Below are 55,259 nucleotides of genomic sequence, written 5' to 3'. Positions count from 1 at the left end.
CATGAATATTAGGGAATATTGTACCGAGGAAAATTTTATATTGCACGAGCTTGTGAGTGCAATATATGTTCTACGAGGGACAATATTCTCAAATATTCATATAACCCTTTTATTGAATAGCAATATAATATTTTAAAGTAAAAATTGGTTTAAACAAAGATTTTGTTGTTGATGACGTCATGAATTTGAAGATTTATTGCACAAGTGCAATATTAGAATTTATTGCACGCTAACTTTTGGTTACGTTCTGTGGGAAATATTATATTGCTATACAATAAAATATATTATTCCACTTTAAAATAATAGAATACAATTTAAAATTATGACCATAAAATACACTTTTGGATACAGATAAATATATGCGCAAGACGCATGTTTATGAAAAAAACTTTCATGAGGTGAACTTTGTAGACGAAACACGCGTCCAGCAATGTTCGTCAACTTCGTACTCTATTTGGCTTATTAAACATTGTTTTGATTCGAGCGTCACTGATGCGTCTTTTGTAGACGAAACGCGCATCTGGCATACATAAAAAAATATAATCCTGGTAACTATGATGAGTTTATTTCCTGACTGAATTGCAACCTCAGTTTAAGTATAAACAATTTCAAAGTTTTTCAGTATTATCTTCTATGTATTTAACCTTAATGTATAATGTTTTGAAGATGTCTTACCAAAATTTATTAGATATGAGAAATTGAAATGACAATATTTCTACTTTAATCAATCATGAGATAGACTTTATAGTTTCTGTATTATTCTCAACATCTAGTTCTTTCTTTGGCATGTTTGGGGAAGATGCGGTACAAAGTATAAATTCCGGAGACATTTAACGTTATTTTTCATGATAGTTCCAAAGGAGAAAACAGATTAAGGAATTTCGAACATCATCTCTTTAGTAAATAATGTAGGGTATATTTGAAAAAAAATGAGATATCAAGATTTGATGCAAAAATAATGACTTTATCACGTAGAAACAATATTGAAATGTCAATGAACATATGATATTTGTTGAAATAGCCATCATTATTTCATTTAAAAAAAAAGAAAAAATCCGAGATTATGATGAAACCATGTAAATACATTGTCAATCCTTAAATGTCAATGACATTTAGAATTAACGTTAAATGATATCATGTAGGTGGTGTTATATTATACCCATTTTAAAAATGCCAATTACAAATGGCACTATATAAGTAAAAAGTCTATCTGATATTTTAATTATAGGTTTAATATTTTCTCTTCTCTTTTGGTTAATTATGAAAGGGATTTAGGTTCTTTTCAAACAATGGACTTCAGAGATTGTGATATAAAAAAAAGTCTGAAATTATTCATGATATTTTTTAAAGATCATAATACTAGGTCGCCCTACTTGAAATGAATACAGCATGTACAAAGAATGCATAAAACAGGATATAGGTGAACCAATTTAAAATATGTACACATATGGATTCGCTTGCAGCCCATGCAATTCCTTCAGTAATGTTTTATATTGATCTGCAAATTGAAAAAAAAATGACTGAATCACACGTTTGACCATCGGTATACATGTTATACAGATGTCTCTGATATAGCAAATGAGCATTGTTTTCTGTCCGTGCAATTATACTGAAAAGTCTATATAAGAAATAAGAGATACATAATCTCAAAAAAAAATAAAAAAATGAAATTTAGATTATGTCATTACTTTGTTCAGTAGTGTTAATTTATATCTACATAAATTATCATGCGCACATTACTAGTTTCTCCAATAAATTGTATGCTTATGACAAAAAAAAGTGTGTTATATATTTAACGTCATACCAAGTCGTATGTATACAAACCAATTTTGATACATTTAATACTTATTTTTTTAAATCAATGCGCATCACCTCAATCTGCTATTGAACAATATATTTTATATTCACTGTTGTCGTACAATCTCTTAATTCATCATTCATGTGAAAAATATTTGTTGACAAATAAGAATAAATATAAATAAAACTATAATTGCTTATCTATATTTGGTAAGTACATATCATTAGGAATTATATCATGCATATGAATGCTAAGGGGATAAGGAAGTTTGAGCAAATAACTGAACATTATTATAAAACATAATTCTTTACATATTCTTACGGTTAAAAAACTTCCTAAATTAATGAAGACATATTCCTTTATTCACTAAGGAATGGTTTATTTATTTGCATCTATTCATGTTTGATAATTACTAATTCCATGAAATTGACAAATACATTGAAATTTACTTAAGTCGGTATTATGCAAATAAATAATCCATAATCAATATGAATTAGCTGATTATATGATACTAATGAGAAAGAACGAGAGATGCTACTTTTAATTTTCAGAACATTTCACAAAAGCTCAAATTTTTCAAAAGAAAATATACATATAAATAAAACAATGTATAAAACTACTAAATAGGAAAAGCACTAAAACTTAAAAATATATGCATCAACATCGACTAACAGGACAAATAAAGCAATACAAAACAATACAATACTAGTATTAAACGTTTTCATCAAAACCAGATGAAAATACTGATCATGGTTTCTTATCGAACATAATACTATCATGAAAAATGCATACATAAACGTTTAAAGGGGTACGGAGGTTGGTAAGGAAAACATAAAAATAATCTATTCCTTAAAATGAAATTAGATCACAATTAGTTCCTATTTTGAGATGAAAATTTATAACTATTATCACTAAATCTATATCCTTTAAAGCTTTTTATTGAGGAAATTATAACATTAACAGCAACACAATGAGTATTTTAATGAAAAATTAGACTTTCGTTAGGAATAAGTTCTTTTTATTTGTTTATAAATAACAGGAGACATAGAGAAAATTGGTGGTAAAACATCATTTATGTCATTAAAATTACATATAACCTGGGTTTTCATTGCATCTTTATTAAATCTATCCTTAACTTTGATTGTTAAAACGAAATCCGCTGATCAAAACAAAAATAGATAATTGGAACACTTAACAAATTTGTTTCAATAAAAAATTGACTTTCTTATCTGAACCTATAAAGGCAACAGTAATATACCGCTGTTGAAAAGTCATAAATCGATTGAGAGAAGAAAAAAACATCGAATAAAACTATAAGAGGAAAACAACGAAACAACAGAAGAAATTAAGTGCAACAAAAAAAAAAACCCAAAAAAACCACACGACAATGTAACATGAAACGAACTATTAGATAACAACTGTCATAGACCTGGTTTGGTACAGGACATTTTCAGAGAAATAAAAACTGGGCCTACTTGTTCATTTATTCATATAAGGATTGATTCATACCGGAAACGTCCTGGAAATAATGAACAGGAGCTCTCATTACCTTTTATTTTCCCACTCCGCTATAAAGATGAGGCAATAAGTTTGAGTGATTTAGATTCCGAAGTAGAAATTAAAACATCATAATACAAAATACAGAAAAATAGAGTATTGTCATCTGCTTAATTAAACATATTGTTTAGTCTGGTTTAAAAGCTAACTTACCATATCACTGGTATGAAACATGTTCATAGTTCCGTTATATTGACAAAATTAGGTGATCAGGCTACAAAAACTTAATAGGTTAATGTGACAATAGTTGTGACCTAACTACCAAGGAAAACAGCAATGGTTGCACTAAAAAGACAGAAGGCTCCACGTAAATTACAGAAGGGAACTGTACCTCCCTGTTGAAATGACGAAAATACAGCCCGATAAATTGACTATCAGGTTATATGTATATTGATATTGTAAAATATCAACTTCGCGACAAAATATGAAAGCTGCACTCACTCGACAAAAAGCTTCATATTGTGACTTACAGCTGATATTTCAACATGCAGACAACCTGATAATCGGTACTTCTTTTCTTTATTCCTAAGAAGTTCATGATTAAACTTACCCTCGTAAGAATAAAGGAACAAGTTGGCAAGAAGATGGAAACAACTGGACCATGGGAAGGCATATAGTCTGTTCATAAAGTTATTGCTGTCTACCATTTATAAGAAGATGCTGTATGATTTCCAATGAGACAACTTTCCCACAGAGTCGACATGAAGCGGGTGTAGACAACTATTGGTCAACATCGGCGGCCTTCAACTATGAAATACACTAATACCATATAGTCGGCTATGAAATGACCTGACTTTTCATACAGTAATTCCAATCTCCTAAACAGATGTTTCGCGTGTGTGTGCGTTCTTTCAATCAACAATAAGAAAGTTGTATCAACAGTACTATAAAATAACGAAAGTCTGATACAATATTAAGACACTTTTATTGTGATAATCATAATGTAGTTCATAAGAATTTTCTTACACTTTGGTTCATTGGAAGGAGGATTCTGATCTTTTTCTTAAAAAAAAAAATGTTCATAAATGGGTGTTTGAAAAACCTTTTTTTACTTCTATTCATGTGTCTGATGTTATTACTATTGCGTTTTTCTGTGTTAAAATGTCGTTCGTACGATTAAAAACCAATCGCCTTAACAGTGATTCATTATAACACAGGAAAATTATTATGTAACATTTTATTATTATTGATGTAGTTTTAAAAAGCACTTAATCTCCCGATTCATAAAATATGCATTATATGAAAAAATAGTTTGCTATTAAATTAATGCACTGTTATCACGGTGTTAATGCCATTTGAATAGCTTAATCGAAATTTTAACACAGTTAAGCACAACGTGAAATATATAACAACATACTTGAAAGATAAATATATCAATAAGTAAAAGATATAAATGTCTTATGTTCATTGAAAAACATTTAATAATTTCTGAAATATTTCCGATTTTTCTAGATTCTTAATTTGGGTCTTCAATGTTCTTGTACTCTTACTCTTATTTCTTATTTTGATTCGAGCTTTTATAGATTTTATTTCTGTGTACATAAATCATTTTAACGTTCTTAAACAAAAATAAAACCTGAATGAACGACAAAGCACAGTGTCCAAATAAAGGTATGAGGTTTCTCAATTTTTATATAGATCAGACTATTGTTTTTTTCCGTTTGCATGGTACTTGTCTATCCCAAATTCATGTATTTGGTTTTGATGTTATATTTGGTATTCTCGTGGGATTTTTTCTGATGCTTGGTCCGTTTCTGTGTGTGTTACATTTTAGTGTTGTGTCGTTGTTCTTCTCTTATATTTAATGTGTTTCCCTCGGTTTTAGTTTGTTACCCCGATTTTGTTTTTTGTCCATGGATTTATGAGTTTTGAACAGCGGTATACTACTGTTGCCTTTATTTACACTAGTTAAATGTTGGGTCCTTTATAGCTTGCTGTTTGATGTGAGCCAAGGCTCCGTGTTGAAAGCCGTATTTTGATCAATAATGGTTTACTTTTACTAGTTGTGCCCTGGATGGAGAGTAATCTTATTGGCACTCATATCTCAGCTTCATATATAGATAGGAAAACAAAAGAAAAAAGAAAATATTTCACAGAAAATTACGATAATCATCGCATGTCAACTGAAGTGCACCAAATTATAAGCTGTTCTTTCTTCATTAGTAGCACTGGTCGTGTTGCTTATTATATGTAAATTATGTCGACAGGTCGCATTCTATTATGCGATAAGCCAGGGTAAGAGTTTAAAAAGAATCTGGTAACAATAATAGAACATTTTGTTTGTGTGATATTTAAATGGAGTTACATATGTGAACTAGAACTTCATCATATGATCACATCTACAACACGTATAAAGCGATTAAAATTGAGCAACTGGGAAATTTTTTTTTTTTTGTAGCATGACCATGTGTTTCAAATGATGATTGTATAAGTTAAACTTTTGATCATATTTATCCCAAATTTACCAAATCATAAAATTCTGTTTACTTCTTAAGAAGTATTTCATATAAAAAAAATCAAATCTTTGTTCATAATATTAAACTCACAACTATAATTTTGACCAATCAAGATGGGTAGCCAAACTCACCTAACATCACTTTGAACAAAGGTATTAAAGTCATAAGAAACCTCAAATCAAAAAAAAATAATGCATATGTTTTTTATAACTCAATGGATAGTTTTCATTATGAAACTTATGTACATATACTTTTTTCTGAAGAAAATTCTTTAATTTATTCATATTTAGAAGAAGTTTACTTTATTTGAATTGCTTCCTTCCAGCAAGCAATTCCCCGACATATTTTCCGTATGCAAGGTGACCTCAGTGTGACCCATCTCGTAAAAATCCGGTGACCACAATACGCATGGATGTCCTTAAAATAAACTATTATATGAATTTACATGTTAAACACGTGCTCAATTTCCATGCTTTTTGTTTATTTTTCGTCAATTGTTGACAAACAGGTGACAATCGTTAAACTTCGGCTTCAAAATACGAACTTTAATTACCTGCCATATTTTCACAACAACACTGACCGATTGAAAACAAAATTGACGATTATACGAAATTTACACGAAAAATATGATAAATTCGAGCACAGAAGACTAAGTTTATGATGTTTGTATACATTGGTTCAAGAATTGGAAGAACATTATTTTTCACCGGTCACTCGTTTCTTATGACTTTAAGAATCAAATTTTATCTGAACAAATAATTCAGTCAAAATGAAATGTATTTCTCTTTCTGTTACTTATAATAAGATGTTCAGTTTATGTTATGAGAAATCATAATTTATATCTAAAAACAGTTCGTTACATCTTTAGACTGACTAAATTATACAAAAATAAATGAATCAAAATAAACTTCCTTATGAAGCTAGTGACCGACTTTAATTTTACTGTTGTTTTTTTGTATCATGTGATCTATCATTTTCATGTTTAATCTTATATTTAACAGCATAGCATTACGAGTCTCCATACAGAAAGCAATATAATTCTACGATACTGAAAAATATTTGAAAAGATATACTTTGTCTTTCCCTTGATGTACATTTTGTAAGTAATAGTATTCAAGGCGAAATCCTAAAATTCTATCAAAATGAATGTAATGCGTGATAACATTTGTTTTAACCATATCTTTGATTTTCCTTCCTGTCTCGATGACGATTTTCTATGTGCCTTTAAATTGCCTTTATATCATTGTATATGTAAAAAGAACTTTACGCTATTTGGAAATTTGCGACATTTGATATTAGATATTGCAACATTTGATCTATTGTCATCATTTGATAATCACTTTTATACTTTTTGTAATATGTTCATATTTCCGAGGTTATTGCTATTGCATATTAATAGCTCTTTCCACAGATATGTCATTATTACGACCTGAAAGCCATCACCTTAATGAAATACAGAATGAACCAGGAAAATTATTAATATTCCTATCATTACAAAAAAACCGAGGAATTTTATTGATGTTGTATCAGCCTAGTAAAATCTCTTGATTAATAAGATAAGCATTTATATATTATATGAATAAATACTTGATATTATATTTATATCAAGGTGATATTAACACATGTAATGTCATTTACATTGTTAACTTTTTAAACGGGTATTTCATTTTACACATTATTGTAAAACGTTGAAAATATACAGCCTGCTGTAAAGTTTCAAGTGTGTGGTAGGAAAAATCTTACTACATGATGTCCACTGAGTAATGTGATGGAAATAGAAAACTTAGGTAATCTCTGTGAAATATGCATAACGAAGTTGGATATATGGTTATGTTGAAGACTGTCAGTATGTGTAAATGTAGAATTGACCAAGTATATTTGAAAATTAATATACATTACAGTCTGCTAATAAGTAGAACCATAACAAATATAACATTTTTCTTTGTAGTATACAAGTTGATGTATGTTATGTAAATGCAAGCGCAAGAATGTGTGTGATACCACCTTTATAACATTTATCGTTCAAAATATAAGAATGTGTATTGCACAAAAAATTGTGCTAACTATTATCTTAATGTGTTTATCCTTTCCATAACAATAGCAAATATAATCTGAGTGTAAACAACAAGATTTTCAACTATAGAAAAAAAACCGTAATATAACCCCTTTAGGCCATGATGAGTCTGTTGTAGACAAAACACGAGTCTGACGAAAATACAAAAGTTCAATCCTGAGTTTCGAACGGTGGTATGCCACTGTTGCCTTTATTCTATGATGAGTTTACTTACAACCACTGGGTCGATGCCACTGCTGGTAGAGTTTTAATTTTCCGAGGGTATCACCAGCCCAGTAGTCGGCACTTCTGTGTTGACATGAATTTTCATTGATATGGTATATATGGTAAGTTAATTAGAATCGTTTGATATTCTGGAACCATGCTTTTGATGTTGAGAGTTTTCATTTTACAATAATTATGACTGCAATTATCATTTTCTATGTTTTCTTGATAATATCAATAAAGGTTTCTATTGTATGATCTGTAATATTTTGTATTGCATGTTTTGATCTGCACCATAGCATTGTGTTTCGATTCGAATTTGGTATTGCTTTATCGTTACATTTTGTAGTTTTGAGTTTTGTAGATTAGAATTATATCTTATGCCATTGATGTGACTCTTTTATTGATGTGGTATATACATGGTTGTCTGTTGCATATTCCGGAACTAGTTTTTGTCATATCTGTTGGTTTTATCAGAATCTCATTAAAACTCTTGTAGATATTGAGCTTTATATTCGTTATCAGAGCTTCTTAATGGTCGAACACTTATTATTCACTTATTATTCATACTTTGTTTTTACATAATGTCTTTATAATTACTCAAAATATCGGTCATTATCACCTTTTTTCTGACTAGACTTCAAGATCTATTTCTTGTAACGTAAATTTCTTTTCTTTGCGAACATGATAGCGATATTGAAATTAAAGTTTTAATGATGTTATGTAGGTGGAATAATCTTTTGCAGTGGTTTCCTGGTATGATGACAATATTTAATTAAAAAGGATATCTGTTACGTAAAATTAAATGCAAAACATGTAATTTAGTTCTGGATAATTAAGCTAATGAGGTTAAAGTAATAAAGTTAGAGACTCGCATTGCTATGCTGTTAGATATAAGATAAAACATGAAAATGAAAGATCGCATGATACAAAAAACAACAGTAAAATTAAAGTCGGTCACTAGCTTCATAAGGAAGTTTATTTTGATTCATTTATTTTTGTGTAATTTAGTCAGTCTAAAGATGTGAATAATAATTTAACGAAAGCAAAAGCATGTCTTGCACTATTCAGATTTAAAGTAAAACACATAAATAAGTCTCCAGAAATTGTAATGTATTTTGTACATATATTATAAAGTTTACTCATACACTATGTGATTAATCGAAGAAATAATCACCATGATTACAATTTGAAGGATTCTATAGTTGTACAGAAGCATTATTAATTCATAAAAAAAGAAGATGTAGTATGATTTCAGTCGTTATTCAGACTTTGCAGTTCTTAGTTCAGTCGTTATTGAAACGTTGCTGCCGAAATTTATGTCGTTGTTGAAACTTTGCAGTTGTAATTGTATTCGCTGGTGAGACGTTGTAGTTGTTGATTCAGTCGTTGCTGAGATATTGCAGTTGTTGTTGAGACGTTGATACTGAAATTTCATTTCATTCGTTGTTGATTCGTTACAACTGTATGTTCAGTCACTATTTAACGTAACGTTGCTATTGTAATTTCAGTAGTTGAGACGTTGCACATGTTAATTCATTCGTTGTTGAGATGTTGAACCTGTTAATTCATTCGTTGTTGCGACGTTGGACCCGTTAATTCATTCGTTGTTGAGACGTTGAACATGTTAATTTATTCGTTGTTGAGAGGTTGAACATGTTACTTCATTCGTTGTTGAGACGTTGAACATGTTAATTCATTCGTTGTTGAGACGTTGAACATGTTAATTCATTTGTTGTTGAGACGTTGAACATGTTACTTCATTCGTTGTTGGGACGTTGAACATGTTACTTCATTCGTTGTTGAGACGTTGAACATGTTAATTCGTTCGTTGTTGAGACGTTGAACATGTTAATTCATTCGTTGTTGAGACGTTGAACATGTTAATTCATTCGTTGTTGAGACGTTGAACATGTTAATTCATTCGTTGTTGAGAAGTTGAACATGTTAATTCATTCGTTGTTGAGACGTTGGACATGTTAATTCATTCGTTGTTGAGACGTTGAAAATGTTAATTCATTCGTTGTTGAGACGTTGAACATGTTACTTCATTCGTTGTTGGGATGTTGAACATGTTACTTCATTCGTTGTTGGGACGTTGAACATGTTAATTCATTCGTTGTTGAGACGTTGAACATGTTAATTCATTCGTTGTTGAGACGTTGAACATGTTAATTCATTCGTTGTTGAGACGTTGAACATGTTACTTCATTCGTTGTTGAGACGTTGGACATGTTAAGTCATTCGTTGTTGAGACGTTAGACATGTTAAATCATTCGTTGTTGAGGAGACGTTGAACATGTTAATTCATTCGTTGTTGAGACGTTGAACATGTTACTTCATTCGTTTTTGAGACGTTGAACATGTCACTTCATTCGTTGTTGAGACGTTGAACATGTTACTTCATTTGCTGTTGAGACGTTAAACATGTTACTTCATTCGTAGTTGAGACGTTGAACATGTTACTTCATTCGTTGTTGAGACGTTGAACATGTTAATTCATTCGTTGTTGAGACGTTGAACATGTTAATTCATTCGTTGTTGAGACGTTGAACATGTTAATTCATTCGTTGTTGAGACGTTGAACATGTTACTTCATTCGTTGATGAGACGTTAAACATGTTAATTCATTCGTTGTTGAGACGTTGAACATGTTAATTCATTCGTTGTTGGGATGTTGAACATGTTAATTCATTTCTTGTTGAGACGTTGAACATGTTAGTTCATTCGTTGATGAGACGTTGAACATGTTAGTTCATTCGTTTTTGAGACTTTGAACATGTTACTTTATTCGTTGTTTGGACGTTGAACATGTTAATTCATTCGTTGTTGAGACGTTGGACATTTTACTTCATTCGTTGTTGAGACGTTGAACATGTGAATTCATTCGTTGTTGAGACGTTGAACATGTTACTTCATTCGTAGTTGAGACGTTGAACATGTTAATTCATTCGTTGTTGAGACGTTGAACATGTTAATTCATTCGTTGTTGAGACGTTGAACATGTTACTTCATTCGTTGTTGGGATGTTGAACATGTTACTTCGGTCGTAGTTGAGACGTTGCAGCTGAATGTTTGTATAGTTATAAGATCTGTCGTTGTTAACTCGTTGGTGCTTTAAGTTTAGTTGTTATCGAGACGTACCATTTGTTTGTTCAATCGTTGACAATGTCAGCCAAGTCCTTGTTGAGAGGTTGAAATTGCAACGATATTTTTTTGAGAAATTAAAGAATAATCATTTGTATTCTTATATTTGCGTATTTCGATGAAGTGCTCTTGTCAATGACCTTTGTAAGCTTTGTACAATTCTTAATTTTGGTTAATTAATATGTTTCGGAGTTTATTGCGAACTCCATGTTCACTGAACTGGTACACGTTTTTGTTTAGATGCCAATGAAATCCGCCTCCAGGTGCAGGATTACTCTCTTCATTTAAGACCCAATGTTGACCTTGGCTGTTTGTTTGCTCTTTCGTCCACTCTTTTTCACATTCCCTGTCTCCATTTTCCATTTTTCTATTAATTTATACTTTTGAAGTCTTGATATTTATTATTATTGTTAAAGTTTAATATGATCTTTAATTTATTGTTTCTGTAAAAGATCAAAAGGAGAAGTTACAACAATTGACACTGATATGAATTACTTTTAGTACGCATTGATTAGCACCTGGGAAATACATTTAAACGTCGTCATTTATACATAAGATCGTACATCTGACATATTTCCGAACAGTAAATATTAGATTATTTTGAGTAATTACAATCATATTCCCAAGTTGAACTTTATTTCATAATATGAACGCATGACATAACTTCAGTTAAAATGATGATGAATACAGGGAAAAAAAACGCCTTTTCCTCAGTGATAATTATATTTTATATCAGAGACTGTAATTTGTTGGGGCTAAATAACTACGATAAACGGTTGCCTTGCACGACGATTGAATGTCATTATTCATTCAACCAAAGTATTGCTCTGGACTCGAAAAACCAATGTGTTTGTTTTGTTTAACAAATCACCAGTTTCATACCTGTCTGTTCCCATGTGTCGTGTCAGCACCTGATCAACTACTTTTATCATTTCTCCAAAATGAAAACATTTTCTTTGCTCATTTAAAGTAAATTCAGTATTCAGACAAGAATACAAAAAAAATAATACAAAACTTTAGCGAAATGTATAAATACCGAGCAACGCCAAAAGGATATTACAAACAATTGGACTGAACCGTAAAGCTTAAATGAATAATAGACAAATAAAAAGAACACCATAACACGTATTTAAGATGAGAAACAATCCCAGTAACTAGAAAATATACTTCAAGAACATCGTGGATTTTTTTTTTTAAAGTTGATATGGAATATTTACTTGCAATCAAGGTCTTGAAGATTTCCGATAAACTTATTTATAAAAAGGCGATATTGCCTTTGACGTATGAATACAATTGAGAATGGAAATCGGGAATGTGTCAGAGAGACAACAACCTCACCAAAGAGCAAACAACAGTCGATAGCCACCAATGGGTCTTCAATACAGTAAGAAACTCCCGCACCCGGAGGCGTACTTCAGCTGGCTCTTAATAAAAAAACGTACATCGGTCCCGTGTCAATTAATGTCCGAAATATACACAAGAAACTCAAATAAAAAATCCTTGTTCATCAACTTTCCGCTCTGACACTAATGACGTTTTATAAAGTCAGAGTAGCAACTGCAAGTCCTTGAATACAGCGTGAGTTGGTAAATGCATATTCAATATGATGTTGGAATATTTCTGATTAGGGCTGGTGATACCCTCGGGGACGAAACGTCCACCAGCAGTGGCATCGACCCAGTGGTGTAAATAGTTATCAAAGGTACCAGGATTCTAATTCAATACGCCAGACGCGCGTTTCGTCTACATAAACTCATCATAAATACCAGGATTAAAAACTTATATTAACGCAAGACGCACGTTTCGTCTACAAAAGACTCATCAGTGACGCTAGAATCAAAACATTAAAAAAGGCTTAATAAAGTACGAAGCTGAAGAGCATTGAGGACCAATAATTCCTAACAGTTTTGCCAAAATACAGCTTAAGTAATCTACTCTTGATGTAGAAATACCTTAGTATTTAAAAAATCTTAGTTTTGTATTAACAGTTATTTTATAATTATGAACATAACAATGATAACTCAAGTCAGCACAGAGTGCTGACTACTGAGCTGGTGATACACTCGGGGAATTAAAACTCTACCAACAGTGGTATCGACCCCTTGGTTGTAAATAAACTCATCATAGATACCAGGATTGAAATTTTACATTTACGCCAGCCGCAGGTTTCGTCTTCAAAAGATTTATCAGTGACGCTCGAATAAAAAAATGCTAAAAAGGACAAATAAAGTACGAAGTTGAAGAGCATTGAGGACCCATAATTCCTAACAGTTTTGCCTAATACAGCTAAGGTTGTATATTCCTGAGGTTGAAAAGCCTTAGTATTTCAAAAATTCATAGTTTTGTATTAACGATTGATTTATAATTACGAACATATCAATGATAACTCAAGTATATACGGCTAAGGTAAGAGACAGTGGGAGCCGTTTCTGTTGATTCTTTAGTTTCTAATTCTGGAGATTGAATTGATACTATCAATTTAGAAAAGTTTGGATAGTTAATGGAAAGAAGATACTAATAAACAATTTATCAAAAATATAATTCCTCACTATTATATAACATACTTTACACTCATACTTACAATTAGTAAATGTGTGCAATTCATAATATTTCATTGTAAAACATTTTCCATCTTTAATCACTCAGTAGTAAATTGAGAAAAGACAATGATCAGCCATAGATTTATTGTCGATATTCTCGGCTCTAGAGCTTTCCATAGCAATCAGTATTCAATTTCACTTTTCATTTTCATAAAAGATTAGAAATTTTTGACCTGATTGAATTTCATCGGATTTATTCATTAATTTAAAATACATGTACATCAGATATAAATAAATGAAAACCTCCATTTGTCCTCATAAATATCAGAAATAAAATTAAAAGTAGGAGAGATGCAGTACAATGCGATGAATACAATTAAAAGTAGGAGAAATGAAGGACTAAGTAATGAGTAAAATAACAGTTAGTAATAAATATACAAGGTCTGTGACAATGTTCGTTTGCTTAGGCTTTTATTATGTTGAGAATTTCAAAGGGCAAACACGACAAATTAGTTTCATTTTATGTTAATTTTTAATTTTTCCAGATTGTTTTTTACCTATTATTTTGTGGTTTCAAGATAATAAGACAAAAAAGACATACAAAAACGAATGATGGTTTTATCTATTATTTTCGAGAGATGTTTAAAGCATAATCTAACTATAGATTACAAAATAAACATGTTATAGTTAATAAATGCCTTTAATACAATGTATAGTTTACGTAATCTGTTGTCTCTTTTCGACCAATATTTTTTGCTTTGATTGCCGACATATAATACTTTTGTTGGACGTATGTGAAAAATATAGTTTTGCTCTGGGTTTCATTTTCAAACCTAACTGTGGTTTGTACATGACCCTTTCCAGCAGGAGATGAAAGAGATCTTTCATATTCAAGTCAGCATTTTTTCCTATTTCTAAAAAGTTTATATGATGACAGACACAATACTTTGTTATATTTCATCTCATAATCATACCGATATCACGTATGTCTTATGATATATTAACATTTTGATCTTGGTATAACGTAGATTTTTTTCATCAAATTAATTTCGTTTCATTATCACTTTTCATCGTGATATTTTATGAGCGACATCACGAATTGCATCAACAAGATTGCGTACCAGTATACAATTAATATCAAATGACTCTTTGCTATCGTTATTTCCATATTTTTATAAATAAATTATAATTTGTAGGAATTGATAGCTGTATTGTATACATGTGTGATATTTGTTTTGCTTTTTGTTCGCCTCAAAAGTTTAGATAAGACGTAAAAAGTCTTATTTGAAATACCATTCAATCCATAACAAACCAAAAAAGCACATATACAAAAACAAAACACAAAAAGGTTAAGGAACAGTGTTTGTATTGTTGTTCTTAAACTTAAAGTCACAGTGAGGCCAATTCTAGTAGTCCACTTGACAATATTTTAAGGATGAAAATATACACGGTTAAATGTAAATCTGAATAAAAGAAGATACAAAGTAAAAGTCAATAAAACAGCAGTCAAACGATAAAAATAACCAAAAATACATATACAAAGGTTGATAATTTGTAGTGCGAGATAAAATCTCATTCACTGCGCATATACATTGAACACATTCGGCAATCCTCGGTAGAATCCGCTATTCTCCTTCTTAGATGAGGGTACGGAATCGGGCGAGTTGAGGCGAATGACATTGAACACAGTCACTCTTTTTCTTAAGTTATAGTTATGTAAATTTCCAGTAAAGACTTGTAAAAGTGTTTATGGCAGACATTTGTTAGATCTGATTAAAATTCTGGATTAATTTTCTATATCATCATTAAATTTCTTGTTGTTGACACAATGCTGAAATATGTAATTTGTCTTGGTTTTTTTTATAGCGTTTGGGTTGCATTCCACATTTTTGACGTATATTTTACATGTTCATATTTTCATCATATTCATAGAACTGATCAAAACCAGGCGTCTGCGACAAAGTTGAAAAAAATACAATTAAAACCAATGGACAGAAAATGAGATACATTAAGACGATTGAAGTCTTTATACTTACACAGCCTCTTATATGAAAAAGAAAATGTAATATGATGGACAATGAGACAACCCTTCGTAAGAGATCAAAATGACACAGAAATTAACAACTATAGTTCATCGTACGGCCTTTAACAATGAGAAACGCCCATCGTATAGTCCGCTCTATAGGTTCTTAAACATTAATTTAAAACCGTTCGCATTTTGTTATAAAAGATAAAATCGAACAATAATAGAAATAACTGCCTTAACAATCTGGAAACCTCTATAAGTATTGCCAATCTGGAAACCTCTATAATTATTGCCGATCTGGAAACGCATGTGATAATTGCTTTATAATGGTATCATATCCCACTCAGTTATTGAAGTTCAAGCATTCTTCAAAAACCTAAATCACTTAGAAGTAAATAATGTAATCAATATTGAATTATTTCTGTAGATCAACGAACCAGAAGGACAAAGACTGACATCTTGTAAAACTTTTATTCAAACGGATTGTATATTCCAGCTGAAAGTTAAAATGTGAGTAATATTATACAATGCTTAATAACTGCAGATGGAAGCACTTGAAGAATAACAAACATCTTTAAAAAGAACTGTGCACATATTCCAGGATTACTATTTAATACGCCAGACATGACAGTTTGTCTACATAAGACTCATCAGTTGCGCTCGATCAAAACAGTTATAAGGTCATATCAATTAGGATATAAAAAATTATAGTGCAAAAAACAATTACCAAAAAAAGGTTGAGCCAAATCAGCTAAAGTCCATCTATACGTGTCTGAGAGTACAACGTAGTATTTGTAGTTAACTAAGAAATACCTTAAACATGTATAGATACCCTGATTTGGGCTTTGATTTGTATACGAGTAGCTATAAGGTGCTCAGCTCTGTTTGTGTGATTATGTGTAGGCTGTCATTGATACAAGTTTTCTTTAAGGATACTACCTAGAAAACGACCGACCGTGCAAGGGCTGAATAGCAAGTCAAGGTCGTTAAAAACTTCCATTTAATGTAGAGAGCGACTGTTTTAAGCGTTTAAGCGACTAGAGAATGACTAATGTTGGATGCTCTATTCAAATACATTTATGTCGACTGATAATCAGTTTTGTAAATCTATGTTAGTAATATTTTTACATGTGTCTCTTGTTTTCCTTAGTTTACATTTTTAGTTATTGGTTGAATATGACAAGAATATAGTTCTAAAATATCTGCGCCTCTTCTTTCAAAGATTATTGTTTCACTGTACCATTATAGAAATGATAACCAAATACAATCATTTGTCTCTTGATTTGGTAATACAATTAAATATAACGTAGTTATGCCAAGTATTTAAAATGTATCTTTTATTGCAAATAAAAACTCATAGATACCTTGATTAAATTTTGTATTTACGCCAGTCGCGCGTTTCGTCTAGATAAGATTCATCAGTGACGCTCGAATCCAAAAAAAAAAAAAAAGGACAAATAAAGTACGAAGTTGAAGAGCATTGAGGATCAAAATTCCAAAAATGTGTTGTCAAATACAGCTTGGGTAATCTATTCAAAAGGTAGAAAAGCCTTAATATATTAAAAGTTTTGTAAACAGTTAATTTATAAATATGACCATATCAATGATAATTCATCCCAGCACAGAAGTGATGACTACTGGGCTGATGATACCCTCGGGAAATTAAAACGCCACCAGCAGTGGCATAGACCCAGTGGTTGTAAATAAACTCATCATAGATACCAGGATTAAATGACACTAATAATATTTGTCTTCAAAGTTAAACGGGCATTTACATTAAAACTGTTGTAGAGATGACCGAGTCTATTAAAACGTTTCGATAAAGTCACATCTTAGTCATTTTGGTGATTTATTTTCTATTTCTTGGCGTAATGTTACATGTAATATCCATTAAGTTAAGAATTCCTTACAGCTGCTCATCAAGCTAATTATACAATAATCTGATACCAATTATGAAAATGAAATTGCGGTAATTAAGTCTAATTGAACGTACTCGCTAAATAGTAGGTACTTGGTTACCATAGTGATTGCACCTGACTGTATTGATCACCAATGAAACATTTTATATTAAAATCATTATTGTAACGAATAAAACTCGCATAATCATACAGGTGAAAACAATTCATAACAGAAAGTAATACACAATTTTTTTCAGCGGAAATCGTCTGCTGCAGAGACAGACGACCCTTCCAAATCGATCAGCACCTGAGATAATTACTGCATGCAAGCATTTTTACATGCGCCTGTTGTCTACAGATCATCCATTGATCATTGCAAGATATAGAATGACAATTTTAATTATGTCGAAATGAACTTTAACATGATATTATGTAGTTTTTGGAATTATTAAACCTTCACTAATTCACAAGAGCTATTTCCGATATAGACGGATAGAAGACAAGTATATTGGAAAACTACTTTTAAGTTTATACTGCTAATCATCAAGTGGCAACAGCAATTAATATTTGAAAAACTGATTTTCCCCAATAATATCGATAACATGGTATTTAAGTAAAGCTTTAAACAATGTTTAGTTACTGAACCTGACAAAAGGTTTACTTGAAACAGTGATACTTATGGGACACTTTATTTGTAGATCTTTCTATAACAGTGGATATGGATACACAAGTCGATACAGCCTGTGAATTCCTTTGGTAATACAGGTGTTCTGTATACATGATGGAAACAAAGATAAGCCGGAGGTATTTTCAATGTGATATTTGATGGAGATAAATCTTCAGTAAATTTTCTGCATTGATTGTTAAACTTGCTTCAAATCAAATATCTCTATTGTACACTAACAACGTTTACCGATTTACTAAAGTTTGATATATTCGAAGATAAAATGAAACTGCATCTTATATTTAAAATTGTTGTTTTTCCATTGGAGAATAATTAGTGATGATATTCTATTGTTTAAAGTGATAAGTTTATGTTAGTTCGAACATTGCACGTCTTATGAAGGAAGTATTTTAGGAACACATAAATCGAACTTCAGATACATTTTGAACATTTACTTATTCTATACCTCTCGTTATGCCCGGGGTAGTGTATGATGAGCTCGCTATCGCGTCTTAACGGCGATTCTCCAACAGTCCAGTTAACATCGTTTTCTCAGGTTAAAACAGCGTTCTCGGAGAAAGTCGACTCAACAACAAAACAGGAATGTGCTAAGGTAGGTTATATGTAATGTAAATGTTTTCTATGATCAATCTATTTGTGTTGAAGAATATTATATATAGCCAAATTTACATTAGTAAAGGCATTATTTATTTATATTTCAATAAAAAAGCAATCAATTGAAACCAAATCAGTAACTGAAATAATATCAGAAAACTAAAACGACTGAAACAACCATTTATCTCGTACCAGGTACTTATCAATTAGATTGTAAACTCGTTATGCATATTTACCCGACGGGATTAATCTTCAAATCAACGGTAAATATCCAATAAAATCGTTCTTTTATAAAGATAGGGAAAATAGATAATTTGGCTTAGTCTTTTTTTAATCATATGAGTAGAGTCGCTTTTTAGAGAGATGGAGATTTCCTCGCTGTGTTGAAGACCCATTGGTGGACATTTTTCCCCTCTTTTTTTGGTTTGTTGTCTCTTTAACACATCATCCATTTTCTTTCTCAATTGTATCTGTTCATTTTGTTTGTTTATCCTCTACAAATCAATTGCAATAAATTTGTTGTCATCGACGATAGTCTCTGTCCATTGAGTTTGTTTGTCCGTTCGTGTGTAATCAAAGTATTTTTCAGACAAACAGCTCTAATTAATCGTCAGTAGTACATGTGCATGATTCCCATAGGAGAGCATGACCTTATCAGTTTTTGTTGTCAAAGAACAGTATAAGGTCATGGTTTAAATATTGTTAACGCAAAGTGGAATTCATAATCACTGCGACGAGATCATGCCCCTTATTTATTTTCATAGAAACCAAGGTTAAAGATTGTCACACTGTCAACCCGATAAGTGATCAACTTAATTTTAGAATACGCCACCACCATGAAAAGTCTACTTATACGGATTTGGGGGTAAAGACATCAGTTTTATTTCCAGAATTAACAAACAACCATTCTTTGGCCTATAATGATTTACTTTTTACTGGTTGTGACTTGGATGGAGAGGTATTTCACTGTCCCTCTTACCACATCTTCTTGTATCTATTCAAATGATATATCGGATCGGAAATGGAATGCTTCGGTTAACGGTGTCAATTTCGCATATGTCACCTTTCTTCTATGCAGACATATATATAAATAAATGTTATTATAGTCAAATTGTTTTATTATCTATAATATTGCTATTACTCAATTTAGTTTGTCTGTTGTGCTGTAAAGTCACAACTAAGAGGATTTAATTGTGTACGAAAAGCTACAAGCTAAACAATTATTTTGATAGAATGAATGAAGGCGATAAATTTTAAATACGTACATAAAGAAAAAAAGAAACATCCATTAAACTTGAAATAATAACGTATGTACCTAATTATCATTTGATATAAGCGACAAGCCATACAGTATCAATTATTACTAACTAATGTTTTTATAACTGTTTGCTTCAATCAAAGTCCAAATTAAGCACCCACAATTATGTTGCATATGTAATTTCATAAGTTGCTGATATAAATAAAGGTTTTAAAGGTGAAAATGTGCCTGAACAAAATCATAATCATAAAACTAGTGTGTTCAATTTGGAGAGGAGTAGACAAAACTAAGACAAGATTACTTTTTTAGGCATTTAACAAAATCTATTCGATCCTCAAAGAATGAATCGCAATTAGAAATTACACATTTGCCCAACAATAGCCATTTCCCGAAATGATTTTGGTAAACATATATACTAGCAACTGTTTTACCTACCGATATATTTTAAAGTCTTTCAATGACCAAACTACTAGCTCATAGATGCTTTAATTATCAAAAGGTTATCACAAAAACTTGTGTATGATAAACAATGTTAATCTTGATTATGTTGGCTGACGACCTATACACAATATATGCTTCTGTCTAGATTTAAAAAATGAAACGAAAACTGCAAATTTCATTACTATGATCAATGCACATGATAGATATCTATGAGTGTAATTAAAGTGTGAACCAATATACATTTAACTTTTGGCATAGTCTGTATATTTGCTGTCTCATTGACGTACATGTATGTTCTCTTCGTCTTCCTATGAGTTTTGAACATCGGTATACTACTGTTGCCTTTATTTATTCATGTTTGCATTAAGAAATCCTACTAACATACAATTCGGATAACTTATTGTTTTATGTTATAACCATGAAATAATTAGCTGTAGTATTAAAGTCGTGTGTTTGAATTTTCCTCTGAGTTCAGTATTTTTGTGATTTTACTTTTTTCCTATACATTGTTGTGATGTTGTCATGATAAGCACGTGCTGTTATGAATGTTACCTTTTATTAAATAATACATTTCAATATTGACATGCCTTGCGATTGCTTTCTTTCAATAAGAAGGACAGATGTGTATGGAACATCCATGCTATGTGATTGTTAGACAGTCAAACAATAGTATACTGTACAAATGTTAATGTTAATACGACTACAAACTTAAGAAGACCATGAATTCTATCATTAATATTTCAAAAAGAAGAAATAAAAATCTTAGCCATGAAGAATAAATGTCCATGAATGCTCAATTTTTTTTCCAGAAATATATATAAAAAACCTTAAGAGAGCAAACTTCAATAGATATAGTCAATTCACAAAGTTTCAGGCTGATTATTTTTAGTGGAACGGACGGACAGACAACTGACTGACGGAGAAACAACGGTTTAACTCCCATAAACTTGCTTATAAAAGTGTTGTTTAACTTACTCTAATTGACGAGGATTGTTTAATTATATTTGACCCTATCGTTAACGTAAAGGTATATCTCATTCGTAAGAATTGTTAAATGTAGTGAAATCATTATAAAATAACAGAAAGTAATCTTCTTTATTATATAAATAAATATCGATTGTCACATAATGTGATAAAAACCAACGGATAAAATAGTTTTAGAGAAGAATAATTGAAAAAATTAACAAATTTTACCTACAACTTCAATTTTAATAAAACAAGGTAGTTGTGCTTAAGGGAGAGGCGAAAGATAAAAGGGGACAATAAAAACTTATAAGCTGAAAATAAACTGGCAACGCCATGGCTAAAAAAAGAAAAGACCAACAAATAACAATATTACAAAAACCACATCTTAAAAAAACCAAATAATAAAGTTATGAATGGTCATGAGTTCAAAGGTCATTAAATTGGTTAATCTGATCAAAATACAAGTCATGTGTTTAAGCTTTGTTTGTAAGTGTAGGCAAAACGTGAACATATAATCTGTGATAGATATTGGTCGGATTAAACTGTTTTAGTATTTGTCAAAAAAGTAATCCACTTTTATTAAGTGCTTCATAGCTCGATAAAGAACAATATTTATTGCATGCAAGAGTTGAATATAAGACGTGCTTTCGCAAAGCATATGCTAAATTTACAGATAAAATCCAATATTTCTAATTGATAAATTACATCTTTATCTATTATATGAATGCAAAAAGAGTGTAAATTATAACCATTTAGTCTTTTTTAAATAAATTTTACCTTTATCATGAAAAAAAATTTGACATACGCATGCGATGGTAAGATTTCTTAGGAAGATGAAAAGCCAGTAACCACTATCTCTTCTGAAACAAAAACTACAAAGACATTTAAGATAATAACTAATCTATATTCTTCGTTTCATCAAAGATATCCATTCTATATTGCATGCTAAACAGAAGTAATTTTTCAGTATTCCCGAGGCGATGACCACCATTTGTTTTCCTTCACTGAAATTATATATTTCTGTTGAGAACAGTGATGAATAACAATGGGGCTCTTTATTGACAATTGTAGTAAACATATTTTAATTAACGTCGGCGTAAGTTACATGGACTAAAGTTTTTTTCGAAAATATATTTCTCCTGTCAGTTTACTGACATTTTACTTAAAATATTGAATGAAACTGAAATTAGATTTGTCTTTTTTGTTACCATAGTAATTTGTAATTTACTTACTTCATTTCAAGCTTGCGGGAAGCGTAGAATGATAATATCAGGTTCAAATGCTAAATTGAAGACATATTAGTTAATATTATTGTTATTGTTAGACTATGTAATAGTCAGGAAAAAAATATAGACATAGAATAACAACTTTCCTATAACAGATACCTGAATCCATTAAATTAGATTGTAATAATATCATTTTGGAATTCCCTTTCCCCCAGGAGTATCCATATACATAATGACAGCCATATTTATCATATTTCATTTAATCATAATTATTATTATCATTTCTATTATTATTAGTAGCAAAATAATTATTAATATTATTGTAGTCATAAAAACAATTGAAATCCACAGTGGGAGATAACAACTCAAAATATAATATTAAAAATCTTCTACTGAAACGGTGGCATATAGCCTTTTCTAAATGTCTTTATTTTGGTTATTCATTTTATCCTTAAAAGGGTTAGTTTATGATTTACCAGAATTATTTAAGATATTTCCTTGATACAAAATAAAATATCGGCAAATGTAAATTTAAGTAGGTAGCTGTAAGGTAAAAAAAGAGTTCAGTCGTTACAAGGCATGACTGTCTAAATGCTGGAGACACTTGAAGTCGTTTTGTGTTTGTTTTGTTAATCAATTTTGGAGAAAAAGTGTGACAAAAACATGTGTTACATGAACATGAACAAACTGACGGACGAACTGTCGGACGAACAGACAATATATGAATGCCATAATAACCTCTTTCTAAAGGGGATTACCGAGATAACGAGCTTCTGTCCTTTCTTAGAAGTTGTCCTCACTCTGATGATGAATGAATTTAGAATATTTTTACTGTGACTAAGTAAACATCATTACGTTTTAGACAAACTACTCTAGCCCTTTCACTACACTCTTTTATTTTTATTATTTTTTTATTTGAAAATTAAAATTGAAAATAGAGATTGGGGGCTTCTTACTGTTAGACTATAGAAGAACCCATTTCAATCTATTACTATGCGACTATTAAAACTCTGATTATTGATTTATGATGTTGATCCCAAGATATATAAACCAGTAGGTCATATTTATTAATAGTTTTAACAAACTCAATGTTTGACAACATTGAATCATTCTGCATTTTCCTTGTATATTATTGGAATTTATATCTGTACATTTTTGTATTTTTCCTTTATTCCTTTCCTGGTAAAATACAATTTTAAATAGACGAATGTATTCAGGATAATATTAAATCTGTAAAAAAGCTACTCCCATTTAATCAGCATGTACGACAGACTTTAATTAACGTCACTATAGGGAAATTAATATTTACAATTTACTTACGTATTGAAACCTAAACGAGAAAACGGACCAACGCCTTCATCTTTAGTTACCACTATTACAACTTTGTTTTATAGTTCTATAGTGCCTACTACTACAACCAGGGCATGAGAACTATAGGTGTTCTATCTTTCCGTCATATCGGCAAAAAGCAACTTAATTCATATGTTTTTTTTCTTTCTGTTATAGCTAGAGATAACGACAAATATGTCATGTAAGCAATTGTCAAAGGCCATTTTATCTTAAGTTAAACAGTCTATTTTGCGTCCTAAATAAACATTTGAAATCTCCCTTACAAATACAAAACAGAAAGATGTATGTCAACTTAACGCAACAAACAATAAACATTTGGCTATACACTATGTCAGGTCCAATTCGTCATGTGTATAAAAAAAAAGAAGAAACAAATTCTTGGATACTATCTAAGATATGTCATCAACAACAGATAATCCCCCAACCTCATACAAAACTAGTTCTTTGATACAACTCAAGTCAACCGCTGAGTATCTTCTTGACTCGATCAAGGTCATAAACCGTATCCGTTGTCGCTGTATGCAGGGAAAAACTGATAAATCACTTCAACGCACAGGAAAAACACTACTTGATATAGCGGAGTATGCTCTTCAAGTTAGTTATGCCAATTTGCGTCAACCGAATTGTCAGTTTGCTATTATACTTTGTTTTGCGTTTTTAAAAGCTTGTATGCGAATACGTTTGTCAGTTAAGCAAAATAAAACATATTGTAAGGTAATACTTTGGCTCCAGAAATTCTAAATCAAGAAAATATAATTAAAGAACCAAAACGTTTCCTGCAGAAGTTAAAAACGATATTAGTCTCTCGATAACAGTATAAAATATTTTTTTAAATTTGACTTAATGTTTTTTTTAAATTTTTCAAATTCTTGCATTTAAAACAAACACTGCTATACCGGTAACATTTCAATATTTGTTTTCCACATTGTTAAATATTTTCAACTTTAATTTACTGTGATTTCTTTATTTGACTAGGCTGTGGCTCATCTAGGTGAAAAATCAGATTTACGTAGACTTTGAATTAATTTGTTAAGATTTTTTACATGTTTATGATATTATATTGACATTATATCTGACATTATTCTTAACATTAAATTAGGGATTACATCTGATAGTATTCCTAGCCGTGATGATGTCAATATTTAAATTCATACGTGTGTTTCTATGTATAACGTGGTATGACTTTCTGGAAACATCATTAATTAATTAATAATTATATATATGATGTTACGATATAGATTTTATTTATGTAATGGTATTATAAGAAAAACATGTTGGGCTTTTGCTATGACATATATCACATACTAATATAAGCTGTCACTTGTATCTTTTGGGTCTAAAACTTGAACTATTTTGTTGTTGATTTTTTTGAATTTATCAAAAACGTGTTTTTGTACAACCGTTAAAAAAGGATAAAAATTATAGAAAAACTTGTGTTTTAACGAAATGACATTCTATATGACAATAAAGAACATCAGCAGTCGTAATAGAATGGTTACAGTTGGAATGTTATTTGTTTTATGCTCTGTGTTTTTTAAATGGTTTTGCGTCTGTTGTCTGTCAGATATTGTTTTACATGTAAAGTTGGCTAGGCGAAACATTAATAATAATGAATTCTAAACTTCATTTCAACGCTGTAATCAATTAATCGGGATTTTAAGTACAGTGCTTGTAAAATGTAAATTATGCGCACTAAGAATAGGAAATTGAAATAAGATCTAACCATCTAAGATAAAAGAAAATGTGTACTAAGTTTCAAGTAGATTGGACACTAACTTCATCAAAAACTACCTTGACCAAAAACTTGAACCTGAAACTCGCACTTTCATCTTCAATGTTCAGTAGACCGCGAATTTGGGGTCAAAAGTCAAATATGGCTTTAACATAAGAAATATTATATCATAAGGAACATGTTTCCTAAATTTCAAATTGATTGAACTTCAGCTTCATCAAAAACTACCTTGACCAAAAAATTTAACCTGAAGCGGGAGAGACGGACGAACGGACGAATAGATGAACGGTACGTCAAACGAACGGACGGACAGACGAACCAACAGACGGACACACAGACCAGAAAACATAATACCCCTCTACTATCGTAGGTGTATCGTAGGTGGGGTATAAAAATCTGAAATAATCCATTGACATAAGTAATTATATTTGCAGACAGTCCGAAAATCTTAGACTTGCTGTTATTTCAATTTCAACTTACTCGAACAATAAGATTAAGTCATAACCGAATAAACTTCAAAAATGAAAATAAAAAAATAATTTTACTTGTTCTTTTATCTGAGATAAACTGAAATAATATATACAGTTGTTGCTTCTAAACTTTCCTTTGCAATGTTAATTTTATGAATGGCACATGTTCCGGGGGATGCTATTGATTAAAAGCTGAACGCAGTTATCATCTAAATACTGTTAATGAATAAAATAAGAATAAAACGGCATTATCCTGTACGATTCAATCTTAAGTACGAAGGAGAATAGCGTATAACAAGTTTATTGTCGTAAAATAAGTTCATATGATATTGTTGATATTGTTGTGCCATAAAGTTTAGTACGTTTAGTACTTTCTGCTGACTGTACAACATTCGAATCGTCGAAAACAAACGGGGGTTAACTATTTAGTTTTGAGAGAAATTTTAGATTATTTACTTTGATCTGAACATCAATTTCCCAGTTCAAGGTCTGTTTCAGATAATATATTTACTCAAATCTGATTGTTGAAGAACAGCAGAAGTTATCAAAGGGATATGTCCACATTCATAATTCAAAATAAAAAAAAATCAACAACAACAAAAACGACAAAAACACAAACATAACACTAAAATGCAAACTTTTTACAGAACCTAATAAAAACCAGGGATGATTACATGTGCTAAGGAAAGGTAAGCAGATCAGGCGTCACATATGGCACCGTTGTGTTGCTCATCTAAGAACATATTCTGTGATAAGTCAGTGATGTCAACGCCTCGCAAAAGAGGGCATGATTGTTGTTACGACAATTAGAACATATCCTTCGTTATCTGTAACACATGATATTCTATGATAACGGGCAACAGCGAAGGAAAAAATAAAGCTTTAAAATCTCACTTATTGAACAGATACTCCAGGTTTCTGTGTTGATTGTTTATCAAATACATAATCGGTAAACTGAGGCACCAAAACACGGATGGTTATAAGAAGCCAAAGTGTTTGATCATTTTTAATTTCATTGCCAATATATTCACCAAAACTTGTCTGATATGAATCAGTCATATTGTAAACAATGATAACATTAGTAGCAACATTAATATTCAATAGTTATTATAATAATGATGATAGTTTTATTTTGTTTTTAGTATGTAGCTGAGCTTAACCACCTAACTGCTGTTTACTGTACACATGTTGTGTGTTTAGGAGGATCTCAGGACTCCGATGATTTGAGGGAGGAGTTAAAAAGGATGCGAATACAGGCAATCGAGCTTGCTCGTACCAATCGTTTGAAACTTGTACCAACCCTCAGAAAGTGAGTGAATTGTTAAAATTAGATGGGAAAATGAAATGATAGCATGAATGTAAATCTGTTTTTTTTTAATATGTAGCTACATGAACGGTTTTACAAAATAAGACATGTGACTGAGGGTGTTGCAACACAGGTTTTTATAATGTTATATAATTATAAATTTATAATCTATCGACTTATTATTATCCTTTCTTAAGGTTAAACTTCGGGGAAAATGAACATGTCTATAGTTAACCAAATGCATTAATAAAGGCAACAGAAGTATACCTGTGTACAAAAATCATAAATTGATTGAGAGAAACCAAATCCGGGTTACAAACCAAAATAGAGGGAAACATATCAACTATAAAAAAGAAAACAAAGAAACAACAGGGACACTGAAGTGCAACAAAAACAAAACGCCATTCCTCTCCACATCCCTGTCCTTATTTATTTGACTGTAACCTCTCCAAGAAGTACCTGATTTTCAGTATCACTACTTTTAAAACTTTTTCCTAATATGTAACTTTTCCTGCACAGAAAAAAATGAAATATATATGGTCACACATGCGTTATTTCCAAAACTTTGTTTTATTTTATAAATTCTTAGTACGTTTTCTTGTAAATTCTTAATGTATTTGAAAAGTAATTTTTTGTGGTGTTTTTTTTCTAGTAAACTCTTGTGTCCAGAGGATGTGAAAGACTTAGAAAAGATATATAATATGTTCTCAGCCTGTCTGGAATATTTTGAAATTCAGCTATTAAAAACTTTATTTGTTCAAAGAGAGTTTCCTCTGCACTCAGGTAATTAAAAACTAACATTAGGGTTGCTTTCACTGACGTTAATTTACAAAAAAGAAGAACTTATCAACACGGAATGTGGGCATATGCATTCAGAAGAATAAAGTTTTATTTTTATGCACATATAAATCGTTATAAACTGCTCGCTAGCTTGCCGGATAATGCTTAAAATGCTAAAAAAAAACCCAACAGAACACAATAATCCAATGTAACGTTTTCCTAGTTTCTTAATTCTGCGGTTTTTTTTTAAAGAAGAACATTGGTATATATATGTTAGTACCCCTTTGAATCGCCAAAGGAAAACACATAAAAAAATTTATGAAAAACATAATATGATGATTAAGTTTTTAGTAACTAAAAATAACTCAATGACAATTGAATGAATACGGATGCTAGGAATAGTGAACATTCCTTCTCAAAAAGTTACATCATGATAACTGCAAATCTTCTCACAATTATGCGTGAGTAAATGCCGAAGACAAACGGAACACAGTTATAGGTTGCATTTCTGTAAATATTGACAATGCAATTTCCCATAGGTACTCCTTTAATGGCTAAAACTGTACCACTTTTACTATAAAGTTTTCAAATTTTTTATTTTTTATTTTTTTTTAAATTAATCGAAGTTTTATTGCACTTTTGCTGTTAACAATTTACTCAATCTACAGCTTCAATTAAGTATCCCTTAAATTAGTCATTGAATATTTAGGGAAAAATATTCAATAAGTATATCTATAAAGTAAGTTGCATTTATTACATACATAATAGTCATAATAGCAGTTCTACAGAGTATAATTTCATACCGGAATACGGTACGTTTCTTAACCTAAACTGTATATGATTTATTTATTGAAGCTTCACTGAACCGTAAAATTGATGATGATCCTTGATACTGACAGCATGACTTTCCAGCTACGTTTTCTAAAAAATCTCATCCTAGAATTAAAAGTTCATATGCACCACAATTTTTTTCAAAGGTCAAAATATAGGGCTGTGCGGCATATTTTCAACGTTTATATGCCCTGAACTTCTCACAGTTTAACTAACACTAATTTTCTTAACTACCCCTACCTCGAATGAAGGTTACCACAGATTTCAATGTAAACAATATGCACATTTTTATTTACTGGTAACATTCCCAAGTTATGTCTCTGTGAAATAGAACACAGAGAGCATAACTGGGAACCAGTACGTAAGCAAAATTAATTTTCTATGAATATTCAAGATCTTCCCAAAAGAGGCGCGTTTTGAGAAACATCTGTATTAACAAAGTGCAACCTATAGACACACATACTCAACTATGTAAGTTGTTCATGATCTATTCAAACTAACTTCAACAAATTATCAGTAGCGACATAGATATTATGTTAAATCTAATTAAATAAAGTCATAACATTGTATTTTCAGATGTCAAAATACTTATAAATACTGGATGGGCCGAACCTTTTAGTATATGCAAGAAACACACCGTAACCTTGGAAAGTTTAGATAATACTCAATGTGAAAAGAAACTAGCCGAAACAGAGGAAATCAAAATATTAGAAAAGTAGGTCGCAATGTTTATTTAGTAACCTCCTTTGTTTTTGTTCGATACTAACTACATTAAACGAGTTTGATCATCAAACTGTAAAACTGAAAAGACAGATGAAATATATTGGTCATCGAGAAATGGGTAAATCTAAGTTTAAATTGATTTTGTGTTTCGAGATTAAAACCTACTGAAATGTATTTCTTATTACTTCATTGTCAACTTCGGGACATATAATTGGTGGATATGGCATAATAATCTAAAAAGCTCAGGTGTACTAAACAATTGCAAAACTTCGATTTATATTTCATTGCTAGTGTGTGCAACATCATTATAACCTATCTGTATTTCTAGCATCTGGCAATACAGAGAGCCAACTCTTTTGAGTAAGACATAGAACAGAATAATAACGACTTGACGTATCTATCGATCAACTTTATGATATTGTCTTTCCTTTTAGTTCAAAGCTTTTATTAAGAGGACTCTACAAACACAATATTTTAGCATGTGCAATATTTATTGGATTTTGTGTCTAATTTGAAAGTTTTTATTATATATAAGTATGGTTTTATTGGAAATTCGATCCGTATTTAAACAAATTAGTTTGTGAACATTTATTCTAATTCTCATATTCTATGTATCGGTCGAACGTAATGTAAAGTTTATAGACGTCAAGCAAATGCACTTTGATTTAGAATGCAACATGTTTGACTAAAACTTGGCAAAATAAATTCCCACTATTGTTTATGAGAGTTAATTAGTATTCAAAAATACAAAAATGACAAGGAACGACAAAACAGCTTTAAATTATCGGGTAAAATAACAATTTTTTACGTCAAAAATATTGATCGGAATATTTAACAAGACATATAAATTGACTCAAAACAGCAGGGTGTTCTATGAAATAATAAAACTTTATGACATTACTTTTTTTCTGCCGGTTTATTCAACACAGATTGATTTTATTGACACGCGTGTTGCGAGTTGAAAGTTACAATGTATTGTTCAGAGAACGAAGTACTTAAGATTAAAATTGGAAGAAAAACTTTAGTTTCATGATATGTGAATAATTTTGCAATATATATCAGTGAATAATTCAAAAGTTCTTATAGAACCAAAGAAAATATCTAAATAGGGCGTTGCATGGTCAAACAAATTATCAATGCAGGTTAACAATGGCAGATTTTAAAATTCAAACATGGAAGTGTCATAATTTTCAATCTATAGAACACATAAACATTTTGATTACAAATCAACCAAAAACTTGTAAAATCACAACTTTTAAAATGTCTTGAACATTTGCAGGAGTACATTGATTTTTCAATAAAAGTTATATTTATGAAAACACAATTATTATGAAACTTTTAACTAGATATAAATGCATTCCTAAAAGCAATTCTGTTGAATGTTTTCAGAGATATAAGTGATTTACAAGAACTTCTATACAATATAAATAATCTTATTGCCGTCCAACCTTGGGAGGTAGACCCGGATGTCGGAACAGGTGCGACAGGTAAGTCCTTCAGATACATTGTATGTGTTGTGTACAAGTTATCATTTTGTATAATTTGTATTTTGACTTTGTACAAATTATAATTTATAATTTGTACAAAATGTGCTTGTACAAATTACAATTTGTACAAAATTTGACCAAAATTCACTTATAACTTGTACAACAGTTTGAAATATGATTTTTTGTGAAAAATGCATTATTTCACACGATAGAATAGTAATTAACTGACCACACATTAAACCTTGTTAACAAAATACACCGTTTTTACACAGCTACAAAAGGCAGATTGATTATTCGAAATTTTTGTGAGAAAAAAAAGAAAACAAATATGATTTTTTTCAAATTTTTAATACATAAAATACTTTTTCTTAAACAAATATCATTCAATAGTACTGCTTGATTAGTTCTTTTCGTTATTTGGAGGTGTTTTTTTTTTATTCAGAAACTTTCCAAAAACGATTATTTTTGTAAAAATTGCGGATAATTTGGATCGTGAAAAGGATCTCGAAACATTTGTTGCCACTTATTTGTTAATTCAAAAAGTCCATAGAAATATGTCAAATCTTTCTTTAAACAAGTCATGATTTATATTTGAAACTGGTACATCAAAAGATTGGATTTACGTGACTTATTCCCCTTCACTTTTGTTTGTGAAAAGTTTGATGGTTCAATACCATTGGGGCTGGTGATTTTATAATACTACAACAACTAGTTTTCTTGTAAAAATAAAAGTCCCTCTGTCTGTTCTGCATAAGTTTTATGTTGTTTTTAAAGTAAAGAGTACCTCAACTGATTTTCGTTAAGTTTAATGCACAGTCATAGAAATTTATAAAACAAAGATCCTTGTTGGAAAAAAAACGTTCATAAAAAAACGACAGAAAAACAACTGATATACTCCTGACTTTAGCATATTCATATTCCTAACCAAATGGTAGGTTTATTCTCGCTTTCTTTCTGGGATATTTATTTGTCTAAAAGTTTAACTGAAGCAGTGAAATACACAAGTTTATTCACAGCAACGGTTCCTGCGCTTTACTGTTTGCTATATGTAAAACTGGTCGTCATCGATTTGAGAGTAAAAAAATGTTGGGCAATACCCGATTCCATAAATAACTAGATCACCTGCTCAAATGTAACTTAGGTGTACTGTGTGGTCATTTAATAGTTATTCAATGATGTGTATCAAGGTTGTTTTCACGATATAGAAGTCATCACATGTCTTGTAATTTCAAAAACCTCACTTAATATTTTGTAAAGTTAAAAAGCAAGCAAATAACAGTAGCAGAAGGGCAAAATAAAACATATTTTGATAATATCAGTGAGGATTGGTATAGAACAAAATTCCACGACCTGAACGCTTTTCTCGGCAAAAAAAAAAAGAAGAAAATTCATAAAAATACTGAACTCCCAGGAAATTCAAAACGGAAAGTCCATTACCAAATGGCAAATCAAAAGAGCGGATAACAACCATGGACGGATCCAGAAATTCAGATTAGGCGGGCGCAAATTTTTATATTGTTCAAGTTAAATTTATTAAGATATTCTTCTAAAGGGGTGCAATGTAGGTATTTCGAACTATTGCGAGATCAAATTAGCGAGAAATAAAAGTTTTAAGCAAAAAAAACACCGCATTAATCCACCCCGACAACAATCCACAATCACTAGTGACTGACTGACTGATGGACGGACAGGGTAAAACAATATGTTCCTGTTCCGCGAAGAACCTTCGAGTAATGATGGCAAGGTCTCCTACAAATTAGAAAAATCTACAACAATCTCCTAACACCCCTAACAAACGCACAAAGACTAAGAGATTCATATTGCATATATGAGTTTATAAAGCTACAGTTATAAAGCTGCAGCCAAGAGCAGAAGCTGAAGACCATTCAAACATTTTATTTTGGTTCTGTGTTCCTATGCAAACTAATCTACAATCAAGACACCAGCACTTACAAATATGTAACAAAGACGTACAAATTGCATATAATTAACTTGTACGTATTCTCAGGACATGTTGTATTCAACGAACTGTGTTTCTAGAGACGTCTTTTGATTTCAATCATAAATTTCGCGCATTTGATAAATTTATCAGACATGTATAAATATATTTTTTTCAACAAATAATAAACACAAAATATTAATTTTTCAACAAATGATAAGCACAAAATATGAATTCTTCAGCAAATAATAAACAAAAAATATAATTTCTACCACAAATAATAAACACAAAATATAATTTCTTCAACAAATCAAAAACTCAAAATTTAAGTTTTTCAACAAGTAAAATACACAAAATATTAATGACAAAAACAAGGGTAGGAACTGGAACTTATGTTTAACAAAACGATTCAGAATTTTATGTTCAAACAAATTCATAACTGTTAGTATGAAAAACAACACAGCAAGTATCGTTTACTCAACATAGATATAGGAAGATGTGGTGTGAGTGCCAATGAGACAACTCTCCATCCAAATAACAATTTAAAAAGTAAACCATTATAGGTTAAAATTATTTATCAGCACAAATCATAAACAAAATGTACTAAATGGAGTGTTTACTCGGTAGATCTTATTAGTATCTTATACTACTATTTATTTTCACATTAGCCTTTTGTTTGTTTGTGTTTTTCTCCCTCTAAACACTTTGTCAACATAAAGGCACTATAAACAACTGTCATACAAGTGAGAGGTTTAGCTATCTATAAAACCAGGGTTAAAAAGTAAAATCACAAAAATACTGAACTCAGAGGAAAATCAATTTGGAAAGTCCATAATCACAAAATCAAAAAACAAAACGCATCAAAAACGAATGGACAAGAACTGTCATATTCCTGACTTGGTACAGGCATTTTCAAATGTAGAAAATGGTGGATTAAACCTGGTTCTATAGCGCTAACCCTCTCACTTTAATAACAGTCTCATCAAATTCCGCTACATTTACATTATGCGTTAAATAAACAGTCACAATTAATAAAATAGTCAAAATATGGGTACATCAGTCATCATCGTATAACAAATTTAAAAGGAACAATTTAACAGGACACAAAAAACATCTACTATCTACGAACACATGGATTGATTTGAGTGGCTGACGTCAGAAAAATTATATACGTCACATAAATTTGTCGTTCAATGTGCATACAAACAATTTTAAAATTTACATAGGCAATGTACGCATACCGGGTAAAAAAATCAAAAGTATGTAAGAATCTATTACAGAAATAGACCGAGATTCAAACTAGTCCAAAAGTTATACATAGAATTTATGTGAATCCAAAAATTGTTAATTCCACTACGCCATTGATTGATTTTGACGTTTGTGGTTCAACGTATATAGTAATTCATAATAAAAAATATTATATGATAATGACATATTATAGACAAATATCATACTGACGGGATCTTTTAAAGTACAGAGTCACGTTATAAGCACAAAAGAAATACAAAGAGTCACATATACAAAACAAATCACCAAAAAATGAAAGCCAATACAAACACATTGACGAGATGTATAAGTACCGAGCCACGTCAAACGGATATCACATAAACCCATTCAACAGTAAAAGTAATCTTAATAATAGAACAAAAACAAATAAAAGAACAATAAAACATGTTGATAAGATGATACACAACATCAGTACGCAGAATCTATACATCAAGACCATCGTGTATTATTTGAGAAGTTGATACGGAATATTTATCAACAAGGTCTTGGTACCTTCCGATGAACTTTTTTAGAAAAAGGACGAGACGTTCTTTGACATACCCCTGGTATGTCCGTTTTATTTGGAAAATGTCTGCAAAGTCAGTAATATGACAGCTGTCATAATAACTCCAAATCTATTTTCTATATTTATGTATTTTCTTTTGAATAGAGTGCAGCAATTCTGACAACTCATCCGATACCTCATCTACATCCTCATTGAATGTTCAACGAGTAAGTATTGATAATTAAAGTCATTTAAATTGTTATTCCAAAAAAGGTATAAGGAAAAACATCTACAATCAATATTTGAATACAATGGACATATTTCATTTACATAATTAGTCAGACATATTTAATAATTTAAAGCTTCGAAATGATGTGATATATCTGAAAATGAGCTTGACGACAGAACTCAGTTTCAAAGTTTTCATAAAAGTCATCTGTTTTATACAATTCAAAATGACAAAATCGTATAAAAAACAACATTGCAATGACGTCTAAATTATAAAGGTCAAATGTTTGATATCAAATTAGTAATAATTAACAAGAATTATCTATATATATAACAGTAGAAGGGTGTAAGTTATGATAATAATAACTAAATGAATCAGGTTATCGTGTGTAATGTATTACCATTCTAATAATGGAAAATATTGAAAGAAATCAAAGTCCTGAAGTACTAAAAATCGGATGACTGCAGGTTCTGGTGAATGCTCACTGGCATTTGAATAAAATAATATCTCTCTAGCTGGAAGCTTGGTTAATGTGCATAGATGTATTTTTTGTTTGTTCTGAGACAAGTTCCTGGGTAGATGATGAATAAAATAAAGGAAATTCAACCAAACCGTAATAGTTATTATATTGTAGTGATGTATTATCAATTGTTATCAGTATAATCTTGTTATATATTATATTAATATTTGTATAACAGTTATAAAGGTTATAGCAGATCATCTTATACCTCTACAGGCAAATTACTACCATATATACGATCATTCTAATGATAGAGAAATGCAGAGATATCAAAATATGTGGTATGAGTGCCAATGAGACAAATCTCCATTCAAGTCACAATTATTAAAAAAACAACATTATAGGTCATAGTTCGGCCATCACTACGGAGCCTTGGACCACACCGAATAGATTAGCAAGTTACAAAGGGCCCAAAAAATGCTTAGTGTAAAACCATTCAAAAAAAAAAGAACTGTCTTATCTATATGCAAAATGACTAACACTTTTGAACCATATCAACAAATGTTCCTATAATAAAAGTGGAAGTAGCTACCGATTTTCAAAACTAAGTACTTTTATCATGCAAGAAAGTGTTTTGATATAAAAAATGAATATTTGTATTTTAAATAATGTTTTGACATAACTCATGACTGTATTTCTCTTTCAGGGTATAAGACAAGGATATAAAAGGAAAAGATGTGTGATCATTATAACTGTGTCTTGTATTCTTTTGATATCTGTTGTTATAACAACGATAGTATTATTACAAGAATCGCCCTTCAGCTGATGTTGAATGCATATTATATCGTGTTTTACTGTTAATGACATGCGGTACTACTATTACCAAGAAATGACGAATTTGATTAAATTTTAGACTTAAGAGTTTAATATTTCATCAGATGTTCATCATTATCAATTCAGTTTGTCAGCTATACCTTTCATGATAATATAAAGTGCAATTGCATATTATTCTTGTAATTAATAGTTCGGTCATCTTGTTCAAACTCAATTACATTAAAAATATTAATGCATTATAACCTTAATAGTATTTTAAATTATTGCATTGCATTTGCCCTTATAGTCATATTTTGATTGATTATTCTGTACCTGGACAGCTTATCAATATAAAAGGAGAAAAAGATGAACGAATAAACTATAATACAATGGTAAAAACCGTATGTCAAATTGTTTTTATTTATTTCAAATAAAATATAGAAAAATCTACAATCTTGCTATTTTGGTGGGGTTCGTGTTGTTTATTCTTTAGTTTTCTATGTTGTGTCGTGTGTACTATTGTTTGTCTTTTTCATTTTTAGCCATGGCGTTGTCAGTTTGTTTTAGATTTATGAGTTTGACTGTCCCTTTGGTATCTTTCGTCCCTCTTTTAATGTTGTATGTGTGCTAATATTTTTTCATTTAGCTCTTGGTGTGGTTTGGTGTTTATACATCCCTGGCTTTCAATTGATTTCGTTTGGGGTTTCCTGGTGAAGAGTATTTTAGAAAAGCGCATTGAGCGCATTTGATCCATATAGTGTTAATTTCATTTTCATAATCGCTTGGTATCGTATCATAAACTGAAGTCCAAATATCCTATTTTTTTTTTGAAAAGGGCAATTTTCCAAAATTAATTAACTCCTTAGTTACTTAAAATTTCAAGAAAATTCCCTGAAATATGCCTAGATAAAATATTCCGTGAGGTAGTACTTCGCCTGAGTAGGAATTAGTTATTGTGACGTCATGTAAACGATAAATATCTGCGTATTTCTTATATGAGTTGCATATCTACAAATATTTGAATGAGAGTTGTCCGTTAAAATGTTTCTCCACGTTTAACAGTTTGATATATCATGTTGATGACACTTATTTAGTATCCTTCACTGTTATCTACTATTATCTATTCACAAGCGATACACATGCATGGGATCCATGCAAAGGTTTCAAGCAAATTGAGATTTAAAAAGATACATAACTGTTATCTCAACAATAAACAACTCATCATAGATACCAGGTTTAAATTTCTACATAAGAAAATGCCGGTACCATCTCAGGAATATTACAGTTGTCCGTTCGTTTGATGTGTTTGAGCTTTTGATTTCACCATTTGATTAGAGACTTTCTATTTCACTGAATGTCCCTCTCAGTTCGGTATTTTTGTTATTTTACTTTTTTTTTATATCAGAAACATTGATATGCAGACTTAATTGGAATCGCATATATGTCATAGATTTACTCAGTAATTATACAGGGAAATTGAGGCAGATGATCGGAAAACAAATACTGAAAAAAAAATATATGTTAGATATAAACTCGACGCTCAGATAGAAAAACAAAATAAAAAGACAAAATAAATCTTAATGCCAAATTGTTTTGCTAAATACAACGAAGATAAGGAGAAGGCAATCACTTGACAATTGATGTAGAAAATGGTGATTTAAGGAAGCACAATACAAAGATTTTATACCTCCAGTTTGTTATAATGCTTGAAAGTTTATAATAGTGGTATCTATAGATAGCTAACAGATTACTCTTTCAAATTAATGCAATGTTAATATTATACAACAATTATGTAATCAATCATAATGATAATTGTGTCTACAAAATTTTACAACAAATTTCCATATTCAATTGAAATTAGCTTCTTCATGGATCCCCCAAGAGGGTTGATTTACTATATGTTGTTCCTTGGGTCATTATCTACAAGAGGGTGTCTCAGATTTTAGATAGCACGTATAGATCAAATTTTACAACTTATCATATATTATCTACTTTTATGTGGTAAGTACGTTTACACTAATTGCAAATTTATGAGAGAATGGAATACGATAGCGATAATTTGAGACACACTTTTGAAGCTCCTGCTGTGTTGCTTAAGATAATGTTAAAATTTCTTGTGTAGCTATAGAGATGAAAGAGCTAAATTCATTCAAGTAAACTGACCAAGATGTTGTTATTAATTGCATAATAATTGATTTCATAATGATTGCATAACAAAAAAAATGGCATTCATTTAAAAGATTATTCTTTTACCTATCTATATATACCTCTTTTATTAATTTATACTCAGTTTTAAGAAAGTTATAGCATTCTAAAGGTTGAGGATTGGGAGTAAAAAAATCTTTGTATTGTGCTACCTTAAACCTGGTTTTATAGCTAGCTAAATCTCTCACTTCTTTGACAGTCGCCTAAAATTCGATTATATTGACAACATTGTGAACAAAAGGAACAGACATGACAGGTAAACATTTATAGAAGAAGAGATACAGCAGTCAACATTGTGATATAATATTCTTTTTTTGTGAGGTTTAATTCCTCCTGTTCAACTTCACTGTAAATGAAATACATGTAAACTCTTTCGTGCGTTCAACATGCCCGATGAAAGGACCGTTATATATTCATATAAAAAGTGTTGGTCATACTTTTCCAATTCTTGGATTTGATTTTTTTAACGTTTTTTGTTCGGTATTCAGATACAATGTAATTTACAATGTTATCAATTCGTTTGATGTTTTTGAACTTTTGATTCTGCTATATGATAAGGGACTTTCCGTTCAGAATTTTCCTGGGACTTCAGAATTTTTGTGATTATAGTTTTTAAATTCTTAATAAATATCATGCGTCCGAAGTATATTCAAAGATGTATTCGCTTTCTCTTAAATAATTTCTACGTTTTCCTTTTTAATATTTGATCAGTTTATGTAAACCTTCTTACAAAGTGACGTTACGACCTCATGTTATTAGCATATAGGAGTACAACACATGTGTTGACCTCGCCAGAATTTATGAAAATGTGATAAAACATAAAGTGACAATACATAGAAAGGATGCATTATTGCTTCCTTTTAATGAAGGCTACGATTTATCTTATTACTCTCAATGTTTTCTTTATGTTCAATCTTAACAGAATTTTCAACGATATGGATTTTTGTTTTACTTAAATGTTGTACTAATTAAGGTCTTAAGAAAAAATTCTAGGTAGCCGATGATTAATTAATGTATGAAGTCTCATATGTAAACATGAAGACATACGAGTGCATTTTAAACCATTATATTATAGAGTTGTAATGATAAAAAGAGATATTGCAACTTTCAGCACAGGTTTGTTAAATTAAAAAATATTAACCCATACACATTTGAGAGTTTGAATCGTTTCTAATCATATTCGAGATAAATAATATCTGAAACATTACAAATGTATTGTATGCGTTTGATTTAATAACACTGTTTTGGAAAAATCTCATATAACGACAGTTTTGGACTATCTTTTAGCATTTGCTTTCCGAATTTTCTTTAAAAAATCATAAGGGGTTCCGCGGAACCATGTGTCTTGCCACCGGTTGCTGCTGTCAGTGAATAAAAGCTATGTTGATATAAAAAGAATAACATTGATCAGAAAAATACAGATGCTATTCTAAAGTCTTGAAAATTAGTTACTGCCCAAGTTTAATAAAAAAATAAATAAAAAAAACACCAAAAACACGGAAAGTTTTAAAAAAATTGATCGTGTCAAAAAAGTTGCATTCAAGACTGTCTGTAAATTTTAATTGTTGAAAACTAGGTCAATATTTCAGAAAAATAATGAAAAGCACGAAAAAAGATGTATTTAAAGGTTTGCTTCAGACAAAATCAATAAAAAAAACTTGACAACGTAATGGATGTGTAAAAGTAAATTCACAAAAATACTGAACTTCGAGGAAAGTCTCTAATCAAATATAAAAACCAAAAAGCTTAAACACGTCAAACGAATAGACAACAACTTTCATATCGATTTGGTAAAGGCATTTTATAATGTCGAAGATGCTGGATAAAACCTGGTTTTATAGCAGGCTAAACCTCTCACTTGTATGACAGTTGCGTGAAAGTTCATAACATTGACAACGATGATTGATCAAAACAAACAAATATAATAGGAAAACTAGAGGCTCTAAAGAGTCTGTGTCGCTCACCTTGGTCTATGTGCATATTAAGAAAGGAGACATGTGGATTCAAGACAACATTGTGTTTTGGTGTTGGTGATGTGTTTGTAGATCTTACTTAACTGAACAATCTTGCTGCTTACAATTATCTCTATCTATAAGGAACTTGTCCCAGAAGTGACAGTGGAAAATATTGGGTAAAAATTTACAAAAATTTACAAAATTTACGAAAATTGTTTGAAATTGACTTTAAAGAACAATTATTTCTTAAGGGGTCAATTGACCACTATGGTCATGTTGACTTCTTTGTAGGTCTTATTTTTCTTTACATTTTTGATGTTTACAATTTCTCTCTAACTATAATAATATTCAAGATAATAACCATAGGCTGCAAAATTTTCCTAAAATTACCAATTCAGGGACAGTAACCCAACAACAAGTTGCACAATTGGCAGATAGATCTTGACGTAATGAACAGTTTTATTCAAAGCAAATTTGCTCTAAATGCTTTACTTTCAGAGATATAAGCCAAAACAGTATTTTACCCTATGTACTATTTAAAGCCATGTTGGCCATCTTGGTTCCCAGGCGTGGGTCATTGGACTCATTTTTTAAACAAGATATCATAATGATGAATTGTGGACAAGTTTGGTTAAATTTGTTTTAGCAGTTTCAGAGAAGAAGATTTTTGTAAAAGATTATAAAAATTGTTAAAAGTTGTTAAAAATTTACTATAAAGTGCAATTATCCCTTATGGGGTCAATTGACCATTTTTTCATCTTGACTTATTTGTAGATCTTACTTTGCTTAACATGTGTGCTGTTTACAGTTTATCTCTATCTATAATAATATTCAAGATATTTCCTTAAAATTACCAATTAAGGCGCAGCAACCCAACAACGGGTTCTCCAATTCATCTGAAATTTTATGGCAGATAGATATCGACCTGATAAACAATTTTAACCCATGTCAGATTTGCTCTAAATGTTTTGGTTTCAAAGATGCAAGCCAAAATCTACATTTTACCCCCATGTTCTATTTTTAGCCGTGGTGGCCATCTTGGTTGGCTGGACACATTTTTAATCAAGATACCCGAAAACTTGAATAAATACTTTTAGACATTTGCTCTGAATATAACATTTTGATATAATATAGATATGGTATGAGACAACTCTCCATCTAAATCAAAATTTTAAAAAGTAAACGCGGGAGCAGGATCTGCTTTCCTGTCCGGAGCACCTGAGATCACCCCAAAGTTTTTGGTTGGTTTCGTGTCGCTCAGTCTTTAGTTTTCTATGTTGTTTCTTGTATACTATTATTTGTCTGTTTGTCTTTTTCATTTTTAGTCATGGCATTGTCAGTTTATTTTCGATTTATGAGTTTGACTGTTCCTCCGGTATCTTTCATCCCTCTGTTAAACATTAAAATCACAAAAATACTAAACTCCAAGAAAAATTAAAGACGGAAAGTCCCTAATCAAATTGCAAAATCTATAGCTCAAACACATCAAACGAATGGAAAAAAATCATGAAGGTTTGACAAGTAATTGATGGCTGAAAAACTTAATGTCAGATTTAATTTCAATGTGAACTTTAATCAAAAATCCATTTACCAGACCAATAAGAAAATAAAAGGTCACATATAAGCTCCTATTCAAATTTCATGAACATCCATGTAGGTTTGACAGTGTTTGAAGTAAAAGAAAACCTAAACTTTACCGATAGACTGAACCTAAATCTTGAAGGCGCCGACCTAAAACGACAGCATAAAGGAACACGATTTCTCCCTTTCGCGAAATAAGTTGCACAAGTTCTACAAAAATGACAAGGTATTATTCCATCTTGAAGAATACACAGGATATGATAATTTTTTAACTTGAACTTGTGATTTATGAAAATAACCATCATGTCTGTTAATCAAATGCACAGTAAATTGCCCCAAACTTTTTTGTGATTGAGTGTTAAGGAGTATTTAGAAAAATATTACCATGAAGGCCAACTTAAATGAACTGATATGTCATATTCCAAAACAAATAAGTGCGACAATTTTTCTCTCCTACAAGCAGACGAAATTCTGTACAAAATGTGAATTATAAGGAGACGTATAATTGTAATTGTAAATTATTGTCTGTATTTCTTAGAATTGTAGTTTTTAATTGCTTTATGGATTCATACTCTCGATTTCTTTACGTATGATTAACTTTTATAAATATAGCAAAACTATATATGTATGTTTTCATTCATTTTCTACGTCGTTAATAGCAAAGTTTCAACGACGTGTATTAACCCTATACCTTAATGTCAGATTTAAGTGGATTAGAAAATTATGCATGATTTTGCAACTTATTCCATCGAGATGTAATTCAGTAACCCTTGGTTTTAATTGATATTTGTGTACATATTTAACTCTGCATGATTTGCAAGGAAATTGATTGTAGAAGATTACATAGCTAAGTATTTAACTTAAAGTTAAAAAAAAAAACAAAAAAACTTAAAGTTCCCTGTTTTAAACTAAATATAAATAGTTTCCTGATAACAAAAACCTAAAATTCAGCATTAAAAAGTTCTAAATATAACAATAACAATTCTATCGCCAGGTTTTAATTTTGTAGATGATATTAACTTGATGTGTTTTAAAGACCACATGTTGTCGTTATAAATGATGGACGAAATAGAACTTTGAAAACATTTTGTTTACGTTTAAGTTTGTTGAATTATCTAGTATCTAGTTTATCTGATATTGGCAATTTGTCTGACAAATTGAATACTCTTAGAACTGTTTAATCTTAGCTTTGAGGATCATTCAGTACGCCTTGTTTTGTTTTTGGAAGTTTTGACAATATCTTCAAATAATATGTTAGAATCTATGAAATTCGGTTTTATTTAGACTTTGATGGCTTTGTGAAAAGTAAAATAACATAATTACCGAAGTCCAAGGTAAATTCAAATTAGAAAGTTCCTAATCAAATGGCAAAACCAAGACCCCAAACACATCAAACGAATGGAAAACAACTGTCATATTCAAACATTATGGTATAGGCATTTTCTTATAAGAATATATGATATATAAAACCCGATTTTAAAACTAGCTACACCTCCATATGCACAACCATATGCCCCCATTCAAAACATACATGACAGTTGCATAAAACTCCATTGTATTGACAACAATTTTGTGTGAACAAAACAAACAGTTAAAATAGGACAAAAATATGGATTTTTCATTACGAATAGTTAAACAAGTAGCAAAGTTGAGTAAATCTCTTGATGGATCTTTATGAAATGAATATGAAATGAATAATCATGAGAATTGTTTTTCTAGCACCAATATTTCAGAAATGTAAAATTCTTCAATTCTAACAAATCATGTTTCTTTTATGGGTGACTTAAAAAGAAAATATAGTATGGTCATTTAAGTTTTTAGATGGGTTGCTTAGTCCATAGTTTTCTATGTTGTGTCTGTTTGTCTTTTTGTTTAGCCATGGCGTTGTCAGTATATTTTCAATCTATGAATAAATAAAAGCAACAGTAGTATACCGCTGTTCGAAATTCATAAATCGATAGAGAGAAAAAACAAATCCGAGTTTCAAACTAAAACTGAGAGAAACGCATCAAATATAAGTTTGACTATCCCTCTGGTATCTGTCGTCCCTCTTTAAAATACTGAAATTGTGTTTGTGATGACACTGTGATGGTATAAGCCTGTTTGTCAGTGGCGCTTGTATGAAGTTAGTAAAAATATCACGTCAGGAATATGGCAGTTGGTATCCATTAGATTGATTGACTTTGGCATTTCAATAGGGACTTTCTACATCCAATCTGTTTTGAATATTATTTGTTCATATCTAATTATTAAAAAATATTAATTCAAAACCATCTCTGCATGTGTTTGTCAACAGTTCACATAAGAATTTATTTGTTAACCTTTTTTTTAAATAGTTCTGACATAAAACAAAAAGCAAGGTTCTTTCATATGTGATGCTTCCGTTTGCTACTGTTTTTGGATTGTGTTTCGATACTGAGTACAATAGTTTTTTTGCATTCGTTGTCGTATCTAATTTTTCTAACAAACAAAGATAAAGAAAAAATCAGAAAAAAGAAATCAGTTCATAAAGGTAGCAGGATAAAAGTGTAATAAGGCTAGTCACCATTAAACTCTATTCAAAATTAGTATAATAAGGAAAAAGTCTGATTAAAACGACTACAATGGCCTTGGTGGCAAACTCTTGACACATGATCAGTGATTTAATCATTGTACTTTTCCTCGCCTGTACCTAATTAAACATGTTTATATTGCAACTAATAAATTAGTGATGTTCTTCCAGACTAAAGTACTAATCAATACACATCCAACTGATTTAATGTAAAGACGTCATCAACAGTCTGGACAAAGCATGATCTAGTGTAATACAAAAACATAAGTAAACACCGTATCGACGGCATATAATTGTATCATGCTTTGAAGATGTGCTTTTGAAAATTTACCTTTCCCTAATTTAAAAAATAACTTACTGAAATACGTCATTGTCAGACTGTATGTAAATATAAATAAACGTGTATGTATTTGAATAAATATTGCGAATAATTTATCATTAAAAATGTTCATTAAAACCAATTAATTGAGTAAACAAATTGATAAATCAATTCTTATAATTTTAAAGCATACTGTAATCAGGAGGTGGAGAAGTATACCAGCAATTAATGAAAACGAACAATTTACTAAGCACTGTTTGTTAATCTTAATATATTAGCATTAGAAATAAACTCAATATCAGTTCAGCTGTTAAAATCATCATCTAAAATTTAATTTTTAACTATGATTCCAATTGGATAACAATGCCATGCTTCAATTTGCTTTTTCACACACCAAAACCCACACACTGTATGACATTGTCAAGACTATGACAAAAGAAGGTGAAAGGATTTTGGTATTATTGAGACTTAGGAACCCTTATCAATGAGATGATGTTGGCAGCATCTTCTTTTTAAGATGTGAGACGTACTCAAAACAGTAAATTCAGAAATACCATACTAGATTGAAGAAGTGGCAGTCATGTTGATTTTTTTTTTAATTTGAAACATAACATTATTAAAATCATTAGACATAATCATGATAATGTTAGCATTGATATTTTGTTGGTTTTTGTTGTATTGTTCAATTTAAGTTTGGCTGCTTTCAGTATGTGTATCTTTCAAAATTAAGCGTGAAATGTGATAGTTTAGACACAAATATATCGTCTTTAAACACTGCGAACGCGAGCTAGTTTCAACGATCTATTAGCAGAAAGACAGCAACTTTGATGTATAATAAATTTCCTATTTGAAGGAAAAATATTCAGGGGTTTAATTACTTTGTATTGGTATCTCGTCTGCTATTTTCTCGAACTCATAAATATTGCTAAAGTATTATCAATTTCAAATAGGATTATAAGAGAGGGACGAAAGATACCAGAGGGACAGTCAAACTCATAGATTGAAAATAAACTGACAGTGCCATGGCTAAACATAAAAAGACAAACAGACAAATGATAATATAGAGAAAAATGAAGACTAAGCAATACGAACCCCACCAAAACCTTTGGATGATTTCGTGTGCTCCGCGGAGGGGTAAGCAGATTCTGCTACACATGTGGCACCCGTCGTGTTGCTTTTGATATTTCAAATCCGGTAAAAGACTTAATCGGTAGGTCACATTCGTGAAAAAAAGAAGGGTATTGACATAGGGAACATATCACATATCATCTGTGAAACGGTTATTCCATAACTGTCAACCAACTCGTGATGACGTCCGTAAATTTTACAAAGGGATGATTTCAACTTCACCATTTGGAACTCTTGGTTTTATGGCTTCCTTGTGAGTAGTAAACCTCTTTCAAGGAAATCATGATAGGAATTACAAGCCCGGGAATATCGTAAGCTGGGATGTTGTTACATAGAAATGGATAGTTCACATTTGTGAAGATAAAATCATATCTCCTCGACATTTCAAGGATATCATTAGTTTGACTAATACCGTAAACACTTCAAAGGTACCATTCCTGTTTTGTTTATAACATTTTTGTAAAGTTTACAACAGTCAAGAAATGTTTTGAATTCAAATCCTGTTTGACTGGTGATTCATGCGTAGAGATAACGAGTACAGATAAGAATAGTGAAAGAATTGTACTGCAAAAAAAACAAATGCAAACAATACGAATTTATACAATGTCTTCTTTGTGAATTGCAACTATAGTCTTTAATTTTCTATGTTGTGTTTTGTGAACAATTGTATGTGTGTTTGTGTGTTTGTCTTTTTATCATTCAACGAAAAAACTAACGTTCTAATTCTAATTACTGTACAAAAAAAAATATGAACGAAATACTAATATGTAACACAGCAACAAACGACAACTACTGTGTTATAGGCGCCTGACTTGGGACAGGTAAATACATAAAGAATGTGGCGGGGTTAAACATGTTAGCAGGATCCCAAGCCTCCTCTACCATGGCACAGTGGTTTAAGAGTACAACATACAAGAACGAACTATAAAAATCAGTTAATTTAAGGAGTCTTGTCTATCGAGGTTTCAAATCGTCAAAAGACAAAAAAGTATAATGTTAATACCGTTAAAGGAGAAATAAAAAGAAAAAAAAACATTACCCACAAATTAAAACAAACCCTGGGTCAGGTAATGTGCAAAAGAAAAAACGGGAATGAGAAAAATAAGACGTTAAAATATTCATAAAAGCCTAGATCTATTCCGACAAACAAAACAAAACATCGGGAAATGATAAAAGCATAGAAAGGAAAGGAAACTGAATCAAAGAAATGCAATGATATGATGGAAGGAGTATTTACAAAAAAAGAAGGGGAAATAAATTCAATATCTTATTTATATTAACAAATTCTGTGTAAATTTGGGAATAAATGCGGACTGCTGGCAAAAAGAACATTTTGAATTCAGACCTGAAAATCTGACAATTTCTGGAAAGGAATATTAAGTGAAAAAGTGTATGCCATCACTTTGAATTTCTTTTATAAAAAACTGCGTTTTTGACAAACCAAGTCCAGGCTATCCAATTCATTACAATTAAAGGAACTTATAAAAATAATCCTGAACGGTTCAAACGTTCTTTGAAACAACAGCAAAATGGTATTGTAGTAGTGAACATCGTAACACGCTCACTAGAATCACCATCGTGTGCAACGTCAGAGCAAATTATCTTCATTCGTTCGAAAAGTCATGCAAGATAAGAAAAAAGAGCAAACAAATATATATACACTCCATTTGCATAAATTATAAGTAAAATACACAGATAAAAATAGCAATTGAACCTCCACTGCTCATCTTTGAAACTAAGGATAAATCTCGAAATCATTTGAAATTCACAAACGCGGATTTCCACGTAAGCACCCCATTCGTTACTTTATCAAATTCGTTCTACAACTAAATTTCAAAACACACACCTCCGATGTCTGATGAGCAGCCTTATCCGAAATTCGAACTCATCGGCTCCGTACACTTACATAATCAAGGAACTTTACCGATGATAACATATTATAAAACCATTCAAGAATCGCATGAACTCCTCACGTTGAAAATGGTACATAAATCCGGGTTTTATCATAGCTAGCTAAACCTCTAAATTGTATGACAGTCGCATAAAATTCCATTATATATACAACAATTAATGAGTGGACAAAATAAAAAAAAATCACACATAATCGGTAAAAATGTCAAAAAGGGTTACAGCAGTAAACATTGTATCATAATCTTAATCACTTTAAAAACAAACAAATATATTAAAAAAAGAAAAAGGCATATAAACGAAGCACATCAGCAAAAATGAGAGACAAGAATACAAAAATAATCCACAGCTCAACAACACACAACACATTGGCGGTAAGCATAAGTTTAGAGTCAGGCCGAAATGATATTATCAAAAATGGAATAAACTGTCACGATAAATAATTTACGAAGACAAATAAAAGAACACTTAGGGTCAAGGAACAGTAAAAGGGCTATGTCGCAGATTTTGCTAAAAATTTGCATACAATCTTGGCTCGTTGAACTAGAACTGAAAATCGAAAAAATAATACATTTATCAATTTTTTTATCTGAAAAATTGCAGATTGGTTTTTTTTAAATATGGGTGTATATTTGTATAGGAAGCACATAAAATCGTCAAAAAACCTTCTAAAATTTGTCTTAAAATCGCCAAATCTCTAATTCCACGCCATAGATTTTTCATAAAAAACTATATATTGTTGACACATACATTTCTGTAATCATAGGGTCACCGACTTCGTTTTTTGTCTAATAATCAATTTGTTACCTTGTTGGTAGTGAAAAACGTCAAAAATCAACGTTTTACGGCCTGCAACTTGTTCGCAATAACGTTACGATTATTTCGACGTTTTGTTGGATTTTTTCACAAAGAACGCAACTTTAAATGAATTATACCGTAAAAACGAAGTCGGTGACTCTAACTTTTTTTTTTGCATCATTATAACGACAATTTATATATCAACAACATATAATTTTTTAAGAAAAATCTATGCAGTAGAATTAGAGATTTGGCGATTTTAAGACAAATTTTAGAAGGGTTTTCGCCGATTTTATGTGCTTTCTATACAAATGTTGAACCCATTTTGTAAGAATTCAATCAGTTATATTTCAAATGATAAATGAGATAAAGGCAATATTTATTCGAATTTCAGTTGAAGTTCATCGAGCTAGAGTTGTATGCCAAATTTTACTGAAATCTGTGACATAGCCCATTTACTGTAACTTGACCTTAATGCGTAACACGTAATTAATAGATGATAATCAACTTCAGTACATGTACCTAGAATCTATACTTCAAGACCATATTATTTGTGAAATAGTTTTACAAAATATTTATCAACAAGGTATTCGTATCTTCTAATGCACTTGTTTATAGAAAAAGGACTAGACGTTCTTTGACATAACCATGATTCAACAGCTTGAATCTGCTCAGTCACTGATGATGATTTGCAAAGTCTGGGTAGCAGCTGCAAGCTATTGAATATCAAATGAGATGGGAAATAAATATAACATATGCAGGCGAAGCTGATATTGTACTACTAAGGTTGAGAAAACTGTTGGTTTCAAAACTAAAATCGTCTCGTTTGCCAAGATTATGGCACTGAGATGACCGCTTGTGTTATAATCGAGGTATAAATCTAAAATGAGGTACATGAATTCGTCTCTGTTTTTTCTTATATTTTCTAGTTCATGAGGATAACTTTAATGGAACCAAATCAGAAAATATTGTTAATGGAATAAATGTGACTCCTATTAGAGGTTTCTCAACATCTTACGAACGAACGAAAATCGCCCTAACTTGACGTAACTTGCCGTAACGAGAAAAGAGGGAGCAGTAATTTATCTTATAATTTTGGATTATCGACTGTGCTCTTCTTCCCTTTGAAATGTCTTTTACGTGTTAAATATGCATGCTTGAAACCATTTTGAATCAAATACATAATATTTATTTGATATGATACAGTCTATGGAAGAAGCGTATCGATAAAAACTTTTCTTATATCAATGAGCGATATTGTCTAATATCAAACTGTAAACATGCAGACATTCCGTGCGGAAAATGTTGTTTTTGGCAACGAAAAATTAAGAAAATACTAACTTTATAATTTATTGTCCAAATATAAACAACAATTGAGTCTAAATATACATTCAGAAGTTAGTTAGAAGCTAAAGTTTATGTCCGTGTAAAATTTGAAGTGCTGTGTTTTTCTTATATACATAAATAAACAATGCGATGCTTTTAAAATTTCAATGCGATACTTTTAAAATATCATAGCGGTGTTTTTGTTATATCAATATTAGTACCGATTAGTATAAATATTAGACCGTTGTACCCATATTTTGACAATTTTACCTATTATGCCTGTTTTGTTCACGCATAGTTGTAAATATGACAGAATTTGATGGGACTGTCATACACATGAGAGATTAAGCGCTATAAAACCAGGTTCAATCCACCATTTTCAAAACTTGAAAATACCAGTACTGAGTCAGAAATATGACAGTTGTTATCTATTCGTTTGGTGTGTTTTATCATTTGATTTAACCATTTAATAAGGGACTTTCTGATTTGAATTTTCCTCGGATTGGTGTTCAGTATTTTTGTGATTTAACTTTTTAGTAGTATTGTATGTAAATTATCAGTTTTGAGAGCATTAACTTAAATTCAAATTGTTTTTAATTACTTCGATGGAAATTTGTCTCACTCGAACTCATGCACCATCCTCTTTTATCTATAAATCTTTAAAATTTCCCTTTATATATAACTGCTTTCAAATCCTCCAACTGAACGATCTAAATGTATGAATATAGCAAAGATATATACACATTTATTACGTCAAAAGGCATTTACATCTTATCTATTTGTGTTCTAAACATTTTTTTAGTACTCATTGAAGAAATGAATTTATAACAAACGATACGGATTTTTATTTTGCACTAAGAAACGGTCGCGTCTTTATACGATCGGTTACTAGACAAAAACGTAAGTCAAATCTCTGTGGCATCAATACATCGGAACGAAATAAAATAAAAAATATGAAAACAAAAAACCCAACGGAATATTGGAAACTGCTGAATGGTGGACATAAACAAAAACAACCAAATATACCTATACAAATCTTATATGACTTCTTTAAGGAATTAAACGAGACAACAAGCAACGATTAAAATGGAAACACACAACAAAATGATCATGAAGATACCGATGTACAGAAAGAGTCGAACGAAATTATTAATGATGTAATTACAGCAGAAGAGATATTGAAATGTATAAAGAAGCTTAAAAACAATAAAGCTAGTGGCGATGACCTTATCAATAATGAATACATAAAATCAACAGATGACAAAATGATAAATATATATGTGAAATTGTTTAATATAATTTTTAGTACTGGAATTATACCGGAAAGCTGGCTCCTTCGAAATATAAATCCGATGTACAAAAACAAAGGAGATGTGGAGGTGGAGGATCCGAATAACTTTAGACCAATAACGATCTTAAGCTGTTTTGGGAAATTATTCACGTCTGTCTTAAATGAAAGATTATCCACTTTTATTGAAATCTTTTCTTTACTTCATAATAACCAGAGCGGATTTAGGAAAAATTACTCCACCGCTGATAATTTATTCATAGTACATTGTCTTTTTGAAATGATGAATAATCGGAGAAAAAACTGTTCTGCGCTTTCATCGACTTCGCAAAGGCATTCGATACTGTCTGGAGAAATGGACTCTGGTATAAATTGAACTTGAATGACATCAATGGTAAAATGTATAATGTGATAGTAAATATGTACAATGGTATCAAATCACGGATAACATATAACAATGAAACTTCAATTTTTTTCTCTTGCAATGTTGGCGTTAGACAGGGTGAAAATCTATCACTACTATTATTTTCTTTATATATAAATGATTTAACCGATTATTTGAATAGCAAAAATGTTAATGGTTTATCGTCAATATCTGAATGTTTGGAAAATGATCTCAATGTGTACCTAAAATTATTTATACTACTTTATTCTGATGACACCGTCATTATGTCAGAGAATAAAGACGATCTTCAAAACTAATTAGATATATTTAGTGAATACTGCGATATTCGGAAATTAAAAGTAAATGTGGCAAAAACAAAAGTTATGATATTTTCAAAGGGAAGACCTCCTAGTAACGTACATTTCTTGTATAAAGGAAACAAACTAGACATAGTAAACGAGTTCAATTATTTGGGTATAAATCTTGCTAGGATAGGAACATTTACAAAAGCAAAGAAAAAAATTGCAGAAAAAGCCACGAAAGCCATGTATGGTGTTATACAAAAAAGCCGTTTATTTTATTAAAACCTTTCAAATAAATACCAACTTGATCTGTTCGACAAAATGGTGAAACCTATCCTTCTGTTTGGATGTGAAGTTTGGGGATCTGAGAAAAATGATGTCATCGGACAAGTTCACCTGAAATTTCTAAAACATATTTTGCACCTGAAAAAATCAACACCAAGCATAATTGTGTATAGTGAAACGGACAGATACCCACTTGACATTAGCATAAAATGCCGAACTATTTCGTTCTGGTGCAAACTATGTTCAGACGAAAACAAACTGTCTTCATTAATTTACAAGACTGCATATTACCAACACTGTGTGAAAAATCAAGGCATTAAATGGATCAAGTATGTTCAAAATATTCTTAACACGAGCGGGTTTTCAAATATTTTTCAACAACAAAACGGACATTTCTCAAAGTGGCTAAATCAGAGCATCAAAATGAGGCTAATCGACCAATATAAGCAGACGTGGTACTCTTCAATACAAGACTCACCAAAATGTATTAACTATCGACTGTTCAAAGAAACATTATAATTTGAGAACTACTTGAATATTCTTGAAGATAAACATTTGTTTACATTATGTAAATTCAGAGCAGGTAACCATTCGTTACCTATAGAAAAGGGAAGATGGCAAAACATTGCCCGAAATGAAAGAACATGTTCGTTGTGTAGTTCCGGTGAGATAGGCGACGGATTTCATTATTTGTTTTGCTGTTTGCAGTTAAAGAATGAAAGACAATTATTTCTACAAATCAAGTTTTCAAATAATCCAAATATAATTTCATTTCGCTCATTATTTAATAGTAAAAAACAATCCGTCTTAAGGAAACTGTGTTAATTTATTAAGTGTATTAATAAAAAAAAGTTTGTCCCTCCATGTAAATGTAATCGCATAAGCATCTTACCGATCATTTTTCCTTCTTATATCATTTATTATACATGTTACTAAACATGTATGTCATCATAATTACAGTATTTGTTTATCTTAACTATTGTGTCTGTATTTATATTGTATATTTCTCTGTAAACTTTATCTAGTTTTCAGAGAATAAAGTATCTAAATACCCTCACGGTCATCACGATTTAAAAGAGCGTCCACGCGGCGAGCTGATTATGTTCATAGAGTTATCGATTTAACAACGGGAAAAGTCTTTGATATCCAAAAAGAACTGTTTTCCTTTTCAATATTTTTTCCATGTTATTAACAAATACATTTTCTGTCTGACAAGATTTTTGATTTTCGTTGTATCTGAAGTTGTCCAATTTATAGTCTTAGGCTACTCAGTTGGTATCTTCAAAGTTCGGGACATCAGCATTTGTACATTATAATTTGTTTTGATTATTGATTTTACCATTTGACTATTTATTGTAATTTGGAGCTGTATTGGATTGGATTGTTTGAATGAATGTTTCTTTTAAGTAATGATATTTTTTTGTCTATTTCGTATGGAAAGCCACACGGGACCCCCGACTCCGTGCTAGTTTTACAGTGTAATAATACAGTACTTGTACGGCCGTGTCAGATTACCGAATCCCGTGAATGTTTTTGCCGACTCCGCTAAAGTTTTGGACCGACTCCGTGAAAGTTGTTGACCGATTCCGCGAATGTTTTATACCGACTCCGTGAAAGTTATGAACCGATTCCGTGAAAGTTGTTGACCGACTTCGCGTTTTGGAACGACTCCGTGAAAGTTGTTGACCGATTCCGCGAATGTTTAATTCCGACTACCTTAAACTTATGAACCGATTCCGTGAAAGTTCTTGACAGACTTCGCGAAAAATGTGAACTGACTTATTGAAATATTTTGTAAATTCCTTTTCGTTATAATGTCTGAATGGATTTTTAACATTCAATTCATTCAAGTACGTAACGATACATGCCAAAATGGAACATTGCAAGAATGCAGCCGGCCCTGGTTATTTTATAAACTACATTAGTTCTTGAAATGATAATTTTTTTTTTAAATGAAGTGTACATGAGTGTTTGGATTAGAGTCTTCATACTTGTTTTCTTTAATTTTTTCGATTTTTTTTCTCTCTATCCTTTTCTATTCTTCATGATTTACCATCCCATTATTCGTTTTATTTTCTAGCACTCCACTATTCTCATTTCTTTTGTATCTGGCGCCAATTATTCTCATTTCTATATTATTTGCATATTATTCTCTATTTTGTAAACCGTATCCACACCCTCATACGGATATTATTGATATCATGTTTTAAATTGTGATATGGGGAAAAAATATAATGCCTCAAAATGCTTGAATGGCTCGTCCTGTTAACGTGTAGATATCAACTTAATGAATTGTGATGTGGGAACAAACTAAAATATCATATGTTCCCTCAGCAATCACATGAATACAAATGACCAATTACATGTTAGATGTTTCCAAGACAACACCTATAATGTCATATGCATGGGACAGTTTCAAGAGTATGAATTTGTCTATCAATAACTACTAAGTTAAACAAAGTAGTAC

At 30.8% G+C, this 55,259-nt stretch overlaps 1 protein-coding gene across 2 annotated transcripts; it reads left to right on the top strand.

Annotated features, from left to right (window-relative positions):
• Positions 1-16,193: 16,193 nt before the first annotated feature.
• On the top strand, positions 16,194-37,173 carry LOC134714075 (regulator of G-protein signaling 9-binding protein-like). 2 transcript variants are annotated; one of them, XM_063575323.1, is made up of 8 exons: positions 16,194-16,312; positions 18,399-18,977; positions 27,565-27,731; positions 28,381-28,511; positions 29,916-30,054; positions 31,452-31,549; positions 35,425-35,486; positions 36,655-37,173. In XM_063575323.1, the coding sequence occupies exons 2-8, from the start codon at positions 18,855-18,857 to the stop codon at positions 36,772-36,774; spliced, it is 840 nt and encodes a 279-aa protein (XP_063431393.1). In that variant the 5' UTR covers positions 16,194-16,312; positions 18,399-18,854; the 3' UTR covers positions 36,775-37,173. The 2 variants fall into 2 exon arrangements, with proteins under 2 accessions (XP_063431393.1, XP_063431392.1); XM_063575322.1 differs by lacking the exon at positions 16,194-16,312 and having other exon boundaries at positions 17,910-18,977.
• The last annotated feature ends 18,086 nt before the right edge of the window (positions 37,174-55,259 follow it).

The sequence above is a fragment of the Mytilus trossulus genome, chromosome 4 (genome assembly GCF_036588685.1).
Source record: "Mytilus trossulus isolate FHL-02 chromosome 4, PNRI_Mtr1.1.1.hap1, whole genome shotgun sequence".
Classification (NCBI taxonomy): domain Eukaryota; kingdom Metazoa; phylum Mollusca; class Bivalvia; order Mytilida; family Mytilidae; genus Mytilus; species Mytilus trossulus.
The sequence above is the reverse complement of the archived record's forward strand: the minus strand, read 5'-3'. Positions and strand labels throughout refer to the sequence as shown.

Coding starts and splice junctions, on each gene's coding strand:
- LOC134714075 (XM_063575323.1), top strand. CDS start 18,855: ATGATGAGCTCGCTATCGCGTCTTAACGGCGATTCTCCAACAGTCCAG. Junction 27,732..28,380: donor CTTGTACCAACCCTCAGAAA/GTGAGTGAATTG, acceptor TTTTTTTTCTAG/TAAACTCTTGTGTCCAGAGG. Junction 28,512..29,915: donor AGAGTTTCCTCTGCACTCAG/GTAATTAAAAAC, acceptor TTGTATTTTCAG/ATGTCAAAATACTTATAAAT.